The sequence below is a fragment of the Puma concolor genome, chromosome C2 (assembly GCF_028749965.1).
Source record: "Puma concolor isolate L17-30 chromosome C2, mPumCon1.1.hap2, whole genome shotgun sequence".
Taxonomy (NCBI): Eukaryota; Metazoa; Chordata; class Mammalia; order Carnivora; family Felidae; genus Puma; species Puma concolor.
In genome coordinates, this window is record NC_141675.1 from 21,954,419 (window position 1) to 22,015,366 (window position 60,948).

Sequence of the window (60,948 nt, forward strand, 5' to 3'; positions counted from 1 at the left end):
TTCTATTTTATCTAGCATGCGCGAGTGTTTTATAGCAGGAAGCTTTCTGGATAACCTGGTTTGTCATGTTGCCAGAAATAGACGTCGCAAATGGTAGCATGATACCATCAAGATCAGTGGGATACATTAAAACTAAGCATCTCAAACCTGAAGAAAAGCCATTGCAATTTTTCAGAGACTGATAAAGTCGTGCAACACTAAAGGTAGAATTTTACAAAGTGTCGTGAAATGTGGTAATAAATATTTAGAAGCTTCTTTTGAGGCTTCTCATTTTAAAGCAAAGGTAAAAGGCACAGCCACATCCAATGGGGAAACACGGGTTCTTTCCGACACAGTTGAAGTGACTGAAACATAACAAAACAAAACAAAAAGCATGTGGTGAAACCTAAAATGTGTATCTTTGTCAGCAAATAGTGTTGAATCATATATGGAAAGCATTATAGAAGAGTGAAGAAACAAATGTTAGAACAAATTACGTAGTGTTGAAGGTTTGCTATATATTTCGATGAAACGCTGATGCTTCTAATATCTTTTCAGCTATGGTATTTTCTGGATCCTGTTTCCAATAATAAAACACGTGAAGTGCACTTTTCTAGTGTGAGCTACTAAAAAAAGGACCAGATGATAGTTTCCCTCAATAATAAATAACTTCTTTTAGAAAAATTATGATGTTTAGAATGTTTCAGGCAACTATTTGAATTGGGATTTTTTAAATTCTCCAAAAAAAAAGTATAAAGCAATGCGCGTGAAATGCATTCCCTCTATCTTTCACAGGGAAGCTGCTGCAGCAAAGATGGTGAAGCTATAAGAGAGCAAAGTGCAGGATATTTCATAGGGGAGGTTGGCTTTATAAAAACTAGACATTTGAAAATATAGGGGACTCTTTGCACTCCTTCATGGAGAGTACTTTTCTTAGATCGGATTCCCTGGAGAGAAGATTGTGAGAAGAATAACATATAGAAATTTTTACTGGAGAGTGCCCTCAAGATCAACTATAGGGGAGGCGCCTGGGTGGCTCAGTCAGTTAAGCATCTGACTTCGGCTCAGGTCGTGATCTCACGGGTTCGTGAGTCTGAGCCCTGCCTTGGGCTCTGTGCTGACAGCTCAGAGCCTGGAGCCTGTTTCGGATTCTGTCTCTCCCTCTCTCTCTGCCCTTCCCCCACTCGTGCACACTTCTCTTTCTCTCTCTCTCAAAAATAAAAATAAACATTAAAAAAAATCAACTATGGGGAAGTGCAGAAGGCAATATTGAGCAGAGGGAGAAATTAAATTTAGTTACCAGCAAGCCAGCCGAGCCTTTATATCCAGCTTGGACCAGTCTTTTGATGAGAGCTGCCCCCTGGGAGGGGGTGTGACCTTGGGTGAGGCGTCCTTCCATTGAATGAAATACCTAGAGAATGACTTCTCAGTCACCAACACAGTGGAAAGGGCTGTGAACTGCACACCACAGCATCCAGTGAAGCAATCACACAGAGAACTGCAGGTCTAGACTGGCAAAATCCTTAAAAGAGTTAGCTGACTTAAAGATGAGTTCTTTATTTTCCTCTAACAACAACAAAATCAAGTGATTCCAACGTGCTGACTTTTGCTATGGGGGCAGTTTGGGGACATAAAAATTCAACATACCCCAAAACATTCGCTCTAACAATAAGTGAGAAAATAAATTACTTCTTCAAAGACATTTATGCAATGGAGAGAGCATTTTGAAAGCAGAAGTTTGAAAGTGTTTCCATTATTGCATACTATTGTTTCCAAAACTTTTATGGCCTATAAAAACTCTAATACAGGCACAGTAAAGAAACCTGGAAAATTGTTTCAACTTGTTAAAATTTTTCCAGTGCGTGTAAAACCTACATGTTAATTTTTTCTTAATTATAAACCTTAAATAGATAATTTTGTCTTAACAAAAATATTTTTTTTAATTTTTAATTTTTTTTTTCAATATATGAAATTTATTGTCAAATTGGTTTCCATACAACACCCAGTGCTCATCCCAAAAGGTGCCCTCCTCAATACCCATCACCCACCCCCCCTCCCTCCCACCCCCCATCAACCCTCAGTTTGTTCTCAGTTTTTAACAGTCTCTTATGCTTTTATGTATTTTTTTAACCAAAACCTAAGTTCTTTGTTTTGTCTTGAGGCATTTCCAACCTGACTGAGAAAACAAGACATGCATTCATTAATCGAAGAGACAACCTACCTTATAACGTAACGTAACTAACTTGAGTTTGCTCTTTGGTGAGTCACAAATAGAGACCAGACCAGGTGGAGTGGTCACAAAAAGGAAATGTTATTTGCAACAAATAAGGAGATCACAGAGAGTAACTTCCAAAGTCCTGACTTCCTGAGCAATGGTGAGTGTGCCTTTTATGTAGGGTTAGGATGAAAGAATATTCAGAAAAGGGACCCTTGTCATCACCTGTAAAAACAAACATGAGGTTGCACAGGTATACTTAGAACCTATATATGCATCCTATGTTTTTGTTTTTGTTTTTTTTTTTAATTTTGTTTTAAATTTTTTTTTTCAACGTTTTTTATTTATCTTTGGGACAGAGAGAGACAGAGCATGAACAGGGGAGGGGCAGAGAGAGAGGGAGACACAGAATCGGAAACAGGCTCCAGGCTCCGAGCCATCAGCCCAGAGCCTGACGTGGGGCTCGAACTCACGGACCACGAGATCGTGACCTGGCTGAAGTCGGAGCTTAACCGACTGCGCCACCCAGGCGCCCATGCATCCTATGTTAATATGTTTTTTTAATTGTAAGATTTATTTTACTTTATTTATGTAATTTTTAATGTTTATTTATTTTTGAGAAAGAGAGAGTGTGTGCAGCAGGGGAGGGGCAGAGAGAGAAAGAGACACAGAATCCAAAGCAGGATCCAGGCTCCGAGCTGTCAGCCCAGAGCCCATTGTGGGGCTTGAACCCATGAACCCTGAGATCATGACCTGAGCCAAAGTCATACACTTAACCGACTGAGCCACCCAGGTGCCCCCTAATTTATGTAATTTTTTATTAGTTTTGAAAAATGAGTTTTACAGTTTGGAAACCATACTCAAAGATACACTTTTTGTATTGGGGTTTACAATATGTTGGAAGAAATTTTTCAACTATGATAGCCCTTAAAAGCAAGTATCTTAATAAATGGAAAGCATAGGTTTTTAAATTTCTATATCACAAGTTTTGAATTAGAGGAAAGCCTTTGATCACAGAAAGATACGAGGCTTAAAATTTTGTATGGTCTTCATTGGGGAGGGGAAGGGGAAAAAAAAGTTAGGGAGGGAGGTAAACCATAAGAGACTCTTAAAAACTGAGAATAAACTGAGGGTTGATGGGGGCTGGGAGGGAGGGGAAAGTGGGTGATGGGCATTGAGGAGGGCACCTGTTGGGATGAGCACTGGGTGTTGTATGGAAACCAATTTGCCAAAAAATTTCACATTAAAAAAATTTTTTTTGTATGGTCTTAATCCAGAACCAGGATAATTCATGGGCTCAAGGCTTCTGGGCTCCCCCAGTCCCAAATTAAAAATGTTCATTCTCTTCTAGATTGTGGCTGGTTACTCTCACTATCACTTAGCACAGTGGCCTCCAACTCTTTATCTTCATCTGTCACCATGAGTAGCAACATTCTGTGCATGTACCTCCATTTATTTGTTTACAAATTTACACATGTGCTGCTTTTCTGATAAATTATCTATATTATGTGACACATACAAAAACAGAAATTAAAAAAGATAATTTTGCCCCAAATGCATAAATTATGAGGAAATACCAGGCAGCCTCAAATAAGAGAGATTGTGCAATGTAAGTGGCATTTATTCCTCAAAAATGTCAATTTCATGAGAGAGAACGATTTAGAAATTGTTCCATGCTGGAGAGACAACTAAACGCAATGCATGATCCTGGATTGATTCTTGGACCCATAAAGGAAATTTTGTAGGAAATAGGCAAACTTTGAATGGGATCTATGGATTAGATGATAGATAAACGTCAATTTCATAATTTTGATTTTTGTATGGTAAATACAGTCTAAATATGAAGGGGTTATAGGGCATCATGTATGCAACACATTTTCAAGTAGTTAAGAAAAAAAAACCCACAAGCAGTATGTAAGTATATATACTGCATGTTTGTGTATGTGTGCATGTGGGCGTGTGTGTGTGTGTGTGTGTGTGTGTGTGTGTGTGTGTGTGAAGAGTGACAGAGAGAAAGAAAGAGAATGCTAACAATGTGGATAAAGACCATACAGAACTCTATGGATCTTTTTACTACTTTTGCAACTTTTCTATAAATTTAAAATTGTTTCAAAATAAGAGAGGTTATAACTTTAGTACAAACAAAAGAAAAAATAATTTTAAAAGATGAGACAAAAATAGAAACTAGTTTAAGAGTATTTCATTGGGGCACCTGGGTGGCTCAGTTGGTTAAGCTTCTGACTCTTGATTTCAGCTCAGGTTATGATCTCACAGCTTCACAGATTCGAGCACCGGTGGTGCTGAGCCTGCTTGGGATTCTCTCTCTCCCTCTCTCTCTCTGTCCCTCCTTCACTTGCGCTCTTTCTCAAAAATAAATAAATAAACTTTAAAAATAAAGTATTTCAGGGGCGCCTGGGTGGCTCAGTCGGTTGAGCGTCTGACTTCAGCTCAGGTCATGATCTCACGGTCCGTGAGTTCGAGCCCCGCGTCGGACTCTGGGCTGATGGCTCAGAGCCTGGAGCCTGCTTCCGATTCTGTGTCTCCCTCTCTCTCTGCCCCTCCCCCATTCATGCTCTGTCTCTCTCTGTCTCAAAAATAAATAAACATTAAAAATAAAGTATTTCATCCATAAATGTATAAAGTATTTTATTAAAATAACTTTTTTAACATGAGAATATTTAAAACTCTGGATATTTGTCCTTTCCTCTTCTTTATGAAACTATTCCAGAAGAAAACCTTCAATGGTTTTTTCATTAGTAAAGAAAAATGAACTTTCCAGATTATAAAACCAATCCCTCTTGAAAGATCAGATTTAGTAATTTAAAAGTAACTTTTGGGGCACCTGGGTGGCTCAGTTAGTTAAGCGTCAATTCTTGGTTTCAGCTCAGGTCATGATCTCGCAGTTCATAAGGTCGAGCCCCTCGTCAGGCTCTGTGCTGACAGTGTGGAGCCTGCTTAGGATTCTCTCTCTCTCTCTCTCTCTCTCTCTCTCTCTCTCTCTCACACACACACACACACACACACACACACACACACACACACACACTTTCTTTCTCAAAATAAACTCTAAAAACAGTAACTTTTTATTGGTTGACATTTAATACTTAAGAATTAATGAATCGTAAGCAATTTAACAAATACATTTAATATCTATTCAAAACTATTCAAAAGGCTTAAATTATTTCACTTAGGATAATGTTTACACTTTCTCATGAAATAAAATAGAAATCATTTCCTAGAAGACACTCAAATCTTGACCATATTCTACCCATTTCCCATATTCCTGGTTCGCTCTCTTCCCTATTAGTATCAAAATGGAGTGACATCTTAAGAGGACTCAAGATTTGAAATATTATGTAAGAGGAAGTGATAATAGTTTCAGCTGCAAAAAACTGTTCTTCCTGAGACCTTCTCCTCATTCTAATCCCCAAAGAATGGTAAAATGATTATCTAGCAGCCAGTGCCACGGAACTATCCCCTGCTGCCTCCTTCACTCAGCCCGCTTCCCTCACAAAGGGAAGCCCTCCACCCAGAAATTTAGAGGTGTGGATGGACGGTGCACTGACTTAAAGAAAAGTATACGGTCCTTAAAGAAAGGGAATGCATATATGGTCCCTTTAACTCGACAAACAGACTCAAAATGCATGGAAACAAAGATTGCTTTCATTTGATTTTTATTTCGACTTTTGTATTTCGTTTTATATTTCAACTAGCATGCAATACAAGTGCAGTGAGGGTTATGTAACTGTGAAATAAGGTTCGTGGGTAACACTGCAGCATGTATACCCACAGCAACAGCCCTCAAACACCGAGAGCCACTGAATGTCGGAACTAAAAACAGTCCAACTCCCCCAAGGGTGTCACGAATCTACTGTGTACATGATGTTGCTGAGTACTATGTCCTGTACAAGGAATTAGCTGAGAGACAAAGCAACGTTCCAGAAGACAGTCTGCCCCTGTACGCGTCATGAACCATCAGCATCACCCATGAATACTCATCCATGAATATATGGGATCAAAGTTCCTGTGGGAATTCTCTCACAGATGTGGAAAAACTAAGAATCTTCAACACAAAAGAGCCACATTTGCTGCAAACAGGAAAGCCTCATTAGAAGGAGGAAGCGGTATGATTTGGCTTGAGTTGAGACTGTGACACTTTTCATGTTGTAATTTGCATAACTGTCCATATGCAAGATGGTAACAAGAAAGCCAAAGATTTCTGTCAATGATTATGTTTCTTGTGACATAAGAACTTGGTGATGTAAAAAGACAAAGTGGGCTCCAATGTTTTAACAAAGAACCTGGCTAGAATGCTATGACCTTATAGGTATCAAGACACCACATATGAAATTAGAAGATACCAGCTATGTGATATAGCAGAATATAGAAAATCTGAACATTTTGGGGAGCATGGGTGGTTCAGCTGGTTAAGGGTCTGTCTCCTGACTTAGTAATTCAGGCTCTGCGCTGAAAGCCTGGAGCCTGCTTGGGATTCTGTGTCTCCTTCTCTCTGCCCCTCCCCTGCTCACGCTCTGTCTCGCTCTCTCAAAAATAAATAAACATTAAAAACAAATTTTAAAAAGAAAGAAAATTTGAACATTTCATTCCAATAGCAAAGGGGTGGGAAAAAAGTACAGATCTCACCGACTATTCCTTATGCTTATTAATGCTCTTGAGCTAAAGACCAGTGGAAACACCAATAGCTGAAAAAGTTGGGTTTCTTGACTTGTTGCAATAATGGAGGACACACCTGTGGGGGACCATAGTGCATCTCACCAAGAGGCAGTATTAGAGATCTGGGCTTATGTTAGTTCGGTGATACGGGGGAGAGGTCAAGAAAGCAGGACTTTGCCCTGGACTGGATGTTACCAGGATGTGGGTAATTCTGTGAGGGGGCCTCCATAATTCTTATCTAGAAGGTAAGTCTAGATGAGTCTAAAGCTGTCATTGGTGAAGAAGCAGGAGCCATTCTTATCAGCCAGGATATGGAAAACGTCTGGCCACTTTTGTGGTTTAGACACTGTTACTGTCTTTGCCTATGCTCAAACATAATTATCGAGTGGTCCTGTTTTGTCTTGACCCACCACAGTCACAGAGGGGCCTTGTCTGGCATTGTTGTTTGTGTGTAACATAAAGCCAGGGCTTCGCTATGTGCTCCAGGGCTGTTCCTGGCTGTCCAGATCTGCTTCTCTCTTTCTCACACTGATAAAATGGGTAAGTGCTCCAGGAACACTTCTGGGAATACTCAGTACTCAAGCTTGGGACTATTTTTAAATAAAAATATATCCTAGTATTCATGACAGATGCACTAGGGCAAATGTACTGTGGAATAATAAGTTGTGAAACAGAAAATAGTTCAAGAGGTCCTTGGATTCATCTTCTTGCCTCCAGGATGGATCTCTCTATCTTACTTTAAAAGCTCCTCATTTAAAAAGTATACAGTTTCTATGTGGCAGGTCTGTTACTATAAGAAGTGACCCCAAATTCTCCCTCATTAAATTGTAAGATGCTTTCTTCTTTCCTTCTCTGTGGAGACAATCAGCCAATATCCCCTTCGCTCTAAAAATAAAATCTCTGCCTTCTCTTCTCTGGCAAAAGTAGCCTCTATTCCCAAGGGAGCTATTACAAATATCTCAGATTGCTCTCCCTCTTTGCCTCTGCTGCTACTCCCCAGGGTGCACCCCATCATGTCTTCACTGGAACACTGCACCACCTGAACACTTCCTACCTGATCTCTCTCCTTCATTCTGACACTGCTCCCCACCTCCTTCCACACAGCTGCCAGAGTGATCTCTGAGTTCATTTCACTGATGGACATTAGCTTCCCCCATTTTTACAAAGCAAATTCCAAACTCTTTAATATCACCCAGAGGGTATTGCTGCCCTTCATCCACCTCACAGTCACATTCTGCAACACAGATTCTTCTCTGCACTGCAGCCACATTAAATATATTTTAGTCCTGGGAAATCCATGGTCCTTCAACCCCAGTGCCTTAGCATATGCTCTTCCTGAAATGCTCTCCCCCAACCCCCACCCCCGCTTTACCCAACTCACTTCTATTTATCTTTCAGATCTCATTTTAAACACCCTGACAACCTAGATTAGGTCAGGTCTCCTTATTGATGCATTCTTAGCATCATCCCCTGCTTCATTTAGCATGCATCACAATCAATTCACTAACCAGACATGAGTTGTGTATTTGGCTCTAAAACAGCAGAGACAGTTCTGGTCTTATTCATCCCCTCTCTTCAGGACCTGTTGGCATAATTCCTTTATTGGATAGTCATTCAATAAGTATTTGTTAAACAAATTTAAAAAACACAGTAACTTATGGGCTGGGTCCTCTTTAATTTCTATACATTATTTTTTTAACTAGAAAAAAGTACTCGGAAGTGATATAACATTCTGAATACAGCAGTGGAACCTCATCCAAGACACCATAGGTCCAATTGACGTTAGAAATAATACAACCCCTTCATGCTATTGGATGACTGCCATATTGATTTACAACACCAGCTCATTCCACCAATGATTTAAGATAATACAGTAGTTTAGTTTAGTTCTGGTAAAGCCATTACCTAGTTACTCACTAGTCTCTCTGTTGGGATTCTCCACTTTCTTTCAACTACGTTAATAATAAAAGTATTACGATCGTTATTCATTATTATATTAGGTTCTCTTCACATGTAATCACGTTAATTATTTAATAATTATTAGAAATTATTATTATCATTTTATGGAGGAGAAAGTGAGGCTATGTAGCTAGAGGAAGCTAGGATTCAAATCCAGATATATTTGATTAAAATAAGCCCTTAAGAACCAGGAGTCCTCTTCAGTAGTTATGGGAGACCCTGGCACTCAGTGAGTCTGGCGGGCCTCCTTCCCAGGGCCACCCAGTAACCGAACAGGTAGGTGTTGATGTCAGTGAGCATGTGCAGATCCCCTGGCTTTCCCAGTTGCCCTTTCCTGACTACCCAAGGACGGTTACCTGGAAGTAACCTGCTGCCATACTCTCATCACCAGGGCTGATCCCCTTATCCTGACAACTACCTGAACTTGTTCCACAACTGTTGTTAACTTTTGGACATTGTGCCTGGAACTACCTGGCTCTCCCAGCCTGGATCAGCCATTACAAAAGCTTAGGTCCCAACTTACTAGACACTAGCCTAGGTCTGGCTTTCCAACCTTCCCACAGACCCAACCTTACAATGATTCCAGCAGGTCCCATAGCAAATGAACTTCCAAAAAGCAGTGTGCATGTGTGTGTGTGTGTGTGTGTGTGTGTGTGTGTGTGTGTTTATGTGAATGTGCATGTGCTTGGGCAGGTAACTGAAATTTTCATTGAGAAAATAAAACACACAAATGACACACTATGTAAACAAATAAAAATATAGTCCCGTGTCAAAATAGAGGATTCAGAGAAGACGTATTATGAACAGTCAAGATGTGAATAATAGTGATGAGAGAGGTGCTCTAGGAGGATTTGAGAAAGAAAGTGTGACTTCAGTCAGATAAGGAGCTAGATTATAAAGGTCCTTGAATTTCCTAAGCATGTGTTTCCTAAGCTTAAATTATTTGTGTAAACTTAGCATATCTATAAACTACCTATGCTACTTTTTTAAAATTAATTAATTAATTAATTAACTTACTTACTTAAGTAATCTCTACACCCAGTTTGGGGCTTGAACTCACAACCCCGATTTGCAGAGTCATGCTCTCCTGGCTAAGCTAGCCAGGTCCCCCTGTATTGCTTTTAATATTTTTTGTTAAACTGATTCACCTCCCCCCCCTTTTTTTAGTTTGTTTGTTTATTTATTTATTAGTAATCTCTACACCCAATGTGAGGCTCAAAGATCTCCAAGATCAAGAATTGCATGCTGGAGCACCTGAATGGCTCAGTCAGTTAAGTGTCTGACTTAGGCTCAGGTCATGATCTTGCAGTTCGTGGGTTTGAGCCCCACGTCGGGCTCTGTGCGGACAGCTCAGAGCCTGGAGCCTGCTTTGGATTCTGTGTCTCCCTCTCTCTCTCTCTGCCCCTACCCCACTCACGCATGCTTGCTCTCTCTCTCAAAAATAAAATTAAAAAAATAAATATATAAATAACGTTAAAAATTAAAAAAAAAAAAAAAAAGGTTGCATGCTCTTCCAACTGAGCCAGCCAGGCACCCTCGATTTACCTGTTCTACTGAAATACAGTTATTTCAGAGGAGGATTAAGATGGGAGAAGAGCAGGGTGACCCTAAGCTTGTGTCCTCCCTGCGAATAGCTAGATAAATATTAAATCATTCTGAACACCCAAGAAATCAACTGGAAGTCTTAGAGAACAAAGCTGCACTTCTACAAACAGGAAAAATGACCCCATTAGGTAGGACTGCGGAGAATTGCTTCGTGGGAGAAAAGAGCAGCAGGCTCTGCAGTGGGGAGGGATCCCTGAGAGGTGAGCTAAGAGTGAAGAAAAAAAAATAAGAGTGAAAACACACGCAGGGATTGCCCAAGAAAATTGTTTCCCAAAACCACTGACGGGGGGTGAGAAGGGGAGGGGGGGGCGCAGGCAGGAGAGGGTTTCAATACCACCATTTTTTATAAACAGGAGAGCACAGAATCTGAAGTTTCAGAGGTCAGTCCCTGGTGGTGCTCCAACAAGGAAGCAGGACAGAGCCCTGGGAACAGACAGCATGGTCTGAGGACCCCTGGGTCTTTCCTCCGGGAGAAGCAGTTCCCCTGCCTGGAGTGCATTTGGTAGAGGTGATATGGCCTCTCCCTGGGCAAAAGACCCAGTAGGCACCACTGAGCTGCCCTGTCACCAATATAGGAACAAAGGTGCCAGCTGAGGGCAACAAAGGCAGTGTGTTGCAATTTACCATAAACTCCAAGCTGCTGCCACCGGGCAGTCTCACGACTGGCTCCTGGGACAAGCTGACACTGACCACAGCACAGTGAGACCCTCCCCCAGAGGATTAGTGTGGGTCAAGGCCAGGGGTTCCCTAAAGCACAGGGTTCAGCCAACACACAGCCACACCTGAGGTAAAACCCAGGTGGGTGGTGCTGCCTGACAGACAGACAGCTGAGACACAGACAGGGTAAAGGAGGGTCTCTGATGGAAGCCCGGGACACAGGAGAGGTGACTGATTACATGTCTTTGAGTGCACAAACTTCCAGCTCTGGAGACTAGAGAACAGGCTGAAGCCATTTCAACCCTAGTGAACCAGCACTGACAGACCTCAGTGAGCTAAACAGTGCCACCAAGTGGACAAGAGAGCCACTACACCAAGCCCCATCTCCCTGCACCCTCTAAGCCTATCTCCAGTAGGGCAAGTCAGCCTGAAAATCAGAGCAGCCAGGCTGCTCCCCCAGAGGACCAGCACAAATCCCTTCCACACATTAAGTCTACTAATCATAGGGTGCTGCAAAGCTTCAGCTCTAGGGGAAACTGGATCTAGCTTCCTTTGGGTTTTTTCATATGTGTTTCTGTTTTTGTTTTTTCTTGGTTACAGAAAAAGCAATTTTTTTTTAATTTTATTTTATTATTTTTTTAATTTTTAATTGTTTATGTTTCTTCTTTCCTTTTTTTTCTATTAAGTTTCTCTTAACAACCAGACCAAAACATATCAGGATCCAGCTTCCTTTATTATTTTTTTAATTTTTTTAAATTTTATTTTATTTTATTTTATTTTTCTTTTTTCCCTCCAAAATGACAAGACAGAAGAATTCACCACAAAGGAAAGAACAGGAAGAAATAACGGCCAGGGATTTAATCAATACAGATACAAGTAAGACGGCTGAACTAAAATTTAAAACAATTATAAAGACTCTAGCTGGGATTGAAAAAAAAGCATAGAATACTCTAGAGAATCCCTTATTGCAGAGATAAAAGAGATAAAATCTAGTCAGGCCAAAATGAAAAATTCTATAAATGAGATGCAAACCAAAATGGATGCCATAATAGTAAAGATGGACAAATAGAGGAATGAATTAGTGATACAGAAGACAAAATTATGAAAAATAATGAAGCTGAAAAGAAAAGGAAACAAAGGATCACAAAGGTACATTCAGGGAACTCAGCAACATATTAAAACAACATAACATTCATATCATAGGAATCCCAGAAGATTAAGAAAGAGATAAAGGGGCAGAAGGTTTATTTAAGCAATTTAAAGCTGAAAACTTCCCTAATCTGGAGAAGGAAGGAGACACCAAATCCAACTCCCATTAAGTTCAAAAAACCCAGCCATTACCAAGTCATACCATAGTCAAACTCACAAAATACACAGACAAGGTAAGAATCATGAAAGCAGCAAGGGAAAAAAGTCCTTAACCTACAAGATAAGACAGATCAGATTCACAGCAGATCTTTCCAAAGAAACTTGGCAGGACAGAGGGGAATGGCAGGACATATTGAACATGCTGAAATCTGTTGCATTTCTATACACCAATAATGAAGCTGCATAAAAAGAAATCAAGGAACAGATCCCATTTGCAATTGCACCTAAACCAATTAGATACCTAGGAATAAACCTAACCAAAGAGGTAAAAGATCTGTACTTTGAAAACTACAGAACACTTATGAAAGAAACTGAAGACAACACAAAGAAATGGGAAAGCATTCCATGCTCATGGACTGGAAGAACATTGGTAATGTCTATACCAACCAAAGCAATCTACACATTTAATGCAAACCCCATTAAAATACCATCAACATTTTTCAAGGAGCTAGAACAAATAATTCTAAAATTTGTATGGAACCACAAAAGACCCCAAAGAGCCAAAGCAATCTTGAAAAAAAAAGACAAAAAAAAAAAAAAAAGCAAAGTTAAAGGAATCACAATTCCAGACTTCAAGTTATATTACAAAGCTGTAGTAAACAAAACAATATGGTACTGGCACAACAATGGACACATAGATCAATAGAACAGAAGAGGGGCGCCTGGGTGGTGCAGTCGGTTAAGCGTCCGACTTCAGCCAGGTCATGATCTCGCGGTCTGGGAGTTCGAGCCCCGCGTCAGGCTCTGGGCTGATGGCTCAGAGCCTGGAGCCTGTTTCTGATTCTGTGTCTCCCTCTCTCTCTGCCCCTCCCCCGTTCATGCTCTGTCTCTCTGTGTCCCAAAAATAAATAAACGTTGAAAAAAAATTAAAAAAAAAAAATAGAACAGAAGAAAACCCAGAAATAAACCTAGCACTATATTGTAAGTTAACCTTTGACAAATAGGAAAGAATATCCAATGAGAAAAAGTCTGTTCAACAAATGGTGCTGGGAAAACTGGACAGCAACATGCAAAAGAATGAACCTCGACCACTTTCTTTTCACCATACACAAAAATAAATTCAAAATGGATGAAACACCTAAATGTGAGACAGGAAACCATCAAAATCCTAGAGGAGAATACAGAGAGCAACCTCTGTGACCTCAGCTGGAGAAAATTCTTACTAGACACATCACCAGAGGCAGAGGGAAAAAAAGCAAAAATGAACTATTGGGACTTCATCAAGATAAAAAGCTTCTGCACAGCAAAGGAAACAACCAACAAAACTAAAAGGCAACTTACAGAATGGGAGAAGATATTTGCAAATGACATATCTGATAAACTGTTAGTATCCAAAATCTATAAAGAACTTATCAAACTCAACACCCAAAAAACAAATAACCCAGTGAAGAAATGTGCAGAGGACATGAAGAGACACTTTTCCAAAAGTATCCAGATGGCTAACAACTACATGAAAAGATGCTCAACATCACTCATCATCAAGGAAATACTAATCAAAACCATGCTGACATAGCACTTCACACCTGTCAGAATGCCTAAAATTAACAACATCAGAAACAACAGGTGTTGGCAAGGATGGGGAGAAAGAGAACCCTCTTGCATTGTTGGTGGGAGTGCAAAATGGGGCAGTCCCTCTGGAGAAGAGTATGGAGGTTCCTCAAAACATTAAAAATGGAATTACAGTAAAACCTTGGATTGCAAGTAACCTGTCCTACAAGCGTTCCACAAGATGAGCAAACATGTCTAATAAATTTTAACTTGATAAGCGAGCAATGTCTTGCAAAAGGAGTAGTATGTGATGCCAAATGTCACATGATCACAACAGAATGAATGGTTCTTCTCTCGCTCGCTTGCTGCAGGATGCTTCTCTCTCCCATACTTGGATGTTCGGTCTCAGACTGTGGTGTTTGTTAGAAATCAGAACATTGGAAGGTGCCTGCAACTGGCGCTAGTCAGTACTTTGTCATTCAAAGCACCTATGCACCGTTGGACGGTCCTTTGCTTTTCCATACAAGAGTAAACTTAGGAATGCTTCGCTTCGTTCTAGGTCAGGATGCCTGCAGACATAGAACCTTTGCTTATTGCCAGTTGCATTAAATACAGTATATGACAAGAGTCTATTAATACTGTACTGTACTCAATGTATACAATGGCCCCCAGGCAGAGAAAGGTTGAAAAGAAAGGTGCTAAGAAGAAGGAGATAATTACGGGGGAAGTTGAGAAGGAAATCATGGAGAAGTACAAATGAGGTACGCAAGTGGCCAAAATTGCAAGATCTTATAAGAAGTGTATGTCTGCATCTCGTCTGCAGAGGAGGAGGAGAAAAGGTGGAGGAATCCCTCACTTCAAATGAGATTAGGAAGATGTGTAAAATATGGGAAGCAGTGCAAAATTTTGTAGAAAAGCACCACCCAAATAAGGATGTAGCAGTGTGAGCGATGAATCTGTTTAAAGACAATGCAATGTCACATTTCCATGAAATCCTCAAAAGGAGGCAAAAGCTAGTGTCATTAGATTGGTTCCTTGTTAAAGTTGCACGAAAAGAAAAAGATTCCATTGAGCCAATAGATAGCAGTGATTCCATTAGTGATAGTGAAAGTCGTCCTACATAATAACCCTCCCATCTCTTGTCTTCCCATCAAAAACCAGCCATGAAGGTTTTCAAAGGTAAGTACAGGTTAATTTGTTTACTTTTCTTTACATTTTGTATTTTCTTTATTATTTTGTATTACATTACAGTATTGTAATCATTTTTATATGAATATTTTTGGGTTATGGAACGAATCATCTGAGTTTCCATTATTTCTTATAGGGAAATTCACTTTGATATACAAATGCTTTAGATTACAAGCATGTTTCCAGAATGAACTGTGCTCACAAACCAAGGTTTTACTGTACCTTATGATATAGCAATTACACTACTAGGTATTTACCTAAAGGATACAAAAATACAAATTCAAAGGGACACATGCACCCTGATGTTTATAGCGGCATTATCAACAATAGCCAAAGTATGGAAAGAGCCCAAATGTCCACCAACTGATGAATGGATAAAGAAGATGTGTATGTATACATACACACACATATACATATAATTGAATATTATTCAGCCATCAAAAAGAATGAAATCTTGGGGCACCTGTGTGGCTCAGCTGGTTAAGTGTCCAACTCTTGATTTTGGTTCAGGTCATGATCTCATGGTCATGCTCTCTCTAGGAAGGAAGGAAGGAAGGAAGGAAGGAAGGAAGGAAGGAAGGAAGGAAGGAAGGAAGGAAGGAAGGAAAAAATAGGTGAACATATGGGAGGGGAAAAAAAGAGAGGTAAATAAACCATAAGAAACTCTTTTTTTTAATGTTTATTTTTTAAAGAGAGAGAGCGCACGCATATGAGTGGGGGAGGGGCAGAGAGAGACAGAATCTGAAGCAGGCTCCAGGCTCTGAGCCAACAGCACAGAGCCCGATGCAGGGCTCGAACTCATGAACAGGACCGCAAGATCATAACCTGAGCTGAAGTCGGATGCTTAACCAACTGAGCCACCCAGGTGCCCTAAGAGACTATTTTTTTTTTTTTTTTTAAATTTTTTTTTTCAACATTTATTTATTTTTGGGACAGAGAGAGAGACAGAGCATGAACGGGGGAGGGGCAGAGAGAGAGGGAGACACAGAATCGGAAACAGGCTCCAGGCTCTGAGCCATCAGCCCAGAGCCTGACGCGGGGCTCGAACTCACGGACCGCGAGATCGTGACCTGGCCGAAGTCGGACGCTTAACCGACTGCGCCACCCAGGCGCCCCCCTAAGAGACTATTAAAGATAGAAAACAAACTGAGGGTTAATGGAGGCAGGTGGGTGGGGGATGGGCCAGGAGGATGATGAGTTTTAAGGAGGGCATTTGTTATGATGAGCACTGGGTATTGTATTTAGGAACAGAATAAAATATAATAGAATTCAGGAATCCTATTCCTGAAACCAATATTGCACTGTATGTGTAACTAACTAGAATTTAAATTTTTTGGTTTTTTTATTTATTTTTGAGAGAGAGAGAGAAAGACAAACAGGGCACCAGTGGGGTAGGGGCAGAGAGAGAGGGAGACACAGAATTTGAAGCAGGCCCCAGTTTCTGAGCTGTCAGCACAGAGCCTGATGCAGGGCTCGAACTCATGAACCACAAGATCATGATGTGAGCTGAAGTCAGACACCCAACCAACTAAGCCACACAGGTGCCCCTAAGTAGAATTTAAATAAAACTTTGAAGGAAAAAAAAAGAGATAAATTTATTTCAAAAAGAACTTTATACCATTATGTTTATGGCATTATAAATGCTAGCTGTATTTTCATATACACAGTAGACTCAAAGTATGACAAGATTGTAAAAGCATGTATTGAAGTACTACTTAAAACCATCTCACATACCAACAGTGGTATGCTAGACATGCCTGTGGAAACACCAACTCAAATATTTGTAGTTGGTCAACAAATGCGTGACTCTCCCAGGCAACAATATCATACATTCTTCTTTCTCCTCCTCCTCCATCCTCCTTCTCATCTAACCTTCTTTTTTTTTTTTTTTTTTAATTTTTTTTTCAACGTTTATTTATTTTTGGGACAGAGAGAGACAGAGCATGAACGGGGGAGGGGCAGAGAGAGAGGGAGACACAGAATCGGAAACAGGCTCCAGGCTCTGAGCCATCAGCCCAGAGCCCGACGCGGGGCTCGAACTCACGGACCGCGAGATTGTGACCTGGCTGAAGTCGGACGCTTAACCGACTGCACCACCCAGGCGCCCCTCATCTAACCTTCTTAAACGAACTGTATGTACTCACTGTCTCCCAATTTCTCTTCCCTCACCTTCTCTTAAACCCACTCCAATCAGGCTTTTACCCCAACCACTCCCACTTGGCTTCTAAAACACCACTACTTGTCAGTTTCTTCCTGCCCTCCTGGACACTCCCCGGCTTTCTTTGCTGATTTCCCCCTTTCTCCTCAATGTCTTAATGTTGATGAGCGCTTGGATTCAGTCTCGTAACTCTTTTCTTCTCCCTTGGTGATCGCATCTCAGCCACATGCCTTTAAACATATTAAATACAGTCTATATACTGATGACTCCCAAATTTCATCTCCACTTCAGATCTCTCGCCTGAATTCCCAGTGTGTACTCTGCCTCCCTGACAGCTATACCTGGATATGTGGTAAGTCTCTCACATTTAACACATTTAATGATCAATTCCCAACTCCCAATCTTTGCCTCCAAACCTACTCCACTCATGAGTCTTTCCATCTCAGTTGATGGCAATGCCCTCCAGCCTCCCATCACTTCCTACCCAAATCTCTGCTCCCATCCAGCTCTAATCCCTCATTATCCCTCTCCTCAAAACTGCAATTGGATTCTGCCCTGCTTCCTTCCACAGCATAATTTCAATACAAAAGCCTTGTAAAATATGTTAGATCATATCACTTCTCTGTTGAAAATCCTTAGAGGTTTCCCATCTCAAAGAAAAAAACTAAGTCTTCATAATGCCCTACAGGGTTTTAAATAACCTGACCCCTCACTTCTTTGACCTCCTTTCTTCTGTTCTCTTCCTTGCTTATGCGGCTCTAGCCATTGTAGTGCATTTTTTCACATACAGTCATAGTCCTCAAAGGCTATGGTTATGCCCATTTTGAGGATGAAAGAAAACTGGAGCCCAGAGAAGTTCCTTGGCCAAGGTCAACATCAAGTTCTAGAGTCAGAATTTAGTCTGTTTCACTCCCAGATATGCCTCCCAAGTATACCCTGCAGTCTCACACATTCTTATTCTTCTCAAATAGGCCCAACTATTTTGGAATTGTATTTCTGACAAAGGTGAGATTTCATGTCAGCAACTAAGTGGTATTGGGACAACTGAATATATATCTGGAAAGAAAATTAAGCTGGATTGCTTCCTCTTTTCTCATACGAAATTTAATTCAGGTAGAACAAAGATTTTACTATTAAAATGAATCCCCAAAATATCCAGAATAAATCACAAGTAAAATTATTTATAATATTAGAGGAAAAAGAGCAAAAACCCAGAACCACAAAACCCATAATCATAAAAAAAGAAAGAATGGTAATCTAGAACATAAATTTTAAAAACACTACATGACAAACATACCATAAACAAGGTGAAACACAAATAACTAATGGAAAAAATATTTATAATGAATATGTCAAAGAGCTAATTTCCTGAATTTACTAGGAGCTGGTACAAATTTAAAAAAGAGAATTGTTCTTAAAACAATTGTTAAAAGTACATGAAAATATGCCCAACCTCCCTTGAAATTAAAGAAATGCAATTTAAATCAGCAAGGCGATATCATTTTTTACCTAGCAGGAAACAAAAGGATTCTGATTTTGTTAGCTGCTCTCTGGCCTCAGAAAAAATTAAAAAAATAATGTAAAAAAAGAAAAAAAAAAACCTCATTAGCTGCTACTCATTAATCCCTACCCATCCTCAAAAAAATGTTTAATAGTTAAATCCACTTGGTGTAGACCTTGCTTTGAAATATCAGTATCCAATATGTAAACCACCACCTGAACCACTTTTTAGGGTACCGTCCCTCAAATACTCACATGGGCTTGCCCATGTCCTGGTCTTACACCCTTTGTCCACTTCCCAAAACCTTCTACTACACCCATAGAACTCCTGATCCATAATCAACAAAAATCCCTATAATTTCATCCTGGCTCCTAACTCCTCCTCTACCACCTTGAATTAATTCAAATTGGGCTTCCCCAAGGGCACTGGTGGCCTTGTAGCCTTCTCTGGTGAAAGCAGTTCATCCTCTGACACTCCATTGTTCCTCCCCATGTTTCTTACTCTCAGGTCATTCCTCCTCATTCACCTGTGACGAGGCACATGACTCACCTCCAAGCTCTGCCATAAATAAATTCTGGGGGACCTCACTGTCCACATAGGCAATCAATCTAATAACTGACCTCAAAGGTCCCTAACTTCTTCATCTCCAAGCTCTTTCATTTTACCCTAGCCATCCACTCCCATGGTGATACCTTGAACTTTTTCACTTCCTTCCACTGATCCATTTCAAAAGTTTCTATTCAATGTCAAACAACCCAGGCTCTTATAACAGCCTCTCCTTCCAATTTTCATTAACTTCATCAGAACTTCAAATTTATAAATGTCTCTATTTTCTCTCAATCTATCTGTCCTAATGACCCACCTTTTTTTTAAAACTTCCTTACTTATCCACCTTCAATACCATGAACTACCATTTCATTGGTTCCCATTTTACATTCATAAACATTGGGTTTCCTTACTCACTGTTAGATCTCAGACCACTTGCTAGTACTTCAGAAGAGCCTTTCCAGATTGTCCTGTCTAGATGAGGTCACCCCATGACTGCTTCCACAGAAATGTGTTCCACGTTTTCAACATGCTTTTCAGAATTAGAACCTTACATTTATACTACATTATGTGATAAATATCTGTCTTCACCATTAGACTACAAGGTCCACGAAGGTGAAACTGGGTAGGAGGGAGACTTTCGTTTTTCATGTTATCCCATTTTGTACTGTTTGAATGCTGTAGCCATCTATTAAAGGATTTTTTAAGGTAAAATCATGACTCTCATACAAACTAAAATGAGTAGATATCAGAAATTTGATTTAACCCATTAATTAATGAAGGAATCATTTTGAACTATAATTAGTTCAAAAGAGAATTCAAAGAACCACATGCATCTGGGCAATCAGCATTGCTAAAATGATTTATAAACAGCTTCAAAAGAGATCTATTCTCAGGATAGAAATCAATTGAATTCCACTGCACACAATTCATTTGCATTTTTATAAACAAGAATTATTTCATTATTATGAATTTTCTACAATATACAAAGTTATAAAATAGCTCCAGAACAATGAAAAGCTGAGATAAGCTGGAATGGTACACCAAACGGGACACTTAATATTTTTTTTACCTGTTTCAAAGGTTTTTATAATTTTTCCTACCCCATCAGTGTATGTATACTATACATTAATATATGTATGAATTACTACTTAGTTTTTAATAATGTTAAAGATTATCTGTGTAAGGAATTCCGACCCAATTTTATATGCATTTTTGTACATAAAAAAACTTGTAAATTTTATTTCAAATGTTTTGAGATCTAATTGACAAATAACATATTAGTTTCAGGGGTACAACATAATAGTTTGACATTGTGTATATTGAGAAATGATCACCTCAATATGTCTAGTGAACATCCATCACCACAAATAGCTGCAATTTTTTCCTTATAACTTTTAAAATCTATTCTCTTACAACTTTCAAAATACAACACAGTATTGTTAGCTACAGTCACCATGTTGTACATTACATCCCCATAACTTACTTATTGTATAACTGGAAGTTTGTACCTTTTGACCACCTTCACTCATTTTGCCCACCCCCTACCCTCCGTCTCTTGCAACCACCAACCTGTTCTCTGTGTCTGAGTTTGGTTTTGTTCAGATTCTACACATAAGAAAGAGATTATATCGCATTTGTCTTTATCTGATCTATTTCACTTAGCATAATGCCTTCAAGATCCCTCCATGTTGTTGCAAATGGCAGGAAAAAAAAGATTTCCTTCTTTCTTATGGCTGAATTATATTCCATCATATATTTACACATACACCACAACTTCCTTATCCATTCATCCATCAATGGATACTTGGGTTATTTCCATGTCTTAGCTACTATAAATAATTCTGCAATAAAGATGGAAGCACCTATAGCTTTACAAGTTAGTGTTTTCACTTCCTTTATACATAACCAGGAGAACTGCTGGATCATACAATAGTTCTATTTTTAATTTTTTTTTTTGAAACAGAGAGAGAGCATGAGTTGGGGAGAAGGGCATAGGGAAGGAGAGAGAGAAAGAGAGGGAGAGAGAGAATGAATCTTAAGCAGGCTCCACACTCAGTGTGGAGCCCAACGTAGCGCTCAATCCCACAACCCTGGGATCATGACCTGAGCCAAAATCAAGAGTCGGATGCTCAACTGACTAAGTCTCCCAGGTGCCCCTCTGTTTTTAATTTTTGAGGACCCTCCATATATTTTTTTCTATAGTGGCTGAGCCAATTTACATTTCTATCAACAGAGCACAAAGCTTTCCTTTTCTCCACATCCTCACCAGCATTTGTTATCTCTTATCTTTTTGCTGATGGCCATTCTAACAGACATGTGGTGATATCTCACTGTGTTTTATTGTTGTTTTTTTAAAAATTTATTTAAGTATTGACATACGATGTTACATTAGTTTCAGAAATACAACACGGTAATTTGAAAATTCTACACATTGTACTATGTTCACCTCAAAAAGCATAGTTACCATCTGTCACCATGCAACATTATTACAATATTGTTGATATATTCCCTATGCTGTAGTTTTCATCCCTGTGACTTACTTATCCTATAACTGGAAGTTTGTACCTCTTAATCCCCTCCATCTATTTCAGTCACTCTCCCACCCACTTCCCCTCCAGTTCGTTCTCTGTATTTATGATTGTTTCTGGTTTGTTTTGTTTGTTAGATTTCACATATAAGTGAAATCATATGATTTTGTCATTCGCTATTTCACTTACATAATACTGCAAATGGCAAGAACTCATTCTTTTTTATAGTTGAGTAACATTCCATCACACACACACACACGATAAATTCTTATCTATTCATCTATCTATGGATACATAGGTTGCTTCCATAATTTGGCTATTGTAAATAATGTTGCATTTAATATAGGGTGCATATATCTTTTCAAATTAGTGTTTTCATTTTCTTTGGATAAATACCCAGTGGTGGAATTACTGGATCATATGGTATTTCTATTTTTAACTTTTTGAGGAACTTCTATACTATTTTCACAGTGGCTGCATCAATTTACATTGCCACCAACAGTGCACTAAAGTCCCTTTATCTCCACATCCTCACCAAGACTTATTTCTTGTCTTTGTGATAGTAGTGCCATCCTGACAGGTGTAAGATGATATCTTACAAGGTGGGTTTGATTTGCATTAGCCTGATGATATTGAACACCTTTTCATGTGTCTGTTGCCAATCTGTATGTTTTCTTTGGGAAAATGTCTTTTCAGGTCCTCTGCCCATTTTTATTTTTTTAAAGCTTATTTATTTATTTTGAGAGAGAGAGAGAGAGAGAGAGAGAGAGAGAACACGCACATGCAAACAGGGGAGTACCCAAGAGAGGGAGAGAGAATCCCAAGCAGGCTCTGTGCTTGTCAGAGTAGACAATCAATCTCACAAACCATGAGATCATGACCTGAGCCAAAATCATGAGCCAGATGCTTCACCAACTGAGCCACCCAGCTGTCTCCGCCCATTTTTAAATTAGATTATTTGGTTTTTTAGTGTTCAGTTATGTATGTTCTTTATATATTTTGGATATTAGTCTCTTATCAGATAGATCTTTTGAAATATTTTCTCCCATTCAGTAAGTTGCTTTTCCATGTTCTTGGTGGTTTCCTTCACTGTGCAAAAGCTTTTTATTTTGATGTAGTCCCTCTCATTTATTTTTGGTCTTGTTGCCTTTGCTCTTAGTGTCAAATCCAAAAAAATCATCACCAAGACCAATGTCAAGGAGCCTCACTATTTTTCCTTCCAGGAGTTTCACAGTTTCAGGTCTTACATTCAAGTCTGTTTTTAACAAATCAAGCTTTCAGAATATGGAATTGGCTGTACAATATCTAAAAAGAAAGCAATCTGGGGGAAACAAACTACTACCCAGCATGTGTGTGAGGATCTGAGGGAAGGTTGGCTAATGTGTAACAGCCTCAAGGAGTAGGCTGGGGAGAGCCAGAGCCAGGGGCTAGAAGCCATTAGCCTTTGGAGTCTCTGGGCTGGAGGAGGGTTGTCCCTGGCTTCCAGTTTCTTTCATAGATGGCACTGCCCTCAAGGCAGGAGGGAGCTGAGGACAGGGGAGGAGCTGGACAAGGATAAGTGATAAAGCCTCCTTTGCCCTCCTCTGCTGGGGGGAAGGGAGACCATGATATACTTCTGGAAACATCCAGGGGCCAAAAAAAAGCAGTAGTGGGGTGCAGTTGTGACAGTGGAGATCACCTCAACAAGGGGCTGCACAGCAGGGACCACGGTGGTGACCGGAGAGGTAGTACTAGAACCCGAGTCAGAAGATGAAGTGCTGAGGGACAGGACCTAACGGGTGGATGAGCCACTGGAGGACAACGATATTATAACAAACTTGGGAGGAGGGGAAGAGTGAGACAGAGGTGCAGCTCACACACATACTAGACAGGCACTGTGGCGGCACCAGGGACCTTAAGACAACCAGGGGTCCCAGGGCCAAGCTGAGGAGCCTGCACGAGTGTCCGTGTGGACCAGTGCTGACTGATGGTCAGAGTAGTCCTGTTGACCTGCTGACCTGCAGAGCAGCCTTGACCACGTGGGAGGAGAGGAGGAGTCCAAGGGACCCAAACTGTGCCCCACAGGCATCCTGATTGTCAGATGTTGGGCAAAGCCACCAGGCAGGCAGGTAGCAAACCACTCAGTGATGATCCACATCTGACTGCAGGCATGGCTGTCATCACAGCCGGAATCAATTCATGCACAGATTTTTCTAGATACAATGCAGGGTTATCCTTCAATGCCTTTGCCATCAGATAGATGATTAGGGCCAGGTTGTTGTGCACCACACTCACATTCTCTTTTTTTCCCTCTTCTGTGGCGCTTATAATTTTGATTTCACTCCTGAAAAAAACTTCAGTTTTTGGAAACAAGATTCTGCTCTGTTTCCAAATCCCACACTTTGAAAAGCATTTATAAACCTCAGTCTCAAAACTCTGCGGAAGACATATAATTGTTTCCTGGTTCGTATAATCTTGGGTTTTATACATATATACACACGCACACGTATATACATATATATACATAAATGCCTGATGCCAGATTTTTCATAAATACTCCAGCTACTGTAAATATTGACTCCTCGGAATTGTTTTAGAAAATCAACGCAATGCATTAAAATCAAGTGTGGGGAAATTTCCTGGTCCCACGACAACTTTCATTTTGTCATTGAATTAGTATTAAATTGTATCTAACTCTGCACTGCAGACTAATTACACTTTGTATTTCTTAAGGCTTCATAAAGAAATCTTTTCAACCTTTAAAGAAAAAAGCAAGCACGTTGCAGAGCACGAGTCACGAACGCTGAACTTGCACTGACAAAAACAGTAACAACCCCCCTTCCTCACCACCCCAGGTGGCCCCAGGCTGCCCTCCCTGTCCTCTACCCTCTCCCACCTAAGCGTCTCCTCTCCGGCCTGTGGTCTTTTGCACCCGCTGACCCGGGCTCCCGCAGGAGCTGGGTTCCCCACGCCCTGCCCTCCCGCCCCCCCGCCCCCCCGCCCCCCCCCCCCCCCGCAACTGCGCAGGAGGCCCAACCTGCTTCTAGGCCACTTTGGCGCCAAACGTCGAATTTCTCTGGCGATCCTGCTTCCCGATGGCTATGCACACGGAGCGGCTAGTTCGGCCCAGAGTGGCCCAGGTGCTGCACCCTCAGATGTCTCCCAGGAATCCGCAGGGACGGCCGGCCCCTTCCGGTGCATTCTGGTAACCTCCGCCCACTCTGGGGTCAGCGGGCCTCGCCAAGTGCAGGTTGCTTGCTGCAGAGACGCAGACGGGCCAGAAGATCCAGATGGTCCCCGCAGTGGACACCTCTGGTATCCCCAAGCAGCCGTTCATCCTCATCGGCCCAGACGGAGCTGGAACTGAGAAGGTGATTCTGGCTTCCCCCCTGCCCCGAGACATCCAACGCCAGACAGCTCCTTCTCACCACCTGGCATGACCTCATCCCTGGCGGGACCCACGTCGTCAGGGCCCCCACTTCTGTAGAAGGCCCACGTCCAGCGGCCGGAGATGGTAAGTACTGTGTGGTCTGTGATAACAAAGCACCTGGCTGTCACCCTAGGGTTGTCAGTTGTGAAAGAGGCAACATTTATTACAAAGGGGCATAAGGAAAAATTTGACCTACAGCTGTCAGAGCAACTAAGGCTACATCATCAGTAAGCGGCACCTGAAGAGCTGTCAGTTTTTCTGACTGAAAAAAATGCTTAGAGATGAGTACGAAAATGGAATCTGTCCAGTGTGAACAGAAGCCCTTTAGGGGGGGAAAAAAAAGGAGAAGAAGCCCTTTGATGTGTGGTGGAAGAAACCAAGGAACTGTGCCGCTTCAGCTGAGAAATAGGTCTTCTTGATGCAGGATGCTTGTGAACAACCAGCAGCCTTTGATATACGAGGATGGTATGGTTCTTCTGATCACGGATTCTAAAGCTGACACAAGCCAGGGGGCTCCGGACACACCGCAAATGTAGTAGCGTCCCTTGCCAACCTAAGTGAATCCCTTAACAATGCCAAGTCTTCAGAACACCATGGGAGAACCAGTCTGCAAGTGAGATTCCTTGAGCATGTGATACCTTAGCAAAAGCACTTAATACCACAGCTTCTTGTCTCCCAGCCTGGCAGACAAAATAGCAGAGGAGAGAGCATCCACAGCATCACTGGAGACCAGTCCACCATCACTGAGGTCAAAGACACCCTCCTTTTAGACACTTACATTTAGGTTTGTGATGCCTGGCCCCATTCCAGAATCCCTCAACACGTGCTACATCTGCAAGTCTACATCCCACTTGCTTTTCCTCCCCATGGTCTGGGCCAGCAGTTCAGTCACTTGGTCAGGAATGCAACATCAGCCTTGTGCTGCCCTACTGGAATGAGCTCTTCAGCCTTGGCCTGCCCCAGTGTGCCCAGGTCGTGAGTCTCTCCAATATCCTGGCAGCTATGATCAACCACCTATAGAACAGCATCCAGGGAGATAAACTTTCTGGTTACTGAATAAAGCAAGTCATGGAGCACATCTGTAAGCGTCAGGACTTCTGTTAACAGTATGGTGAAGCTGTATATGGACAGCTATGAGTATGCATACTAAGGTGAGCTATAGTTCTCTTTAGTCCAGATCATTCGGGTTTGACCAGCACAAACCAGATCGAAAATTCCAAGAAAATACAGAGATGGGCTTACAAGACTATGTTCAGAAACCTTACTCAGAAGACACCTACCAATTGGCCTGGATTTTCATCTGTCTGCTGGGACTTAGGCTGATGAGCTCCAACATAACAGAAGAACTTAATTTTTTGTTTTGTTTTGTTTTACTGGTTGCATTGTCAATGCTTTGATAGCATAGTCCCCTATATCCTCAAAATGGAGACAACAGAGTACAATGGCCAAATCACCAGAGCCAGTATCTAATGCACAACACACACCTGCTGAGAAGCAAAAGAATCTTCCCAGGACTGCTCAGATACAAAGACAATAAAGTAGTGGTATTTTGGTATATACAAATATTACCAGTATGTTAGCCATTCCTTCCTCATTTCTTCTTATTTGTTAATCCCAGACAATAGCAACCAAAAACTAACAGGATCCTTTTTTGCCACGAGAAATGTTTTCATGCCTTTCGGTGACACAGCAGGTTTTGGAACAACCGTTTAACTTAATTTGTATTTAGAAATCCTCAAAGGGCAAATAACAATAACAAAGTTTTATAATCAGAGACTATAATTAAGGAAAACCAAAAGAAATGTTTTGAAAAACAAAGAAGCCTTATATTCCACGGTAAATTCTAGCTCACTAAGAAAGAAAAAAACCTTAAGATAGACATTCACAAATAATTTGCTATTAACGTTCCATTGAATGTTCAGCTTAACTTGTCACCTAATGAACACTATTTTTAAGAACACAAAACTAAGTAGACAGGATGATTGAGTTCAAGCTAATATTCCCCCAACCTGTTCCAAAGAGTAAAACCACAAAAGATTACTATGCCCTTTTGCCTTGTCCTTAGTATAGTAATTTGCATTAATATGGTATGTGGTGATTTATCTCATATTCAATACAACAGCGAATTGCCTATTAACAGTTGTTCTTTAAGAAAAAAAAAGATTAAAGCTTAGCAAAAATAAAATTTTCAGAGAAGATTTAATTTTAAAATTTCAAGAGGTAATTAGGTAACCTGTGCTTTTATTTACTTATGTGTTAAGTATGATGTATTCCAACATATAGATACTTTTTAGAAAGTATTGGTACTTGGGGCGCCTGGGTGGTGCAGTCGGTTGGTTAAGCGTCTGACTTCAGCCAGGTCACGATCTTGCGGTCCGTGAGTTCGAGCCCCATATCAGGCTCTGGGCTGATGGCTCGGAGCCTGTTTCCGATTCTGTGTCTCCCTCTCTCTCTGCCCCTCCCCCGTTCATGCTCTGTCTCTCTCTGTCCCAAAAATAAATAAAAAACGTTGAAAAAAAAATTTAATAAAAAAAAAGAAAGTATTGGTACTTAAAATTATTTCTGTTTGGCAAAATTTCACTTACCTATGCCATTATTATCAGGCATTTGGTGGAAATAAAAATCAGTACTACATGTTGAAACACAAATGTATGTAAAATTAACACTAAAACTATTACATGTCTATTGCTTAAAGACAAGAATTACCCAGACCCACATTATGCTCTTAATTCACCTGGCAATCTTTGCCTATTATGTTGCCCTTTCCTCGATGCAAAAGAAAAAAAAATGACTACCACTAACTGGACAAGAAAAAGAAAAATAGCAATTTCTAAAGATTATTATTTTTAATTGAACTTTTTATCGAGATAATTTTAGATTCATGTGTAGTTCTAAGAAATGACACATAGATCACTTTGCTCATGTTACCCTAACGGTAACATTTTGCAAAACTGTAGTATAATATCACATCCAAGATATTGACATTGATACAATCCACCAATCTTAATAAGAGTTCTTCAGTTTTACTTATACTCATTGTTGTGTGTGTAGGTGCATGTATGTGTATTAAGCTCTTTATTATTACCTGTGTAGGTTTATGTATCCACCACAGTCAAGATAATCCACAGGTACTTAACCATAATATAAGAACTAAAACTATAAAACTCTTAGGGGTGCCTGGGTGGCGCAGTCGGTTAAGCGTCCGACTTCAGCCAGGTCACGATCTCGCGGTCCCTGAGTTCGAGCCCCGCGTCAGGCTCTGGGCTGATGGCTCAGAGCCTGGAGCCTGTTTCCGATTCTGTGTCTCCCTCTCTCTCTGCCCCTCCCCCGTTCATGCTCTGTCTCTCTCTGTCCCAAAAATAAATAAACGTTGAAAAAAAAAATTTAAAACTATAAAACTCTTAGAAGAAAACACTGGTGTAAATCTTTGTGACCTTGGATTAGGCAATGGTTTCTTAGATACGACCACAAAAGCACAAGCAAGAGAAAATAAAGATAAACTGGACTTTATCAAGATTAAAAACATTTGTGCTTCAATGTATACTATTAAGAAAGTGAAAAGACAACCAACATAGCAGGAGGAAATTTTTAGAAATCATATATCAGATAACAAGATTTATATCTAAAATTTATAGAGAACTTAAAGAACACTTACAAGTCAAAAATAGAAACAAATAGCCGAATCTTTATAATGAACAAATTATCTCAATGGACATTTCTCCAAAGAAGATATACAAGTGGCCAATAAACACATGAAAAAATGCTCGGTATCATTAGCACGTCAGAGAAATGCAAATCAAAAGTAAATGAGATACCACAACACCCCCACTAGGATGACTGGAATCAAAGAGAAAGGTAGTAACAAGTGTGGATGATGATGTAGATAAATCTCCACCCTCATATTCTGCGAGTGGATTGTAAAATGGTACAGCTGCTTTGAAAAGTAGGCTAGCAGATCCTCAAATGGGTAAATGTGAAGGTACCATATGACCCAGCAATTATACTCTTAGGTATATATCCGAGAGAAATAGAAATATATGCCCACACACAAAATTTTACACAAATGTCCATAGTAGAATTACTCATAATAGCCAAAAAGCAGGAAGGACCTAAATCCAACAGATGAACGGATAAGTAAAATGTGGCATATCTATACAATAGCATATAATTCAGCAATATAAAGGAATAAAGAATGCGTATGTGCTACGTCGTAGGTGAACTTTGAAATCATTATGCTAAGTGAGAGAAGATAGTCACAAAAGACCACATATGATTCTGTTTATATGAAATATGCAAAATAGGCAAATATATGGAGACAGACAATAGACTAAGGATTGCCTGGGGTTGAGGGAGGGGATTAGGGAAAAATGAGTGATTTCTAGTAGCTACTGGGTTTCTCTTTGGAATGATGAAAATACTCTAAAATTGATTGTGAGAATGGTTGCAAATACTTGTGAATACACTAAAAAAATTGATTTGTACACTTTCGATAACTTTATAACTCAATAAAGCACTTATTTAGTTCTTAAAGGTTAGGGGAAAAAAAGGTAAATCTCAAGTATCCTTCATGTTGCACTTTTATAAGCATACGCACCTTCTTCCTAAACCTCCCCATCCCTATTTCTATTCAGGGACAATTCTAAAATTTTGTCACTTAAAAACTGTTACATAAATGGAATCATGCAATACGTAATCTTTTGGATTTGACTTTTTCCCCCTTGACATAATTCTTTGGAGCGTCATCCAAGTTGTTGCATGTATCAACATTCTTTTTTGTTACACTGGTATGGATGTACCACAATTTGTTTATTACCTGTTGAAGAAGGACATCTGCAATGATTCCAGGTTTGGGCTGCTAAAAATAAAGCTTCTTATGAATATTTATGTACAATTTTTTGTGTAAACGTAAGTTTTCATTTCTTTGGGGGGAAAACACCCAAGAGTGCAATAGCTGGATTATAGGATAATCACATTATTAGTTTTTTGAGAACCTGCCTAAGTTTTTTCCAGAATCGATGTATCATTTTACATTCCCACTAGCAATGTATCAATGATCCAGTTTCTCCGCACCCTCACCAGAATTTGGTGTTGTCATTATTTTTTATTTTTTATTGTAATCATTCTGATAGGTGTGTAGTTGAAATCTCATTGTGGATTTAATTTGCGTTTCCTTGATGACTCATCCTGTTAAACATCTTTTCATGTGCTTTACTGCCATCTGTTTATCATCTTCAGTGAAAGGTCTGTGCACGTCTTTTGCTTATTTTCTAATTGGGTTGTTTTTCACTGTTGAGTTTTGATGTTCTTTGTATATTCAAGATAGTAGTCCTTTGTTGGATAGGTGTTGTATTATTTTCCTATGGCTACTGTAACAGATCACCGCCCAGAGGGTGTCTTAAGACAACAGAAATGTATTCTCCCCCAGTTCTAGAGGCTACAAGTCCAAAACCAGGGTATCAGCAGGGTTGTACTACCTCTGGAAGAAAAGCCTTCTTTGCTTCTTCCAGCGTCTAGTAGCTGTCAGCATTCCTAAACTACGGTCACCTCTCTCTGTCTCTGCTCAGTCTTCACATCGCCTTCTCTGTGTGTTTGCCTGGTGGCTGTGTCTCTCCACCCTTTACCTCCATCTTCACATCACCTTTCTTTCACCATGTATTTGTCAAATCACCCTCTGCCTTTCTCTTACAAAGATTCTTGTGATGGCATTTAGGGCCCACCTGGGTAACTGAAAATAATATCCTTATCTCAAAATCTTTAGCTTAACTACATCTGCAAAGACCCCTTGTCACAGCCCATCTATTTTGAAAATATTAACTAATAAAAGTTTTAAAGGAAAAAAAAAAAATCCTTTTTCCAAATGACATTTACAAGTTCCAGGGATTGGACTCGATATGTGTAAGTACCCATTACTCAGCCTACTACAGGTGGTTTGCAAACATTTTCTCCCAGTCAGTAACTTGTCTTTTTATCCTCTTAACAGGGCCTTTCACACATCGAGAAAAATTTTTCATTTTCATAAGGTACAATTTATCATTTTTTCCTTTTGTAGATCATGCTTTTGGTGTCCAGAAGTTTACCTTTTTTACCTTTTGTAAGATGGGCTACTTGAGAAGCAAATAGGTGAGGCCCATCTATTTCACGGCACTGGATGAAGAGTCATGTCTGCAATCCAAGATACTTATTACAGGAGTAAACGTAGGCTGGAATGAAAGTTAGAGCAAATTTATTTGTGACCTTTGTATGTGTGAAGGCCTCGATGGCAAGCTGGTATACCAACACAGAAAAGGCTCTGTTTTAAAAGGCAAGAGACAATTAACTAAAGGGAATTGAACCTGGCCAACTTGCCCTAGCATATTGTAGCAAAGGAGTTAGAATCAAACTGAATCTTGAGCAAACTAACAAAGTAATTCTAGATTAGATCATGAACCTGAGAAAAAATATAGCTACACGAAAACATTATTGCAACAATTGATGAAATTTGAATACAGATCCAAGATTAGGAAATAGTGTTCTATCAATGTAGAATGTTCCGGTTTCGATTGTTGTACTGAGACTGTGTTAAGAGAATGTCCTTTATTCCTAGGAAAGACATGTAAGGTTTCTTAGCAGTAGAAGCACTGTGTCTTCTACTTACTTTCAAATGGAATAGATCTGTTCCCAGGTAGAGATGGAATGATAGGTCGCTCTCCAGAATGAGGTTTAGAACCTAAGGGGTCATGAGGGTGGGTGGCCAAAGGAGGCCGGTTGTCCTAGAATTGGGCATTCACTACAATGGTTCTCAGATTTGACTGTATACTACAATCATCTGGAAGCGTTTAAAAATCCCTAGTGCCTGAGCGTTACTCCATCTATCTGCTTACCAAATCAAGAAATCTGGGGATGGATACTAGATAGTAATTTTAAAAGTCCTCATGTGATCTCAATGTGCACCAAGCTGGAGAAGCACTGTCTTAGAGTTCTGCTACTCCAAATGTGCCCCACAGACCAGCAGCATCAGCAACACCTGGGAGCTTGTTAGAACTACAGAATCTCGGGCTCAGCCTCACGTCTAGTGAATCAGAATCTGCATTTTAACAAGATTCCAGGTGATTTACATGCACATAAAAGTCTGATGAACATCAGAATCACCTGGAGAACAAATACAGCTGAGAAAGGCCCAGGCTTGTCGAGGCAGGATAAGGCCCACACCTCTGTATTTTTACCCAGTTCCTCAGTGAAAGAGTTTCAGTATCTGACCATCCCAATCTGTCTCTTACGTAAGGTAAAATTTATCTTCCCTCAGTGCACATTTCCATTCTCCCAATCTGGCAAACTTAGCCAACCACTGTTAGATGGAATAATTCACTATTTAATGTTCTGCAGCTGAGGTAATTTACTAGTAAAATTTACAGGTGCCTAGAGCTAACCATATTTTCTCTTTATTATAACTCCATACTAAATCATGAAAAAATCTGATGCTATTAATAAACATTACCTTTCTATTTGAGCAAAATAATATTTAAAGGATAAGAATGCTGGAATAATAGTAAATTGGAATTTTTTCCCACTGTTTCACATTGCACAAGAAGCTGATACTTTTCATATGTAACTACACATGCTAATATAACAGGACTGCCATAGGTAGTCTAAGAAATAATTAGCTTGGAGTTTTACAAGTATGTGGACATCTCTAGACTATTCTAGAAACTGCATTCTAGTTACCGTACCTCCTTTACCATTGGCCTCTTTCTCAGATATCAGCCCCCTTTTACTCTGATACATAGTACCATCTTAAGGCAAAACTTACCTTCTCTCAATGCACATTGCCAGTCTAGTCCTTCAGCCCTTGTAGACCTAACAAAGATGCTGTTTGTTTGGGGGTTTTTTGAAGAAAATTGTTTATGAAAGAAATTATAAAATAACATAATCAAATGGAATTAAGATTTCCAAGGATAAACAGAAATGTGTCAAAATAGAGTGTCAAAGGTAGATACTTGAGAATATTTGTATAATAGAAATGAATGTTGAATAAACATGCTTCTAGTCACAATGAATAGAGTTCAGTGTGTATGATTCAGAAAGTTGTTTTTTTTAATGAGAAGGAAAACTGTAGCAGAATTTTAACCTTTGCTTAATTTCACCTAAAAATTGGAGTGAGAAGGCACTGGAAGAAGGTAGCAACTGAAATTTCACAGTTTCAGGACTTTGCATGCAGTTTTGAAATAATCTCTGCGATTGTTCTTTTTATCCCTCCTTTGCTCTAGAATAATGAGCCATGCATCTCTGTAATGGGTGGCTAAATTAGGTGAGGTTGTTAATAACGTGAGGCATGAACACTTGTTGGAGGGAAATACAACAAACCACTTCAAGAAACTGTGAGACTTTCAGTAAATCATATAACCACCAAAATCTATAACTTGAAGGAGATCAAGCAAAACAAACTAATTTTAATTCAATTTCAACATTCTTATTATCCCTTTCACACAACTGTTTTACTGATCTATAGGTGCTTACTAGTTCATTACATCAACACATAACACAAAAGCAAATTTAGCCATAAAAATAGCATAACATTAGTGATTTGTGTTTATAACATAAAGCTTTAATGAAAATGACTCATGTCTGGCAGGTGCATATCCCCTCCCCTATGACACACCTATGACATTAACAACAAATTGACAAGGACATTATTTCACCTGAGTATAATGCTAACTCAGAATCCTTCTTAACACAAGTTGACAGTCATTGCTTCATTTATTCATGCATGCAAACAAAGATTTATTTACTCTTTGCCTCTTCTGGGATCCAATATAAAACAAGACAGACACAGCTCTGTCATCATACAGCTTATACATTTTAGGAGAGACATTGAAATAAGTAATTATGATGATGTAATGTGACATGAAAGATGAAACCATTTTTGCTATACTTGTTTTAGGATTAGACTCTTAAGCTAGAAGCTTAAGAAAATATGTCATGAAACTTACCTAGTTCCCTATATAAGGACTTCCACTCTTTTTTTTTTTTTTTTTTAATGTTTATTTATTTTTGTGAGATAGAAAAAGCACAAGCAGGGCAGGGGCAGAGAGAGAGGAAGACACAGAATCTGAAGAATGTGAAGCAGTTTCCAGGCTCTGAGCTGTTAGGACAGAGCCTGATGCAGGGCTCGAACTCACAAACTGTGAGATCATGACCTGAGCTGAACTCAGACACTTAACCGACTGAGCCACCGAGGTGCCCCAGGACTTCTACACTTATTAGATATTCCTGCAAAAGGGAGGTTTGAAATGTTCATTATAGCTGCACACATTGCTACTCCAATAATAAAGTGGTTCTATTATTAAGAGAGAAGAAGGGATATCAGGTAGGCAAAAGCAGTCTCTGCCTGAGTGTTTAAAAATACATTTGTTCTGTGAATGAATGAAATCTTAAAGTCACTCCATTGCTTCAATTCCTTCAGTTAATAATATTCATTTTCTCACTCCCATTTAGCAATACTCATTCCCTTACTATCTTAGATCACTGGCATCCTTAACTATTATTATTATTATTATTACATCATTGTTATGTAACTTTACACAGGTGTATACCTTGTTCTCCCAACTAAATTAAGCCCTATGAATACCTTTTTATTTATAGAATACCATCAATATGCTATAAATTACTTCACTTAATAAGTCCGCTATTCTGTTTGGGCTGCTCTAACAAAATATCACTGTCCTGATGGCTTATAAACAACAGAACTTTACTTCCCACAGCTCCTGAGGCTGAGAAGTCCAGGATCATGGTGCTGGCAGATTCAGTTTTTAGTGAGGCTTCCTTGGTTCACAGCAGGTGACTTCTCCCTGTGTCCTCACAGAGTGGAAGGGGCTAGGAAGCTCTGTGGGATCTCTTTTGTAAGAGCACTAATCCCATTCATGAGGGCTCTGCCTTCCTGCCTTAAGTACTCCCAAAGACCCCACCTCCTAACATCCCATTGGACATAAAGATTTCAAACATAACAATTTGGGAAGAAAACAAATACTCAGACTGTAAGTAATTCCCAATATTTGAAGGAATAACATACTTCAAAAAAGAAATAAGGGAAATAACCACTTTCTATCATGACAATTACTACATGTCTCAAATTGGGTTTTTTGTTTGTTTTTTATATTTTAGAGACAGAGAGAGAGAGAGAGAGAGAGAGAGGGCACACGTGCAAGCAGGGGAGGGGAAGAGAGATGGACACAGAATCTGAAGCAGGCTCCAGGCTCCGAGCTGTCAGCACAGAGCCCAATGCAGGACTCGAACTCACAAGCAGTGAGATCATGACCTGAGCCAAAGTCGGACACTTAACCAACTGAGCCACCCACATGCCCCTGTTTGTTTTTTAAATTGAATTTTTTAAAATGTTTGAGACAGAGGGAGAAAGAACATGAATAGGGGAGGGGCAGAGAGAGAGGGAGGCAGAATCCAAAGCAGGATCCAGGCTCTGAGCTGTCAGTACAGAGCCCGACACCGGGCTTGAGCCCACCAACCATGAGATTATGACCTTAGCCAAAGTCAGACACTTAACTGACTGAGCAACCCAGGTGCCCCACAAATTGGGTTTTTTTTTTAATGTTTATTTATTTTGTGTGTGTGTGTGTGTGTGTGTGTATGTGTGTGTGTGTGTGTGTGTGTGTGTGTGTGTGAGAGAGAGAGAGAGAGAGAGAGAGAGAGAGAGAGAGAGAGAGAGAGATAATAAGTGGGGGAGGAGCAGAGAGAGACAGGGAGAGGGAGAATCCCAAACAGGCTCCATGCTATTAAGGCAGAGCCTGATGCAGGGCTCGAACTCATGAACTGTGAGATCATGACCACCCAGGCACCCCTCAAATTGTTTTAAGTGTGCTCCTACCATGGATTTTTACGAGTATAACAACATTAATGAAAACAAAAACCAAGCTCTAGATAATTCTAACCAATCATTATCCCATTAAACATATTTTAAGAAGGTGGAATTTGCATATGTGACAAAGTAAAGGGATAGAAAAATATTTTCCACACAAACAGAAACCAAATGAAGTAGCTATACTTAATTCAGACAAAATAGACTGTAAGCAAAAACTATAACAAGAGATAAAAAGGTCATTATATAATGGAAAGATGTCAATTCATTAAGAGGACATAATACTTGTAAATATACACATATCCAATATTTGAATACCTAAATATATTCAGCAAATACTAATACATTAAAGGGAGCAATAGGCAACAATACAAAAATAGGAGGGGAATTTAATGCCACACTTTCAACAAAAGATAATAATCCAGATAGAAAATCAATAAGGAAACATGGGACTTCAACCACACTTTAGACCAGATGGACCTAATAGACATACACAGAACATTCTATCCAATAGCATAACACTCATTCTTCTCAAGCACATATGGAACATTCTCCAGAATAGATCATTTCTTAGATCACATATCAAGTCTTAGCAAATTTACAAAGACTGAAGTCATGCCCTGTATCTTCTCCAACCACAATGGTATGAAACTAGAAATCACTAATAGGAGGAAAACTGGAAAATTCACAAATATGTAAAAATTAAACAACGCAATCCTAAACAACCAATGGGTCAAAAATGAACTCAAAAGGGAAATCAGGGCACCTGGCTGGCTCAGTTGGTAGAGCATGAGACCTTTGATATCGGGATTGTAAATCAGAGTCCCATGTTGGGTGTAAAGATTACTTAAAAATAGGGGCGCCTGGGTGGCGCAGTCGGTTAAGCGTCCGACTTCAGCCAGGTCACGATCTCGTGGTCCGTGAGTTCGAGCCCCGCGTCGGGCTCTGGGCTGATAGCTCAGAGCCTGGAGCCTGTTTCCGATTCTGTGTCTCCCTCTCTCTCTGCCCCTCCCCCGTTCATGCTCTGTCTCTCTCTGTCCCGAAATAAATAAAAAACGTTGAAAAAAAAAATTAAAAAAAAAAAAAAAGATTACTTAAAAATAGAAAAAAAAAAATTTTTTTTAAAAAAAGGAGATCAAAAAACATCTTGAAACACACAATAATGGAAATACAACATACCAAAATTTATGGGACTCAACAAAAGCAGTGCTAAGAGGAAAGTTTGTGGCAATAAATGCCTGCATTTTAAAAAGGGAAGGAGCGCCTGAGTTGCTCAGTTGGTTAAGTGACCAACTATTGATTTCAGCCCAGGGCATGATCTTCTGCTTCGTGGGTTTGAGCCACATCAGGCTCCACGCTGACAGGATGGAGCATGCTTGGGATCCTCTCTCTACCTCCCTTTCTACCTCTACCCTGCTCATGCTCTCCCTCTCTCAAAAATAAATAAATAAAACTTAAAAAAAATTGTAAAAGGGGAAGAAAAGAAGAAAGATCTTAAAGAATTAACTTTACACATTGTGGAGTCATAGTGAGCTAGTTTGATTCATCATGAAAAGAAGAAAGATCTTAAATAATTAACTTTACACATCAAGGACCTAGAAAAAGAAGAACTAAGCCACTCTGAAATGTACAAAAGTTATCTATACTTCTACTCTGGTGATATTTTGTCTCTTTGGTGGATCAGAGACCCCAAGCTCAGCCATTTCTATTCTTCAAGGCCCTATAAAACAGACTCAATCTAAAGTTTGATCATTCTCAAGATGAGAAGGGACAAGGTACCTTCCAAAGTCAGAACCTTCAAGACCTTATTGATGGCCAGCTACATAATTTGTGTGGGCCAATGCCAAATGAAAATGTGTGAGGCCCTTCTTCAAAATGCAAGACAAATGTGCCAGGAAAGATGCAAAAATATAAAGTTTTTCCCTTTCTTCCATATCTCTCTCAATTCATCATTGTGTTTTATTCATCTGACATTTAAAGTCATTCTCAGTGAAAGCAAATTTTAAATTTCAAACATTAGCATGAATTGTACCATTCATCTTTATATCATACAATGCTAGTTTTAGATGCAAACATTTAACTTGAATGTGCACAATCACCAAAATCACATCATTCATATCTCAGAGCTCTTGCATGCATATGTATTTCATTCTTACCAGAACAGTAGAAAAGCTGCACAAGACTCACTGAACTGTTTTTAGTTCTTTAAATGTGCACATTCTACCAACATTTTCTACCTTCCACTAATGAGATGGACTGAAAAGAAAAAGAATTTTGGCTTGTCCTATCTTTTTCCTTCTATGTCATCATTTTTAGTGTAAGTTGTTAGAAAATAGTAATGTTCTTCAGTCATGTTTCATAGACACCATTGCCATTCTGTGTTCAATACAGCTTACAGGCTAATAACAAAACCTCAAAGACAATGAACAGGACTAGATCTGTAATGGGCATACTACAGTTCTCTACTAAAACACAATTTTTCTGTCTGTAGCCACTCTATTTTTACCAAAGACAATTTTGGTAACACTGATTTGTTTGTGAAAAAGGTCTAGTCTAATTAAATTTGGCCTGGTTAGGGGCGCCTGGGTGGCGCAGTCGGTTAAGCGTCCGACCTCAGCCAGGTCACGATCTCGTGGTCCGTGAGTTCGAGCCCCGCGTCGGGCTCTGGGCTGATGGCTCGGAGCCTGGAGCTTGTTTCCGATTCTGTGTCTCCCTCTCTCTCTGCCCCTACCCCGTTCATGCTCTGTCTCTCTCTGTCCCAAAAATAAATAAAAAACGTTGAAAAAAAAAATTTTAAATTTGGCCTGGTTATTTACACAAGTGCAGCAAGAACAGTGATTTTATGCATGTTTTAAAGTATGATATTTCAGTTAAAGATTTGCTAATATCCAAGGGGCTTCATTGGCTCCATATAATTAACTTTAGTTATTCTTAAAACTGTCTGATAAGAAGCAATCTCCGATTACATTTTTAAAAGTCTCTTTCGGCTAAGAAGCATGAAAGTTCAGCGAGACCCAAAGTGAATATAGAAGTTCAAAGATAAAATCGTTAAGAATTTCAAACAAAGAAATAGCCAAGAAATAACCCCACTACTAATCTGTGACAAAGGAGTCAAGAATATGCAATGGGAAAAAAAAAGTCTCTTCAACAAATGATGTTAGGAAAAGTGGACAGCTATATTCAAAAGAATGAAAACTGGACCACTTTCTTACACCATACACAAATATAAGCTAAAATTGATTAAGGATCTAGGGGCACCTGGGTGGCTCACTTGGTTAAGTGTCCGACTTCGGCTCAGGTCATGATCTCACGGTCTGTGAGTTCGAGCCCCACATCGGGCTCTGTGCTGACAGCTCAGAGCCTGGAGCCTGCTTTGGATTCTGTGTCTCCCTCTCTCTCTGCCTCTCCCCAACTCACTCTCTCTCTCAAAAATAAATAAAACTTCAAAAAATTTTTTTTTATTTTTTATTATTATTTTTTAATTTTTTTTAAATAAATAAAATAAAATTGATTAAGGACCTAAACATGAGACCTGAAACCATAAAAATCCTACAAGAGAACATAGGCAATAATTTCTCTGACAGGAGCCGTAGCAACAGGGGTGCCTGTATGGCTCAGTTTGTTAAGTGTCCAACTCTTGATTTCAGCTCAGGTCATGATCTCACAGTTAGTGCGTTCAACCCCCTCATTGGGCTCTGCCCTGACAGTGCGCAGCCTGCTTGGGATTCTCTCTCTATGCCCCTCACCCACGCTCTCTCTCTCTCTCTCTCTCAAAACAAATAAAATTAAAAAAAAAAAAAGTCCCTACTCCTTCTTTCCCTCCCCCATGGCTCCAACCTAAATCATCTCCCCACCCAAACCCCAAGCTTCCTGAAATTCCCTTGGAATCATTTTTTAAAAATTTGGATAGGTCTCCTGAGGCAAGGAAAAGAAAAGCAAAAATATACTATTGGGACTACATCAAAATACAAAGCTTCTGCACAGTGAAGGAAACAGTCAACAAAACTGAAAGACAGCTTACTGAATGGGACAAGATATTTACAAATGGCATATCAGATAAAGGGTTACTATCCAAAATATATAAAGAACTTATACAATTCAATACCAAAATAAGAATAAGAATAATAACACAATTAAACCATGGGCAGAAGGCATGAATAGACATTTCTCCAAAGACACACAGATGGTCAACAAACACAATAAAAAATGTTCAACATCATTCATTATCAGGGAAATAAAAATCAAAACCACAATGAGATATCACCTTATACCTGTCAGAGAGCTAATGTCTAAAACTCAAGAAACAACAAGTCTTGGCAAGGATGTGGAGAGGGGCACCTGGGTGGCTCAGTTGGTTAAGCATCTGACTTCGGTTTGGGTCATGATCTTACGATTCATGGGTTCCAGCCCAACGTCAGGCTCTGTGCTGACAGCTCAGAGCCTGGAGCCTGCTTCAAATTCTGTGTCTCCCTGTCTCTCTGCTCCTCCCCCACTTGTTCTCTGTCTCTGTCTCTCTCTCTCTCAAAAATAAATAAAAGCATTAAAAAAAAGAAAAAGGATGTGGAGAAAATGGAACCCCTGGCACTGTTAGTGGGAAGGCAAACTGGCGTAGCCACTGTGGAAAACAGTATAGGGATTCCTCAAAAAGTTAAAAATAGAATTACCATATGATCCAGTAAGTCCCCAAGAATACAAAAACACTTATTTGAAAAGATATATGCATCCCCATGATTATTGCAGCATTATTTACAACAGCCAAATTATGGAAGCAATCCAAGTGTCCATCTATAGATGAATGGATAAAGAAGGTGTGTGTGTGTGTGTGTGTGTGTGTGTGTGTGTGTGTGTGTAATATTACTCAGCCATGAGCAAAGAATGAAATCTTGCCATCTGCCTCAACATGGGAGGATCTAGAGAGTGTAATGCTGGGGCGCCTGGGTGGCGCAGTCGGTTAAGCGTCCGACTTCAGCCAGGTCACGATCTCGCGGTCCGGGAGTTCGAGCCCCGCGTCGGGCTCTGGGCTGATGGCTCAGAGCCTGGAGCCTGTTTCCGATTCTGTGTCTCCCTCTCTCTCTGCCCCTCCCCCGTTCATGCTCTGTCTCTCTCTGTCCCAAAAATAAATAAACGTTGAAAAAAAAAAAAATTTAAAAAAAAAAAAAAAAAAAAAGAGAGTGTAATGCTAAGTGAAATAAGCCAGTCAGAGAAAGACAAATACCATATGATTTCACTCCTATGTGGAATTTAAGAAACAAAATAAACAAACAAAACAAACAAAGAAAAAGAGAAACCAAGAAACAGACTCTACACTATACAGAGCGAACTGATGGTTGCCAGAGGGGAGGTGGGTGGGGATATGGGTGAAATGAGTGAAGGGGACTAAGAGTACATTTATCCAGCTCCTGGGTGGCTCAGTCGGTTAAAAGTCTGACTTCTGCTCAGGTCATGATCTTGCGGTTTAGGAGTCTGAGTCCCCATTGGGCTCTCTAGGCTGTCAGCACACAGCCCACTTCAGATCCTCTGTCCCCCGCTCTCTCTGCCCTCCCCACCTCCAAAGCTGGCATATGCACACGCACTCACTCTTTCTCAAAAAAAAAAAAAAAATTAAAAAAAAAAAGTATGCTTATCATGATGAGCCCTAAGTAATATATAGAATTGTTCAATTGCCATACTGTATACCCAAAACTAATATAACACCGTATGTTAACTATACTAGAATTAAAAATGTTTTTAATTGTTAAGAATTTCAAGATGACAGCAGAGCACTATACCAGGATGAAGCCCTACTGAGCATGGAGCCCCAAGTATAAAGTGTGTCACAGAAGCCATTTAGTGGGCATCCTGATGACGATATGGCAATTGGGGCAGCAAGAGACACAAATGGACAAAGTGCACGTTATCTCATTTGTTCACGTGCCTGTTCCATTGTCTCATCAGACTTCACTTACAAGTCACAAGTGCAAAAATAAATTATTAAGCACTTCAAGATGGCAAAAGCAAAGCATTACACCGAGTGCAAGGCCTTTCTGAGCATAGGTCGCATGCTCATGAAGCAGCCCTGCTCTCACTTTCCAATTCATACCCTCTGGCCTCAAGCAATAAAAATTTTTTAAAAATCTCTAACCCTTTTTTCTTCTTCTCTTTAATCTTCTCCAATGACTGTCAAACATATTCATAAATATCCCAACCGCAATTAGTTTTATCATCTTTTCAATTCAAACAAGCAAACAACTGGATCCACAACTTATATTACCTGTTATTGTTTCCTATATTAAACATCTACCATAGTTTAAACCCTTTGGGTACTTAATCCTTCCAAGTAAAGAAGCTTATAAAATCACCTCTGTAAGAGGCAGTTGCCCTTCCAGTTTTCTTCCTTCGACTAAACAAACAATGCTTAAGATTTTCCACTTTGGGCTGTAGCAGTACATAGTGCTGTATTCTATTCTAGACTTCTTCAGCCTAGAATGTACCCATTTTGTATTCTTTCAGAGGAGGGTTGAAAGGCAACATCCCCTACCATATTAGGTACTTTCTTCCATGGACTACTCTACTGCATGTATCTCCAGTCCATTCTTTTTTTTTAATTTTTTTTTAACGTTTATTTATTTTTGAGACAGAGACAGAGCATGAACGGGGGCGGGGCAGAGAGAGAGGGAGACACAGAATGGGAAGCAGGCTCCAGGCTCCAAGCCATCAGCCCAGAGCCCGACGCGGGGCTCGAACTCACAGACCGCGAGATCGTGACCTGAGCCGAAGTTGGATGCTTGCGACTGAGCCACCCAGGCGCCCCTAGTCCATTCTTATCTCAAGTCACATATTAACTCATAATCCATTAGAATATGTGTTCCATTAGAATAACAATTCTCAACCAGGAATTACCAGAAAGCCGTAGGGTGGATGAAGGGAGTCATCAGAAAAGGCCCCCATGTTGTGAGTCCTAGGATTTTTCTGAAAAGAAAACTAGAGCTTTAATAGATGTACAAATGGGTCTATGATCCTCCACACCTCAAAAATTTTAAGAATCACCTCACTGGATTCTCTTACTTGATAAAACTTCAAAGTATGAGATTGGTCAGTATAATCTGGCATCATTCAGCATCTAACCCTGTTTTCCAAAGTTCTGGCACCTCTAGGAAATTATAATTTTATAAACAGAACTAGACACTTTGATTCACTTTTGTATTTTTAGGATGCAATTAAACATACATTTCTAGCACTTAAAAGATTTGTCAAATATATTTGGATTATAATTTAACCCACAGTACTTCACACAATTCATGATTTTATTTTTTTTATTTTTATTTTTTGTTTTTTAACATTTATTTATTTTTGAGACAGAGGGAGACAGAGCATGAATGGGGAGGGTCAGAGAGAGAGGGAGACACAGAATCAGAAACAGGCTCCAGGCTCTGAGCGGTGAGCACAGAGCCTGACGCGGGGCTCGAACTCAGGGACCGGGAGATCGTGACTGGAGCCGAAGTCAGATGCTTAACTGACTGAGCCACCCAGGCGCCCCCACAATTCATGATTTTAAATAAAGACAAATTAAATCACATCTGAATTTCTAAACCTAAATATATTAGATAGTGGCACTTGGAATCGTTCCAAAATTCCTGGAAAGCATGTCATTCTCTTGAAATAAACTTAGCATAAAAGGTGGCAAAGAGGTCCTTACAAGGCGTGTCTGAATCTGACTTGGTCAACGGTATTTGGCAAAGTTGGCAAAAACCTAGGAGAATGCAACAACAAATTCTGTGAAAGGCCCATGGATCTGGAACATAAGCAGTAGAGGACAATTGATGAAGGTACTGTTGCAGCAACTGGAATCATCAACACTGATACCACATGAACAAAGCACGTAATACACATCTGAAAAGGAGTCATTCCAATTTTTTGCAGAGCAAAAATCTCCACTATTAATAAACTGATGACACCAACAGAGATAAGCAGAATCCAAGAGGAATCCAGTGCAGGGAGGTCAGGAAACCACAGGACCCCACTAGCAGGTAACTGTTCCTGAATAGAAAAACCTACATCTGAATGTGTTGCCCCTGTGCTAAAATTCCAAAGAGCAACAGACATGAAGATCCACATTGGAAACCGAATCCAGACCAACACAGAGGCTTTGAGAGGGTGGCAGTTATCCCGAACATATAGCTCTTGAAACAAGCCCCCCCGTATTCTTTAGGTAAGTTGGCCTGGCAACTCTTTTGGACCACCTCAACTGATCTGCACTAACTGCACCTTCTTGGTTGAGATGCCTTGCAATGCTTTTTATTTCTGGCTGCAAATTTTCCACCTTGGCCAGGACGTAGTGCCAGTTACGGTGCGGTAGTAGGGGCGGGGGAGAGGGGGTCTAGACCACGCCCAGCAGGACCTCGGTGGTTAGGACAACACGGGACCACTAGGGCAGACCTGTGGCAGTGTGCGTGCGGAGTAGCACCTGCTCTGCGTCTGTACCAGTGCTGATGTGGCCAGGTCCTCGCCCCAGCTGCCAGGGCCGTGGCCACTGCCGGAGCCAACTGCCAAGACTCACGCCGCCAACCCACACCCGCAGAGCAGAGTGATTAATGGCACCGTGGAGGTTGGCGCAAGAGGCAGGCCCCTGGCCCCAAGTTGCAGTGCAGCCACCTACCGCCAAAGCCGGCAAAACATGTCTGGGTTGACCTTTCTTCTTGATGCCTGCACCTGTAAGCCACACTGCCCAGAGTAGAAAACTAAGGACTAGTGGAGGTGATGTGGCTCATAACACCCGGAGACCAAGTTGTTGGCTAAAGACAGATATTCTCATCTCTTCCACTCAAGCCAGAAAGGCGTGAGGTGAGGGTTAGACAAGGGAAGGAGGTAAATGTTCTGTAAAAAAAAAAAAAAAAAAAAAAAAAAATTCTTTATGATGAGTTGAATATCTAAATTGAAAACAACTGCTTAGGTTTCATTTACTTATTCTTTTATTGTCCCAATGTTTACTAACTGCAAATTGCTAATTAGAGGCTGAATATTCAACTATAAGCAGGCATGTATAGTTCTACCCTTATGCAAGTTGAATAAATAGGCAATGAGTGACAAGTCAATGCCACAAGGGGTACCAAAGGAAAAGTGCATGCATAGCACTAAGGATGTACAAATCGGACTATTAAGGAGGCTTTGGGAAAAGATAAGGCTTTCTGGAAGAATTCACCTCTACAATGACCTGCAGAATGAGTAAGACTAACTGGTCTCAGAGAGAAGAAAGACTGTTCTTGACCAACAAAACAGCATGGGCAAAAGCAGCAAGATGAATTACAAGGAAATGAAAGAAAATTCAGAAGAGGTGGAACATAGAACCATGGGGTTCTTCAATGACCAAATACCTTTAGGAGTTTGAACTCTATCTTAAATGCAGTGAGGAGCTATTTAAGAGTTTCATATTCAATCATATTTGCTTTGTCAAACCATCATTCTATGAATAACATAAGGGAGTGGAGTCCGCGATCAGAGTAGGTACTGGTACAGTTCACAGTTAAGATTAGGTATTTGGCTGGATTGGGGTATGGAAAATAGTGGGGTTTGGACGTGAAAAATACCTAAAAGGTAGAATTGACAGGACTCAGTGATTGACGGGACGTGGAAAGGCTAAGGGAGAATAAAATATCAATAAAGAAAATTTCCCAGACTTCTGGATCAGTAGCTTTACGTGTGCTAGTGCCATTTCCCGAGAGTTAAAGCGCCAGAGGTAGCCAGACAAAGAACCTGGGGCTGAATATTTCAGATATCTGCAACTTCCCTAATCCTGTTCATCCAAAATTTGTTTCCTATTTTGGTTTTAATGTTCCCTACAAGATGCCTCTGTGCAGCCGGCCGACCGCTTCGGCGGGCAGACAATCAAGGAAATTCTTCTCACAAGAGGGAGCCCTCGAGTGCAATCCCAAAGACGGGAAACTGTAAGACTAAAGAAACAGGAATCTTTTGAACGCCCTAAAATACCCACCCTTAGAGATATCGCAGCCGATCCAACCCAAAAAGCCAAGGACTCCGGGCAGAAACGTACCGACAGGTCAAGGCACTCCCTAATGACTCCGCCCCCTCGGGAGGGGGCACGGTAGATACCCGGATGTGGATGCTCGGAGTGAGTCACGTGACGCAGCCCGGTGAGGCGGGACTCCTGGCAGCGCAGTCGCCTCACGTGACCTCCTGCCAGTCAGCCAATGGGTGAGCGCGGCGGCGAATTTCGAATGTGGTGGCGTTAGCCGGCGGGCGACTGTGGACGGGGCCTAGACCTGGAGGGGCCGAAGCACAGGCTACGCCGACCAGACAGCTTCGCGAAACCTTGGAATGTAAGAAGGAGGGCGACAGCTGCGGCAGAAGTGGTGGCCAAGGTACTGTTTTGGACGTACCTGTGGGAGGAAGATCTCCCGGCCCTCTTCCGGCAACACCCCCCGCCCCCGACTTTCCCCGAGCCCCTCAGTGAAAGAGAAAGCCGCGGGGTTTCCAGGTGTGGAACTGGGGTGTCGTGGTCCCTGTTCGTCTGCCCTCAGGGGTCTCTCTGTCGTTCTAAGTTCGGTGGCCAAAAGCTCGGGCTGTGGAGTCGGTTTGACCCCGACACTTTCTCTGTTCGTCCACTCGACTTGCGCTTCCTGAGGCTCCATTATTCCTCTTGTTAAGTAAAGGGGACACGAACCTCCTGCCTTGCAGAATTTTGTAGATTCCGTGATCTGTAAAAGCATTAGTAGTTAAAGCCCGGCTTGACGTGAGGGCACACAAACTGGCAGCTGTTCTTTGTGCAGCCCTATGCCCTTGACGTCCTGTGTTGCTTCTTCGGTTTGCTTGGAGAAGCTAGCACTGGTCAGTGTCGTACCTGGCTGCCTCAGCAGCAGGAATGATGGAAGCATTATGACGGAGATCAGATAGATATTCCAGGTTCTTCTGAATCCAGACCCCTTACCCGAATGCTCTAGACACTGACCCTTCCCGCCCTGTGACCTGTTTCCATTCGTTCTCTCCACCACACCCCCTGTACTTCGGCCTAGATAGGAAACTTCTTATACGGCAGTTTTCTTTTGTGATTTTAAGTCAATTAAAGGTAATAACGAAAATATTTTAGGTACGCTGTTAAACTAACTTGATCAGTTGCTTAATCTGGGTGACTTTTCAAACATCTGTTCGAACTTTAAAAACTCCCATTGTGATACGCTGTTTTTATACAACCCACTTAACATTAGTGCTTTAAAAAAAAGAGTTGTGTTAGCTCTACTGGAAACATCCCAGTATGTGTTGTATCTACATTGTCAAAGAGAAAATAACAAATGAGTTCTACATTGAACACCCCCAGACAGTGCATAGAGGAAAATAAATACGGGCTGGAGAAAATACTCAAGAAAACGTAAGGTTCAGCAAAATTATTTGACTAGCTTAGAGCAGATGAAGGTATCTTTCGTAGTGAAAATTCTAAGTATGGTTGTAGGAAACAGGAATTATTTCTTGCAATTTTGTGATCTGCAAAGTGCAATCTAGGGTAAAAGATGTTCATGAAAAGTAGTTCGATACGCTTAGTAGCAGAATATTTAAGCAAATCTGATTTGCAGCACTGAAGGATTTAAATATATTTATGTGTTAATATATTCAGTAGCCTATTTCACTGTCACTGCTTGTTTTACTACTTTCAACTGTATGTAGAACAACTGTTATTTAATGTCTTGTTTGCTATTCTCATGATTTACTAAGAGCTAACAGACCTGAGTTTTAAAAATAACTTTGAGACAACTGGCATGTTGCTCTGCCTCAGTTCCTGCTCTTTCTAGTTCTATAATTGTTATAATAACCTATTAAGATTGTATATAGTGCTACATAGTTTCAACCTCTGAGGATTACCTCGAGTGTCTTGGGAGTGTGTGCAAATCTTAAGCATTGGGTTAAAAGAGTGTGGAAGAATAACTGTGTCTTGACTAATTCTATCCAGTGACCTAATGTGATAAATTAATAATGTAGAGAAGAACTGGAAAACAAAGCCCACATACAAGATTACCTCTGAACTAATGCTGTAAGTCTAGTAAACACTAAATGCGGGTCATAAACATTGTCTGTAGGAAACATAAATAATAATAACATCAAAATATAACATTAAGTATTTCCCATAATGCCTGGTATATAGCAAGCCCCCAGTGGGTATTTGTTAAGGAATAAATAAGTGGCATATTACAGAGTCTTTGGGTTGAAATGCATATTTATTAGTTTTCCCTGTAAAGTACCTGAGGAGGATAACATTATGCCAAAATGTTAATGAGGTTTAAAAGCTGCAAAATCTAAGTTATTACCAGGTTAGCCAGCTTCTTTAAGCTGATTCTACAGTTACTAAGTCTGTTTAATCCATTCTTTATGAACAACCTGTGTTTTCAATCTTGTTTTATATTTGATATTATCTCTTAGAAAAATTAAATACTTTTTACTGTTTTAAATTCCTAGGCAGAAGATGGCCAAGGAAAGGTGCCTTAAAAAGTCCTTTCAAGATAGTCTTGAAGACATAAAGAAACGAATGAAAGAGAAAAGGAGTAAAAATTTGGCAGAGATCGGCAAACGAAAGTCTTTCATAGCTGCTCCATGCCAAATAATCAGTAAGAGATTTTCATGTTGTCCTTTTGCGTCGCTTTTTAAGTTTATATTTAATACATAATAAAAAAAATTTATCCTCTTTCAGCCAACACTTCTACACTGTTAAAAAACTACCAAGACAACAACAGAATGTTAGCTTTAGCTTTGGAAAATGAAAAATCCAAAGTGAGAGAAGCCCAAGATATCATCTTACAACTGAGAAAAGAATGTTACTACCTCACATGTCAGCTACATTCATTGAAAGAAAAACTGGCTTCACAACAAACCGGAGAAACTACTCAGGTATTTTCATTACAAACGTTGAATTTCTTAGGAAAAAATGTGAAATCAGTGAATTGGTAGTTTAGATCAATTATGTTATATAAATTCATTACTGACCGATAGCTCTGTTATTAGTGAATTGATCAAAACATACATGATTGAGGCTTGTGCTTGTATAACTTGGTTCTGAAAGCAGGTAGCAAGACAAGGTACAGAAGAAATAGTTTAGCCTTTTGCACTGCTGGTCCTTTCAACCATTCAGCTAAGTGAGTCAAATATAGGGCAACTCAGATAAAGGTCTAAAAGTGATAGTTGAAGCGGACTAGTCCAAAAGTTTTAATCAGTGCTATAAATCTTAGCTTTTCTATGTAGTTGTGTTATACCTAGTGAGGTCTTATAAGAACTGCCTTAATTTGGGAGAGGGGGCTTTTAAGTGTTTTTTGGAGAGTCCTTTTTACCCACTAGTTGGTTAAATAAGGAAAGGTATACATTAATTCCCAAACAAGAACTATCCTAAACATTTTGCTGTTTATATTTTACTCTTATTCTGTTGTATTCAAGGTTACATGGAAGGGTCAGCCAAAATATAACAGATGTGGAGAAAGCTTGATATTCTTTGTGTCCCACTGCACATTGATCCCAAGAAGAGAGAAATGATGAGCCAGGTTCTCCTTTCCTCTTCCCAGGAAAACTACTTGGGGCAGAGAGAGAGAAAGCAGTGGTGCGTGTCAGGTGTTGACAGAAACAAGTTTACTTTTTTCCTGGGCGGCCATCTGTTTGCTGTGCCAGTGAAGACAGTTGTGTTGGCACTTAGGCCAGGAAACCAGAGAAGAAAGCCAGACCATAGCGATTAGGGGGAGGGTAAAGACTCGGGAAGGGAATTAAAGTCACCTCTCCACTGACGGCAAGAGTCAGTGATGAAAGTGATTCCATATTTTTTCTGTGTATGATATACAGAATGTACATACACATACATATATGCAATATATACATATACGGTATAGCAGAGAATTGGCTATAAAAGATTTGATATAATTTTCCTTTACGTGAGGGTTAGATTTTAAACTTTTTGGTTTTTTGGGATTTTTTCCCCTTCAGAATATAATCTTTCCTAATTTTTTTTCTTTTCCTTGTTCAGTCAACTAGTAAGAAAAAAAAAAAAAATCCCTCCAAAGACATTTGAATGTTCCTTTTCCCTTTCCAAAGTTTTTGGTGAAATCATATATAAAATAGTGAGAAATGAATACCCAATGAGACAATCACAAAAACAATGGGGGAAAAAATCTGTTATTGCAGGCCTTTGGACATTTATCAATGCTTTCTGAGTATTTATTAAAACATATTATTAGCTGGGGCGCCTGAGTGGCTCAGTCAGTCAAGCATCTGACTCTTGATTTTAGCTCAGGTCATGATCTCACAGTTTGTGGGATCGAGCCCCATGTCGGGCTCTGCGCTGACAGTGGGTAGCCAGCATGGGATTTTCTCTCTCTCTCTCTCTCTCTCTCTCTCTCTCTCTCCCTCTCCCTCTCCCTCTCTCCCTCTCTCCCTCTCTCCCTCTCTCCCTCTCTCCCTCTCTCCCCCCACTCCCTCCCTTGCTCCTTTCCTTCCTCTCCCTCTCTCCTTCTCTGTCTTACTCTGAAAATAAATAAATAAACTTAAAAAAAACAAAAACATTAGTTGCTGGGCAAAAGTGTTCTTAGCATTTAAAACATCAGAGTTTGTTTTCTGCCATACATTTGCTACATGTGTCACTCCTCAACCATCATTCTATAGTTGTGCTTACATGTTTATCAAGTCAATTAATCAGTAATGGAGAAACTTAAAATGCTTTAATAAGAAGAATGGGGTTTTTTTGCCTACCACTAGTTAACTTGGTTTATAAGGATTAATCATAAAGTAATTTCTAATAGCCTTTTGTTTCCTAAATTTTATAATAGATCTTTTTAGTAACTTGTTACTAAATTATATTATTCTGTAGTTAAATATTCTCCTTTATTTACCTTCAGTAATACCACTACTTAAATTTAGAACATGAGCTATATTGAAAATAAATTTAAAACTTTTAACAGGATTAAATTTCTAGTTGTTTTGTTTCTCTTGAACAGTTTTAATCTATCATAACATCAGCATATTATATGTGCATCAAATTTCAAGAAACAACTGAACTGAATTAGAGTGACTTCGAAGGAATCAGTCCAGAACTCTTACCTTCCTAATACAAATCTGCCCGTATCTGCAGTGTGTTCTCTGTCTTCCCTCCTGTCACAGTGGGAGAAGTGTCTCTGCTCCTATCAAAGGCCAAGCCTTTCCCTGTGCATCACATTCCCCTTTTCTCTTGCCCTCAAGCACTTTGGTCCTGAAAGTTTGCACTCTTTCAACGGATCTGCCTCTTGACTGACTCATTCTAGCTGTCATACAGATGTGCTTTAGCATCTTTTGCCTTAAGAGGAAAAGAAAATAAATGAAACCTCTCCTGATTTCATATCCCTCTACCTCCTCATTTCTCTGCTTCCCTTCACAGCAGAACTTTAGCAGAGACAAACAGTGCTCTTACTGTTTTCACTTCCTCAGCTTCTATTTCCATTTGAACTCCCTCTTATCTGGCTTTTATCCCCATCATTCTGTGGTCACTGTGCCAAGGTCCCCACAACTCCCATATTACCAAATTTAGTGGCCACCTCTCTTTCTTCCTGACCTTTATGTAGTAACATACTTTATAATCTCCTAGCTTTCCTACTACCATACTTTGTAGTTGTCCTGCCTTTCTGACTGTTACGTGTCTGTCTCATTTGCTCACTTCTTCTTTAGTTTCAAATGTCAATTGTCCTAGATCCATCTTATCTTACCCCTTCCCATGCTTTAAATACTCTATTGGGGACTTCCAAATTTATAGCTCAACACACACACACACACACACACACACACACACACACACACACACACACACACGACTACTACTTGATTTATCCACTGAAATATTTAGAAAGGATCTTAAACATTTTTTTTAACGTTTATTTATTTTTGAGAGACAGAGCATGAGCAGGAAAGGGGCAGAGAGAGTGGGAGACACAGAACCTGAAACAAGCTCCAGGCTCCGAGCTGTCAGCACAGAGCCCAACGCGGGGCTCAAACTCATGAACTGCAAGATCATGACCTTAGGTGAAGTCGGATGCTTAACCGACTGAGTCACCCAGGCGCCCCAAGGATCTCAAACATTTTGTACAAAGTACAACTCTATTTTCCCTCTCCCAGAGATACTGTGTACTTCTGCCTTTGTCTGTCTGTCTTATTCATCTCATAAAACAACCTACCATTTGCTCAAGTCCAAACCAAAGAGGCTTCCCTCTCCCTCACTGTCCCCACTTGCACGCCGATTCAATTTCAGCATCTTTGTTCTCTCAACACCTTCTGCTGGGCTTCACCTCTGTAGCTATGGGACTCGAGTCCTAGCTGATACACGTCTTGCTAGATTTACTACAATGACTTCCTAACTCCTTCTTCTCTTGGCCTCTTTCAATCCATGTTCCACATAGTGGTCAGACTGATCTTTTTAAAACTTAAATCATTTCACTTCCCTGCTTAACGATTAAGTAACTTCGTATCACACTTGGACTAAAATCCAAACTCCTGACTCCCAAGGCGCCGTGTTACCTGGTCTCTGAGTACACATCCCCTCCTGTTCTCACTATGAGAGAATTCATATATGTCCAGCCACAGTGGCCTTTCTTTTCTAAACACAGCAAAGCTTTTCCTACATCATGACTTTTGTATTTGTTGTTTCCACCACTTTTTCTTTCCCTCCTCTTTTCAGTGGCTGGCTCCTTTGCATTCTTTAGATTTCAGATGAAGGTCTAAGGGAACCTCCAACCTCAATCACTCTCTGTCACTTCAACTCTGAGTATTTCCTTCATAGCACTTTATCACTATCTGAAATTATGTATCTCTTTCCTTTCATTTAAAATTTTTCTCTCCCTACACTAGAATGTAAGCTTTAAGAGAGTTGGACTTAAATATATTTTTTAGCTGCTAGAGACTTGGTTCCTAGAACAGGGCCTGGCACCATAGTAGACTGTTGGTACATTTTTATTGTTGAATAAATGAATGTTTTGTTATGAATATTTCAGTTGTACCAGTGTTTTCTTTGTTTTCATATATTAACAGAACCAAGAAGTATGTCCCTCTGGAATGGCCACCAGTAGTGACAACTCCGGGGATTTATTTGTGAAGGATTTACCGTTGGTATCAAATTCATTATTATGATCACTAATGTCAAAAAAGATTTAATTCTCTGACACATTTATGAAAGAAAATTTGCATCGTATTGATTCTTGTGTTTGGAGTCTGATGTTTCTCTACTAAAAATGCATTTTAAAAAATTTGATATGTTGATATTCTGTTACATGTAGCTAAGCCAAAACTTTCTTATATTTACCTTTTTGATGTTAGGATTAAGCTAGCTATTTAAATATAATTGAATTCCTTCAGTTATATTTTTGTGATACCATGTTTTTATTCTAAGAAGGATTGTTTATTCAAATGACAGTATTTTGCCAGTGCTACAAATTGTCTGGTTTAGAAATGAGATATAATAAAACATCCCATTTAGCACAGCTATCACCCTGTCTTGCTAATCCAGTTCATTCCTAAATACAGTCAGACCCCATATACCCTCTTCCCCTTCTCTCAGATCAAGTACACTTTGTTTATGAACTATTGAGATATAATTACATACAGTGAAGTGTGCAGATCTTAATTATACAGTTCAATGAGTTTGACTAATGTATACACCTGTGGAACCAAAATCTCAATTATGATATAGAGTACTGCTGTCCCTCTAGCTGGGCTTTCTCAGTTTCAGCATTATTGACATTTTAGGCCAGATCATTCTTTGTTGTGGAGGGCTATCCTAAGCATTTTGGGATATTTAGCAGCATCCTTGGCCTCTACCACTAAATGCCAATGCCACTTCCTTCCCCCAGTTAAGACAACCAAAAATGTCTCCAGACAGTGCCATGTATCTGCTGAGGGGATATGATTATCCCCAATTAAGAACTGCTATAAACCATCTCCTCATATCCCTTTCAAGTCTACGCCCTTCTCTTCACAAAAGTAATCACAAAGACAGTTTCTGCCCCCATATTTTTAATCACGAATAGTTTAAAAGCTGTTGAACTGTAACACCTGACAAAATATTTATGTAATGGTCAAAAAGTAAAATGGGGTGATTGAATTTTTATAAGATTCCTGAAATTGTTATTAATTAGTTACCATAACTCTATTACCTAAACCTGTATTTAAAATTTGATGTCTAGAGGGAAAATTCTCTATAGGAAATAAAGAATAAAATTATAATTAGAATGAAACAGCCAGTAATAGTATTAAAGCATAAAGAAAATTGTTTCATGAGCCACAGGGGGGACAAGATTTTTAAAGAAAATAAATAGTATTAACTTCAGAGGGGTCAGTAGTTAGGCACCATAAAAACCTATGCTACAGGGGCGCCTGGGTGGCGCAGTCGGTTAAGCGTCCGACTTCAGCCAGGTCACGATCTCGCGGTCCGTGAGTTCGAGCCCCGCGTCAGGCTCTGGGCTGATGGCTCAGAGCCTGGAGCCTGTTTCCGATTCTGTGTCTCCCTCTCTCTCTGCCCCTCCCCCGTTCATGCTCTGTCTCTCTCTGTCCCAAAAATAAATAAACGTTGAAAAAAAAATTAAAAAAAAAAAAAATCACAGGTCAGCTAATGATGAAATAGGCTGCTAAAGAGTTGAGTAATCAAATTACATTTCTGTAATATATAAGTCAGTTTTGATTGGCTGTTTCTCCAGGTAAATGGAATTACGAGTTATGGCATGTCATCAGGAGTAAGTGTCCAAATAGATAAGGTAGTTCCTCCAGTGGAGTTGAATGTCACTTATAACAAACGAGGCTCCATATAATCAGCAGAAAGGTTTTTTTGTTTTCTTTGATACTTAGCAGATTTAGAATAGAATTATGAAATGATACTAAGAGAAAAACTTAAGAAAATCTTAAATTTCTTTTTGTTACATAATTCTTAAATAAATTTCTGTTTTTCTTTGGCTAGACAAGTTCCTCTTCAGGAAGCTCACCTTCCAGGACAAGGAGAATCATTCCAAATAGAAGGTAATTCAAGTGAAAATGTAAAAATACTAAGGGCAAGATGAGATCTTTGAGAACAAGTAACATAATTAAATTTCTCTAATTTTTTTTTTTAACTTTTTAAGTATGCTCATCTGGCATTCTTCTGCTCAAAGCAAATCTGTTTATTTTACACAGAATATAACAGTTTAAAAACATATCTATTTATTTTGTTATCAGCTATCAGCTATAACTGGCTGCAGTTTACTGAGCCCTACTATTTGCCAAGCTGTGTTAGCCATTTTACATTATCTCACTTAACCCTCACAACAACCTTAGAATATAGGTACAGTTGGTCCCATTTTATATATACTCAAAGAAGTAAAGTATCACACAAAAAGTAGCCCAAAAGGTAAGAGCTAGCATTTAACTGAAAGCCGACCTCCAAAGCTATGCCATTCTTTCCATTTCTAAATTGGCGTGTCCCTGTTCTCAATGCTTTGAAGAAGGGATGGCATTTGAATAAGCAGAACCTTTCCCTAAAAATGCTTACTATATTTCTTACCTGAAGGGCTTTGTAATTATTGCAGTTTTACTGGGATTTCAAAGAACATCTTAGCTCCCACTTTCTCAGTATACTGGTCTTACTTTACTTTACTTTAGAATATGAGGTTCTCTCCCACTGAATCCTATACACATAGATACATATAGCCAACTACTTTTTCTTTAAACCTTTAAACTAGGGACACAGAAAACCCCCAGTTAGAACATGTTTGGACGTTATGTAAGATTCTTTCACAAGTCAGATAGAACCCATCGATTGATCATTGCCAAATAAATTAGATGGTAGTACTAAGTTCCCCAGATTTTTATTTGCTTATAGCAAATGCAACTACAAATGAACTACAAACTGACCTTTCATTTATTTCATTTTTAATTTTGAGTTCTAAGATTACTGAATTTAAAATTTCCATAAAGTTAAACTATTTTTTTCTCATTTATCTTTTAAATTCTCAGAGCAAATACCTATTTCTCAAGACAGACTGGGATTTGGTTTGAATTCAGATGATGATAAATCTACTGATAATGTCTTACCTAGAACTGTATCTGTCCGTCGCAGTTTAAAGAAACATTTTAATAATCTATGTCAGTTCAATACCTTGGATGATTTTGAAATCAGTCATTTCTCAGAGCAGTCCTTTGAATTGGAAAGAATTAGATGTGTAGACCCAGTAGTAAATATGCACTTACCTGAAAACGTGGAACAAAATGTTTGTCAATGGAATAATGATCAAATTAACTTATCACCAAAGCTGATTGACCCAGAAAGATCCACTAAAACAAAAGAAGACATCTTAGAGTATAAACCTGAACAAACTAAAATTAAGCGCAGAGGTGCACAAGGAAGAAAAGGAGAAGAGAAAAGAAAAGGTAACAGGAAAAAATCAAAACCTGTATCAAAGTATAAAGCGAGCAAAAGTGAAAATAAAAAAACTGTCTCCAAAGAAAAGTTGGATGAATCTGTCACTTCCAGTGATGCCTACAATTTTAATTTGGAAGAGGGAATTCATCTCACTCCTTTCCGACAAAAAATTAACAATGATTCTAACAGAGGAGAAAACACCAATGAACCTGAAGTGAGCGTCTGTGAATCAAGTGGTTCAGGAGATGACTCTGATGACCTCTATTTGCCCACTTGCAAGTACAGTCAAGGTCTCTCCAGTGAACCAGCTGGGAGCCCAGTCAGCAGGCCGAGACCTAAAAGAGCGCTAAAACACAGGGCTGAAAAAGAGATAGAGGGCACTAAGCTTATAACAACTCCTATCAGTAAGTGATCTACTTGTTCGCCTGCATTTTTAATGTTTATAATAAATGATCATTCCTGATGCTTATAGGCTATACTTACCATCTGTTTCTCTGGGGGAGGTTAGAGACTTGCCATCTGTCTCTTTGGGGGTAGTTACAGTCTGATTAAACAATGGCGGGTTGGGGGTGGAAATCACAATTGTATGGCTATGACCTACTTTAAGCTAATTTAAATCTTCTTTAAGAACAATACTACTTGTTATGGAGAAAGTATTTTTAACTTCAGTAAATGAAGACTTCCAAAGTAAGAAAAACTTTTTGGTGGAGTTAGGTTGAATAAAATATCTTTTATACACTCACCTGACACAGGTCTTTGAAAATGAAATCAAATTTGAATCCAGTGACCTATCATTTTAATGGCTTTGCTTCATATTCAGTTTGACAGGAACCACGATTTTAAATTGATTCGTTCTAGTTAGTGAAAGGTGGCCAAACACTAAGCCAAACTTTTCCCTCAGTTATTGGGCTTAGTTTTTTGTAAGACATTTGTAAGACATCTAAAAACTGTGGCTTAGAAAATCTTGCTTTTATAAATCAAAAGTAGCATGGTTCAAAAGTTGATGATAACAGCCTGCATCTGCCCACAAAGATTCTCATCTGGAAAATTGTTATTGTGGTAAAACTAATATATGTGGTCAGGTTGTAGCATTCCCAAAACATCTGATCCTCAGGATAACTTTATAAAGTGCAGGTGTAGGGGCGCCTGGGTGGCGCAGTCGGTTAAGCGTCCGACTTCAGCCAGGTCACGATCTCGCGCTCCGTGAGTTCGAGCCCCGCGTCGGGCTCTGGGCTGATGGCTCAGAGCCTGGAGCCTGTTTCCGATTCTGTGTCTCCCTCTCTCTCTGCCCCTCCCCCGTTCATGCTCTGTCTCTCTCTGTCCCAAAAATAAATAAACGTTGGAAAAAAAAAATTTTTTAAAAAATAAAGTGCAGGTGTAAAACAAAATAATAAATAAATAAAGTGTAGGCATCAACATCCTTATATTGTTTATAAGAAAACTGAAAGCCTAAAACATTTAAATGACTTCCCAAAGTTAGGCAGTGGTAGTATGCAACCATGTTTTGTTTTTTTAAATATGCTATAATAATGTTAATGTAAATCAAGATTGGCAAAATGTTGATAATTACTGAAGCTGGGTAACTGGGGGTTCATTATATTGTTGTCTCCATATTTGTGTATACTTGAAATTTTACATAATAAGTTTTTAAAAGAAAAAAATTACACTCTAAGATAGTATTACTCAGAATTTTATCCCCAGATCATCAGCATCACCATTACCTTGAAACTTCTTAAAAATTCAGAATCTCAGGCCATACCCTTGAATCAGAATCTGCATCTTTTTCACAAGTTCCCTGGGGGATTTGTAGATACATTAATTTTGAGAAGCAATATTCCAGAATATAGCAAGTGAGTTGATGTTGCTTAACCATATTTTCCAAACTAAAAGTTGGAATAATTAGTATAGTGCAATATGTGTAAGTGAAGACAAAAAAGACAGTATTTGAAACCTAGATAACTCTGGAGAGCATGGTTGCTAAAAATAGTCATTTTACAGTTATAATTTCATTTGTATTGGAAAAACAACTTGCTTTTTAGAGCTGTTTGAAGAATTGTCTTGCAGTGTTCTTTGTGTGCTGGGTACCTGACACCCAATATAGATCTAGCTCCAAAGTAGAATAACTTGAATGTTTATGATAGGAAAAACATTGGTAACTTTTTAACATACTAGCTTTACCAGAGGGAATCCCCTTCCTGCTGGTTTACACAGAGACTATGATGTAGAATTCTCATTTATTTAATAAAGTGAGTTTACGTAGCTTTTTTAAGACTATAGGAAGCCACTTGATAAATTATGGTTATGAAAACGATGGAGGCCTTGATGATTCTACAAAGCAAGATGGAACTAAAATGAAATTCTGTGATTTAAGGTAATTCATTATGCCCAAGCTATCCTAGAAGAATTTTAATTTTTTTAAGGAATTTAAGTCTTAGGGAAAAAAAAAGAATTTTAAGTCTTAGTAACCTGTTGTATTAGCTCTTCACATCTATAGTAATTGATATTTCAGTGTTATCTGGGATGGAAAAATGATGAATGGGTTAAAAAAATCTATATAATACAATGCTGGATTTGTATATGTTTAGGATCTGTAATTGCATATGATTTTAGTTCCTGCTTTGTTTTTTTTTTAATTTGGAACCATATTCAGTAAAAGTTGTCTTCGTAGGTGCACTACCTAAAACTCACCGCTCACCTCATTTTAGCCTGAAGGATATCACCAATGCTCCCTTGTATCCTGTATTGAAAGTCAGAAAACTTTCTCTTTCTCCAAAAAAGAATAAAGAAAGCCCAGCAGTGTCTCTGCCAAAGCGTAGGTGCACAGTCAGTATGAACTATAAGGAACCCACACTCATTTCGTAAGTATTTGTGGGAACCCACTTTTAATGATAAATGTCGGGGGTGAGGGGAGTAAGGTTTGGAGCTTTGTTCAAGAGTGAGTCTTATTTGAAATATCAAATTTTGATTAAAAACTGAAGTGGGAATATTAACACTGGCATATGTCACAATAACTTTATATTGAAGGGTAAGATGGTGCTGGGATGCTTATAATTATTCCTAAGAGTTCTTCTTATCCTTCTAGGAAACTGAGAAGAGGAGACCCTTTTACAGATTTGTGTTTCTTGAACTCTCCTATTTTCAAACAGAAAAAGGATCCCAGACGCAGCTCTAAAAAAAAAGTATGAAGCAAATACAGTGAAGTGTTTTCTGGATGCTGTTTAAATTCATCCTACTACACCTCCTATCTCTCCAAGAGAGAATCTGTAAGATAGTCTACAAAAGGGTTGAACTATTGCCATGGAATATTCTTTGACTGAACCCTAGATCATGAAAATGTCTTCAAAACTATACTTCAAATGTGATGCTTTTTTCTCATACCACTAATAAATTTGGTTTATTTTTTCTTTTAAATAAAAATAACCGGACATAAGCCCAATTTCTTAAACTGCCTAAAACTTTTAATTTTACTCAAAATGTATCTTCTGCGAAAGTAAAATGTGAGATAATGAACTGATGGTTGCTTAGGTTCTGGGACTAGGCAAGTGACTAGCTCTAAATACCAGGCTATCTAGGTGTATACTGTTCAGTGACCCGTTAGCGAATTATTATGTTTGGACTTTCAGGATAGTTCCTTAGTTAGTCGTTACCATAGTAGGGTCAGTGCAGATATAGAACATTTCCATCACTATAGAAAAGTGATTGCACTATTGGGCAATTTGAAGTTTGGTGTTTTTATACTTTTAATATTTCTGTATTCTTACTGTTTATCCCTAGACTGTTAAGAATCGTTTTGTATGTTAACATTTTACATGAATGTTATATTGTACGTACCTTTTTGCAACTGACTTTTACTTAACTCACCAATGTTTTTGAGATTTATCCATGTTGGCAGATGTAGATTATTTTCATCGTACAGTTATATAAATAAACTAGACTTACTATTTTGAGAGATAATTTGCTTCCACTATTTCCATTATTACAAATTAGTGCTGCGGTGAATATTCTGCATTCTTGCACACATGTGAATAAGTTTCCATGGAGTGGATACCTAGAAGGGGAGCTGCTCTCTAAAGTGGTTGTACCAATTCTCCTGACACAAGGAGTGTTATCACTCTCCTACGAGCAATTTGTAAGTTCTAGTTTCCCCACACAGTATCACTTGGCATTATTGGACATAAAATTACCTAAGCCAATGAATGTCAAATGGCTTTTGTTTTACTTATGAGATATTATCTCATTGAGTTAATTACTTGTGAGAATTCAAATATTGGTCACTCATTCCTTCTATGAATTATTGTATATTTTGCCCACTTTTCAACTAGAGTGTCTTTTTCTTAATAGAATAGGGCTCTTTATATATTCTAGATAGTATTCCTTGTCTTTATTTACATGGGCTATAGCTTTCTTTTTCTACTTTATTTTTACCTTATGTTTTTTGATGTTCAAGAATTTTAAATATTAA

The 60,948-nt window shown here is 39.4% G+C and overlaps 1 protein-coding gene and 2 pseudogenes across 1 annotated transcript; 2 read left to right on the plus strand and 1 right to left on the minus strand.

Moving 5' to 3' along the window:
- Positions 1-15,108: 15,108 nt before the first annotated feature.
- LOC112850040 (nuclear receptor subfamily 2 group C member 2 pseudogene) lies at positions 15,109-26,902 on the plus strand (annotated as a pseudogene).
- Positions 26,903-43,645: 16,743 nt separating this feature from the next.
- Positions 43,646-44,969, minus strand: LOC112850039 (cytochrome c oxidase assembly protein COX18, mitochondrial pseudogene; annotated as a pseudogene).
- A 1,341-nt stretch (positions 44,970-46,310) lies between these two features.
- Positions 46,311-60,440, plus strand: SGO1 (shugoshin 1). Its single transcript, XM_025913269.2, has 8 exons — positions 46,311-46,479; positions 48,563-48,711; positions 48,795-48,991; positions 53,132-53,205; positions 55,050-55,108; positions 56,081-56,890; positions 59,155-59,344; positions 59,569-60,440. Exons 2-8 carry the CDS (start codon positions 48,570-48,572, stop codon positions 59,669-59,671), a joined length of 1,575 nt encoding a protein of 524 aa, XP_025769054.1. The 5' UTR covers positions 46,311-46,479; positions 48,563-48,569; the 3' UTR covers positions 59,672-60,440.
- The last annotated feature ends 508 nt before the right edge of the window (positions 60,441-60,948 follow it).

Coding starts and splice junctions, on each gene's coding strand:
- SGO1 (XM_025913269.2), top strand. CDS start 48,570: ATGGCCAAGGAAAGGTGCCTTAAAAAGTCCTTTCAAGATAGTCTTGAA. Junction 55,109..56,080: donor AGAATCATTCCAAATAGAAG/GTAATTCAAGTG, acceptor TTAAATTCTCAG/AGCAAATACCTATTTCTCAA. Junction 56,891..59,154: donor GCTTATAACAACTCCTATCA/GTAAGTGATCTA, acceptor TTGTCTTCGTAG/GTGCACTACCTAAAACTCAC.